A 71328-nucleotide genomic window follows, 5' to 3' on the forward strand; every position below is an offset into this window, starting at 1 on the left:
AGAACACTCCTCCCTGGCCACTAAACAATATCCAATCCTCCAAAACCTATCAATTAAATCTCTAAGCGTTATTCTCCTCGATTCCCCAACGGAGAGCATATCGAACAGTCCCTAACCTTAAAATTTTCAACAAGATTTGTTGAATAATAACCATCAATATTCAGATCTCCACGTGTGTGATATCAATCGAGCTTGTTTTTTCAGGGGATCCGTACAAAATGTTTTTCGACAATAATCGCTTTTTATACCTCCTCTAAAACCTTCTTACCCTGTCTAAGCTTGCGTTTTAAATCCGTACTAAATGTTTTTCGATCAGATTAGCAAAACATAAGCCTCTTTTTACTTCAAAATTACATTAGTTCCAGGTTTTTAATTCCGAATAAGTTTTTATCCTTTTCTTATGAGGAATGTACGATCGTTCTTTTCTCGTTTAACATGTTTTGATGTTCATAATCTTATTCTACCAAACATTGTTTACCATGAAAACGGTTCTGGCTATAAGAAGTCTAATATTGAGTCTTCTGTCTAGTACAGTGGTTGTTTCTTTTATAAAGGTGTGATCAATCTTTTCATCATTATTGAAAAATGAACAGTTCGATATACTTAAATATTTTGTCAAATAATCTGGAGTAATCAGCGTCAAAATGGGTAAGCTCTTATTTATCAGCATGATAATGCCATACCTCTCTCGGAGTCACTGAATATATAAACGCTATAAAATACACAATTCTTGATTGGACCTTTCAATCACCTGATCTGAATCTTATATAGAATGTTTGGGCAACGATGAAGATTAAATCATAGCAAAATCCGCCCAAAAAATTGATTGATTTATAAACAAAATTATTTGCAATATTGGAGTTGCTACCAAAAAATACATAAAACATATAGAAAAATCAAGACGGAATGAATGTTCCGATTTGCAATCAAATCTATTCCAAGTGTGAGTTTAATGCATTGACTATTACAGCACTTCTTGTCATGAATCGGTCTTTATGCGCTTTAAATTATTAAGAAGGCTGTGAGTGATCAACAAAACAAACACAACTTGAAAATTAAAATGAGAGCTGTGGAAAATCTGAACATATCTGTATGAGATTTACAAAATTTGGGCGCCGGTATCTTCGATAGCCTGAAAACTGTTAAACCAGCGGCGTATGGCCTGCATTCTCCTGGCTGCTCACCGACACAGCAGTACCTGCCTAAACGTATTTCCAACGGCATTCGCTGACACTCTCCTCGACGACAATCTGCTCAAAACATCCGTCGCTCTCAGGCTTAGATTGAACAAATGCACAACCATGGGACTGCATCCTCTCTTATAGCGACGCAGCGCCTTGATTCAAAAAATTGATTTCCCGATTATTTACAATATGTATTTGTAAAAGTGAGAAATATTTAAATCAGTAAATGACAAAGTGTTGATGTTAGTGCGAACAGGTTAATCATCTTAATTCAATTCAGTTGTCAATAAAAAGATCCTGACTCACGTGTTGAGACACACCCACGGGAATTTAAAGGACCAAGACCGAGTATTCCAGAATCTGTACGGCCTGCACGACGTGTCTCTCAAAGGAGCCCTCGCTCGAGTTGGAGATAGTTGGTTGACCGATAGGGAGATTGGCATAAAACCAAGGAAATTGTGCTAAAAGGGAGTGATTGGATCATCGGTGAGATCAAAACATCCGGTCTTCGCGGGAGAGGAGGCGCGGGGTTTCCGACGGGTCTAAAGTGGAGTTTCATGGTGAAACCGGACGACGGGAGGTTCCTGTCAGTGCCTTGACGGTAGACCCAAATATTTGTGCATAAACGCGGACGAGGGGGAACCGGGGACATGTAAAGACCGAGAAATAATGAGACACGACCCCCACAAACTCATCGAAGGGTGTCTGATTGCTTCTGCTGCCATGGGATGTCGAGCTGCCTATATATATATTCGAGGAGAGTTCTACAACGAGGCCGTCTCCCTGCAAAGAGCGATTGGGGAAGCCTACGCGGATGGACTGATTGGACGGGACGCCTGTGGGACGGGTTTCGACTTTGACGTGTTTGTCCATCGAGGAGCGGGCGCGTATATTTGCGGGGAAGAGACGGTTGGTGGGACGTGGGGATGGCTAGGCGTTGATCGAGTCGATCGAAGGGAAGCAGGGGAAGCCCAGACTTAAGCCTCCCTTCCCGGCGGACGTGGGTCTGTTTGGATGCCCGACCACCGTCAACAATGTTGAGAGCATTGCAGTCGTGCCGGTTGGTTGCAACTCTCGCATGTGCAGACAATATGTCGACGAGGGGGAGATTGGTTCGCTGGTTTGGGGAGGGAGAGGAATCGGGGCACTAAACTGTTCACCATTTCGGGACACATCAACAACCCTTGCACTGTCGAAGAAGAAATGTCCATTCCTTTGCGTCTGCTCATCGACAAACACGCAGGGGGAGTCATTGGCGGGTGGGACAACCTCCTTGCTGTCATTCCCGGGGGGTCCTCCACTCCTCTCATCCCCAAAAGCACTTGCGATCATGTTCTCATGGATTTCGACGGGCTTGTGGAGGCAGAGACCTCGCTGGGCACGGCTGCAGTCATCGTCATGAACAAAAGTGCTGACGTTGTCCGTTGCATTGCCCGACTCTCCCAGTTCTACAGACACGAGAGTTGTGGACAGGTTCGATCACTTTTTGATTGGCAGTGCACTCCATGTCGGGAAGGAGTCACCTGGATGGATAAGATTATCTGGAGATTTGGTATTCTGTCTGTGACTAGTCCAGTTGAGGGGAATGCTCGAGAGTCTGAGATTGACATGCTTTGGGAGTTGTCCAAGCAGATTGAGGGACGTTCCATCTGTGCCTTGGGTGATGGCGCGGCCTGGCCTATCCAGGTGAGGCAGGTCATTATTTCCAGGGACTCATCAGACATTTCAGGCCTCTTTTGGTCGAAAGGTTCAAAAGGCAGAACAGCACAGTCTCAGTATAATTGATAATTCTAATTTTCTAATAACCCACTTTAATGAACTTTTTAAAGAATTTGTGGAATTTTAGCGTTCCAGATGTCTTTTATATTTGAAGGGATAAACAGTGAGAGAGGTCACTGAGTGGTGACTATTCCAGAATGGAGTTAACCGTCCGAGTCAAGAAATCAATTCCAACCATCAAGCCAAAAAGTAGTCTCAGCATAACAGAGGAAACTGTCAAGTTACATTCGATTTTTCAGGACTTTGGTGACTCCCCTCGGTGATCAGTAGACGTGCTTGAAAATGAAATAACCCAACACAGTATGCTTAATTCCTTTCACCCAAAGGACCTCCTGTCTGAATTTACCTCGAATATGCCGAAATAGTATGGACAGCTGGCTGTGGCACTGACTATATCCAAACCCCTGCTCACTGTAAACGCAATCGATGCGGTCACCAAAGTTGAATAAGTGATGTCACCAAACAGCGTTTTGGGACGTCCGAGTCGTTTCTGGTCTCAGCCCTGCTGATTCAGAACAATGACGAGCGAGCAGATCTGGTCGAACTATACAACCAAAGTGGACTTGCACTTTTGATTTGGAATCCTTAACAGCACGTACCAACTGTACTGACTATTCATTGTGTGATCCATCGGCAGCATTTAGTTGCTTAAAACACAACTGCTCAATTATATTCTTCTCTTAATACAGTTATTTCTTCTATTAACAAAATTAAATCAAACTCGATGAATTCACGTTTTTTTTACCAGGTTTGTGTCGATAATGATGAAGATTTTGTACGACTTTTAATGCGTACAGAAGTAAGGTGGCTAACAAAGGGTGACTGTTTGGGACGTATATTCTTTCTCTTCGACACTGTAGTTGAATTCCTCAAATCTTTGAACTCTTACCTTGGTCCAGAACTAGAATCTATTAAACATATGTTGCTTATTTAGCAGACATTTTTGCTTACTGCTTTTATTTCAATGCTATCCTTGTTTTGTAGAAATATTGGTAGAAAGGAGTTAAGCCAATTTCCACGTCTCGACAATCTTAAAAGCCTACTTTCTGAAGACGATCTCGAAAATTATGTTGAACATTTAATCACTCTTGAAAATGATATGAAGCAGCGTTTCAGAGATTTGTGCGAACTAGAAGTTCCGGACTGGATCATAGATCCTTTTCAAGATATTGACGACGTCGAATCCTGTCAACTGGATTGTATTGAAAAATGGTTGGGAATTGAAACCAACATTCAAATGAAAGTCCTATCAAGATTTTTGGCTACAGGCGGATATTCTTGAAAAATATCCTGTGTTAAGGGAGAAAGCTAAATTATTTTTTATCGCTTTTCCTACTTCTTACTTGATTGAGAGAAGCTTTAGCGTTGTATCTCAACTCGTTACCAAAAGTCGAAACCGCTTAGACGTTGCTGAGAAAGGAGATCTACGCCTTCGTCTTACAAACATAAAGCCAAATGTAGAAGAACTTGTTTCTAAATTCATACAACGTCATTGTAACTACCTTGACACCGACTATTTAAACTATTTTAATTTCAAAAAGACGTTTGTCAAAATGTAGGAAGTAAGATTGCCGATCGGCCGAGATTTTTAGCTTTCGGCATGAATATAATCTGTTTTGCCGACGTGGGAAAACTTGCTACAAATATTCAATATTAATAAACTCACTAGTTACATAAACTGGTACCGCAATGCAGCTCTCTTACGAAGCTATTATTAATACTCTATTAGAGACAAATTAGGCGATGGGATACTTCGTTCCTCTGGCGGACGTCGAGAACGACTGCCAATTTTAATAGATTTTGCATATTGCCGACGTATTCCCCAGGTCTACAAAATATGAACTTGCAGAAGACCAGATGGAGTGATGCAACTGCCGACATTGGTAAGACCGGAGACAAAGTCATCGACCAAATAAACAAAGACCAGTAAATCATATTTCCTACAGTTTAAAAATGTGAATTGCCTCTTCATATTACATAGTCTCCTCTTGTGAAAAGTCTGAGATTTCCTTAAGCACAAAAAAGTTATTGACTGGCGGGTGAACGAAAGAATTCTCGTCCCGACAGACTTGTTTAAGTTTGTTTCTGCAATCACGGACGACCAAACACTGCTGGACATGAAGAAAATCACGGAAGTCGACTGCTTTGGTAAAGTCCATGTTTTATTGACTAGTCGGAAGTAATAATATCGGGTCTTATGTTTTATCCCTGTCAAAAGTTCCCGGCACAAGTATTGGATATATTTGATCATCGCTGAGCAGAGCTAAACTGATCTACAAAAAGAACGAATCCAGAGTCTGTTTAAAAAACTTAACAAATGGGTGGTACCAACCGAGCATTCCCAGAGGGCCTGTTTGTACATAAATCAAGAACTGGAGCTGTCCAAAAGTTACTGAACAACCAAGTGGGAGACTTTCTTATTCCCAAATTCTCGACCACGCCGAGTTTGTACGCCCTGTCAGTGCGCGTGGATGTCTAGAATGCGTCCCACTACCTCATTTCGGTGTTGTCGTCGGGAACAATCTTATTCCGGGTTGATGTGTGGTGCATTACATTAGGGCCATCACATATCGTGGAGTTCTCTTCTCAATTTATTATTATCTAAACACCAAGACCACTGTAAAACCGAATAAATGTCACGTAATCCCGATGTACTCAACCAGCGACCTCATTCTTAATCTGTGATCTTTCCACGAGCCCACGCAAGATCGCACCGAGTGATTGGCCGCATTTGTGGCGGCATTTTTGAACAAACTGAAGTTCTGCTTGATTAGGTCCTCCAGAGGAGAGCACATTTTGTTATCGTGCGACCAACGTTCGGTTAATCTGTGGGCCCTTTGTTAGACCTCCTCGATTCACCTTTTGTTGGACCACGATAACTGCGGTCTCCATGATCTGCAGGCGTAGGAAATGGACGGTTCAAAGTATTGACAGTAAATATTCGTCATTACCGAGGGGGAACCGTTTGTTCATAAACCGGATAGGCTTCTGAGTACGTTCATTTTTTCTCACATTTACGAAGAAGGTTGTCTGCTTGCGGGAAGAAGCAGAGGTGCATTCGAGAGTTACCCCTAGAACCTTTTGACTTTTGTAAAAGGGTATGGACACATTGTTCAACTTCAAATCGACCGAAGCCCTTACCACGAGTCGGTTGTCAATTAGGCATAGGTTGAGCCGATCCAAGTTAGCTTGGAGCCTTTCAGAGGCCTTCTGGATGTCCCGGTCCCGTGAGGCAATACGATGTCATCCGCATATGAAAGGACAAAATCATTATTGTCGAGAGAGGACGGGAGATCTTCCATGAAAAGATTGAAAAGGGCAGGGGATAAGGGGGATCCCTGGGGTACTTTGTTGGGCAGGAGTCGAGACGTGGACTTCAGGCCTCCGAGACACACCCTTCCCCTTTGTCCACTTAGGAGGTTGGTGATCCATAGTTCGAGTTTCAGCGGAAATTTAGTTTGGAATATCTTTCTTGATAAGAGCTTTCTCGAGACAGAGTCGAAGGCTTTGTGTATGTAAACGGAGCAAACCACGGTCTTTTGGTGCCTCGTTTTGCTTGCAAAAACGGTACAAATGAATTCAGTCAATGACTGTAAGTATGAAGATCTGGTCTTGGCCTTTTTGAATTTGTGTTGAAAAGCTTTTCGGGTAAAAATTCTTCGATTCTTCCAAGAACCATCCTTTCCAGGATTTTAAGAGCATAACAAGGAAAATGGCCTGAGAGATGCCGAATCGTCTCTTGGTCTTCCAAGTTTCAGTATCGGCCTTGTTAGAGGCTTTTCCATAATGATAGTTGAAAATAGCCGTTAGAAACGTGACTCCCTCGACACCAAGATTTCTTAATAGAATGACCGGGATTTTGTTTGGGCCGTGAGAGTACGACGTTTTTGTAGAGTGCAGGGTATCCACACCTCCTCTACTGAGAAGAGGACAGGTTCGGACCGTTTCTTTAGGCTTCTGTTTGAGGGAAGTGAATCCGATTTTTTGCTCCTTGTGTGCTGTTTTCGCGTAGAAATTAATGTGGTTGTTCACGTCTGTTTGATCATATTCTTCAGAATGTTCGGTAGCGTCGCACTTGGCCATGTGCCGAATGGCTTTTCACACTTCTCCTGTGGAATGATTAAAATTCACAGCTGTAAGGATCCGATTACATTTCAAACAAATGTGTCTGTGTTCACTAGTTCTCAATTCCTTGTTTCTTGATCTGATTATATCAGAGACATTCGGTTTTAATTCTGTCCTTGGCCAGGCCGGACCTCCTTCGGTTACAAGCAGCGTGAAGTTGACGTTTGGGTATAGCCATTGCTCTTGCTTTCAGAAGAAGCTGATGGCCTTATCGAGAGAGCTAAATTTGTACAGATTGAGATCCCGATAAACTTGGAAACTTCACCTCTTTCGATAAGATTTCTCACTTTAGCGGAGACGTCTGTGTATTTCAAGTTGTTTCTGATTAAAGTAAGCAGACCATCGCCTCCTATTCGCTTTGCGGTCCAGCCTGTAGCCGGAGAATGAAGGCATGTGATCGTTAGGAGTTAATTTGGTTTTTGTATCATGGCCACGTTGGTTTTCAGGTTAGTCAGGAGTGTGCGGAGTTCTCTGATTTTCCTTTTGATGTTTAGCTGGAGAGCCGTCAAGTGCTTTCTACTTCTGCGGATGTCCTCCGGGAGGAATCGGTCTTAGTGCGAATGTCGCCAGGGGGACGAGTTTGTATAGAAAGAGTAATTATTGTTTCGTCGAATGGAATAAATGTTTTTTATTATTAAGTAATTATCAAGTGGACGTGGTGGTGAGTATGCCATTGTTTGGAAAGTCCCTCAAGTCGCCGACCGAGACTGTCAGACTGTTTGCGACGACTCTGCAGACGCTTGAGAAAGCCCCGAAAAGAGCGGACAAAGTGAGAGGAGTGAGAACAAGCGTAGATATCGGAGGAAGTAAGCAAGCAGTTGCACAACATAAAAATACAGTTGGTGGGGACTCGTGACTCGTCAGTGCCGGTGGTGGGGGAGGTGGTGGTGCAGATCACGACCGAGTTGTTGCTGCAGGACGTGATCGAGTTGTTGATAAGGAACCTGGGGAGCATCGAATTCGAAGTGAAGTGGGGGAGTAGTAATGCCAGAACAGGCTCGCAAGGACGTGGTGATCGTGTGTGCCAAAGTGCTGTCCAGACAGGTGGGCGGGAGGATTCCCGGCGTGGAGTACCTCGAGAAGAAGCCTCAGATCTTCGGAATGCTGATAAGAGGGTTTGAGTGGGCTGATGAGCAGACATGGAGTGCCCGAAGTGGCCCAGACGTCCTACCAGTTGATGCAGGAGTTCGTCAAGTACGAGTCCCTGGCCGGATTGGTGTGCAATGACCTCATCTTTGAGTTGTTGGACTACTCCAAGAACAGGGACGTGTCGCTGATGATGAATGCCCACGCCACCCTCAAAGTACAGTCTTGCTGTATTCCCTGACCATCTTCACCACCCACAAACAACTCGGCTCAGACTTTCTCCAAAATTACTACGACCGATTCTTCGAGGATACCCTCGCCGACCTCCTCCAACTCAACTACCTCTCCAAACTACACATCCTCAAGGTGTGTCCACTCTCTATCATAGTTCATTTACGACATTTTCCTCTTCAGGGAGTATCTCCCCGTCACCAGGCGATACATCAACTCCTCCGCCAACCTCAAGGTCGTCATGAACCACCTCAGTTTCGATGGCAAGAACGTGGCATTCCAGGCCTTCCAGCTGTTCAAGGTCTCTCTTCCCCTCATTCCAGCTCTTTGTCCTCAACGACGACATGTCCAAGCCTGTCCGCGACATTCTCCTCCAGAACAGAGACAAATTGGTCGTCTTCCTCGAAAAGTTCCAGTCTGAGAGGTCGGACGACGAGCCTTTCGTGGACGAACGCAATTATTTGGTCAAGAAAATCAAGCAGTTACATTCTCGCACTTGACTTTAATTACTAATGCTATTCCACTTGTATTAGGCACAAATGGGGAATGTAAGGCATCTACAAGACTGCATAAAATGGTTGTGTTTATTTTGATTGAGGAATTAATTAAATAACAATTTAGACAACTGTGGTGATGGTGAGCAAGAAGAAACGTTTGTACAAACTGACCAAGCAGCCCAAAGTAGACAAGGTGGGGGACAGCAAGGGAATACTGGTCACATCATCCAACAGGAAAATGGCCGCCAAGGATGCGATCTCCATTCTGGAAGACTATTTTGAAAAAGCGACGTCTTCACAAGCAAATGCAGTTATTCAGGATATTGGAATGAAGAATACATCATTCATTCGGATTGATGGGTACTCCCTCCCCTCAACCTGTACAGGGACGAGACAGTCGAGTCGGTGGTGACCCACATCTTTGAGGAGGTGGGGACATCGAGGAGAGCCCAGTCTCGTCACATCTGCAAGTTCCAACCTGTCTTCTCGACGTGTCCTTCCAAATTGGATCAAATCGAACACAAACTGACCCTCGCAGTGAAGAACGAGGGGGGCTGTGGGGTGGATGTGGTGGCCAAAGTGAAGAACAACAGCGACTTCAAGTCCCTCGACCTGACGCAGCACTGTCGGTCTCTCGTCACTAAATTAGTCCCCTCGTTTCATTTGGACTACTCCTCGCCCTCTCTGGTGGTCAGGGTTAGAATTATAGATTGAGTGGGTAGGTCGATGTTCTGGGAAAAGGGACGTTTATATCACTGCTGAGGAATACTGTGCGGTATCGAAAGTATAATCTGGCCGAGGTGGCAGAGAAGGGGTTCGGCTGTGATTAATTATTAATGATTGTCGAGTTATGAGTCAACTAGTAGTAAACAGTCGAATTGCCATTCCACGTGTGAGGTCTCTCCCTCCCCTCCCTACGCGTGACATTCCTCACTCACTCCTGCGGATACATCCACTTGACGAGTGTCCTGTACACCCGCCCGGGAATGCCCATCACGTACTCAGCCACTCCCCACAACAGTCCCCCCCGAATAGAATTGTTTCCCAAATAGGACACGTGCACAACAACTGAAGGGGACTTGATTGCCTCTCCAAACGTGCCGAGTCCACTACGATTGGTGAGAAGGGCGGAGGGGGGAGGAAGACGAATGACCACCTCCCTCCCACACACCCCCTCCACGTACTCGACCGCACTTCTCAAGTCGTCCCCCCGTTTGAATTCACGGCAAACACTCAGTCCATCAGGTAGCTTGAATCGAACGGCCACCACATTCCTCTCCTCAGACGGGGACTTGGTCTCCTCGAGGGACTGAAGGGAGTCGTGGGTTGGTGGAGTGAGAGTGAATCTGGATTGGCAGTGTGTCTACAAGTGAGGAGTGAGGAGTACTCTGACGAAGGAGAGGGCAGTGCGCATGAAGAGAGGACAGTCCCCGTCGTGTGCATTGATAACTCCCACGCATCCCCTCGTGCTAACAAAGTGGAGAGAGGGAATGCATTCGAGTGACGACAAGTCGAGTGTTGGGGGGACTCTACTCATGTTGACTGGTCACCTACGAATAGAGTTTGATGACGGGGCAGTGGTTGGCAATGCTGAGCATACTCATTCCTGGTTGGTTCACCGCCTCCTCCATCTGTAGGGACTGAGGACTGTCATCTATGAGTGAGTGGGGAGGGGGAGTGCCTGCTACGAATACAATCAGGAGGGAATCGAATTTCCGTATTGTCTTCAGGGCAGTCTCGATCGACCCAGAAAAATACAACATCACTAATTATCAATTAATATATTTTTGAATAACCTTTAATATTTATCAGTTGAAGGGGAAAAGAAATGTCGTCGGGTTTTCCAGCATCGACACTTCCAGCATTTTTGAACAACTAATCCACCATTTGTTGAATTGGCACAACCCAAATCACACATGAATTGTGTGGAAACTGTCGTGAAATTACGTTGACTTGCATTTGTGCTTTGCAGATATACAACTACACTCGGTATAACACTGTCCTGATAGATGTCAAAACTACAAGATTATATTGAGGAACGATGCCGTCAAGTCCCCAACCATTTACTGTTTGTTAGTTCATTATAGCACGTTCGCGTTACCAATAAACAGTGTTTATGGTTTCCCTTGTGCCATTTCTTTGTAGTGTCGGCACTCCGACGTTAGTAACATTAGGTGGTATCTTCCGTCATCCTCCCGCGACTTTTGTATTTCATCCTTGCACAGGCTGTACCTTTTCGAACTCCCTGATAGTCCTCTAACAGGCGATAGTACATTACCCTGATCGTATAGAACATGTTTGAGATGACGTCACCATTTGTCCTAAGATTCACTCGCCGGATCTCGTTGGACTCTGATATTATTCTGCATTTTGCTTTGAAGGGCTTGAGCCCTCTGAAGGTCCCTCCAACGTGATGGATAAATTCTTAGTAAGATCATGCGACTCGTTAGGCTCTCCTGAACCAGACAGACTGGATTGTTAGTGCCAGCGCCAACTTTCTGGCTCTGCTTAACGCCTTCCTTCGAATTTGGAACTTGACTCCGACGTTTGGCATTGCCTCCGCATCACTCCGATCTGTAGTCCCACCCTGCCGGTGCGGATCTACTATGGAGTATACGGGCTCCATGCCTCTTGCAGAAAAGCGATCGTATTCCACGCCATTCGGCGATTAACAGAATCATTCTCGACTCAATCGAAAACGGCTACCCTTTTTGTCCTTGAGCCTAAGGGTCTCGAGTGGTGACGGGAAAAGGCCGGAAGCTCACGTTGTTCTCGTTTATTCGGGAGACCTTTGGTGGGATTCCACTTGTGTGGATACCTTCTCAAAGTCTTTATCAACGAATCTTGCTGGGTCTGTGTTATAAGGTGAGCTTTCGAAGTGCCGAAATATCAGTCTGATGATGACTTTTGGTTTTGGCCATCGTTGTCGAGACTTCCGCGTCTGTTCGGGACCCTCACTTCCTAAAGAAACTGGACATCTTGTTCTTGTCCAAGGACCTAGAATTTACTTTCCTCATTCAGGGATCTGCTGGCTGTCATCGGCAAAACGTCTCGCTCGAATTTATTAGTTGTTGACTTACTTAGTAGTTGACCCTTAATAAAATAAGGGCAGTGTTAATGACTAGCCTTTTTGACGCAAGTTAAAAGTTTAGTTGGCTTGTGTTTACTGAAAAGGCAGTTTTGCAAGGAGAATGTCGAATTAATTCAAGTCCCAACAATTTACTTTTTGACAGAATTGATCTGCGAAACACAGAAGATTAGTCAATCTCCAAAAGCTGTTAGACTGTCCTTTATTTGCTACCAGACAAACATTTGAATAAAATATTTAGATTGAGCGACGTGGTGCGTAAATGGAGTGCAGGTAGCAAGTATGTACAAATGTAAGACAAAAGTCACTGAGCGTAAAAAAACTACGATCGTGCCTGGAGGACGTGGAGCCGTTTGAGGACCCGATTGTGTCACTGGAGCAGTACTGTACAACGCCCGACCTCGCGTGTAAGGGAGTAGGGACTAATGGCAGCGCAAATCGTAAGTTCAATCCAGGTGGGCTACGGGGATGTGGCCGACAAGGTGATGGCGGACTTGGGGTGTGGGACGGGGATGTTGAGCATTGCCTGTTGTCTCCTCGATGCAAAGTAGTGAGGGAGTGGAAAGTAGACATGTCCTCTCACTGGACGTGGATGAACACGCCCTCCGCATATTCCGACAAAACATTCAGTTCTTTGACATTGAGTCCATCCAAATCGTGAAATGCGACGTGTGTCAGTTCGTCCCGGCCGTGGAGGGGGTGGTGGACTGCGTGGTGATGAACCCCCCGTACGGCACTCGTGGGCGTGTAGGTCTGAGTTAGTGTGAGGGCAAGGAGTGGACATGCTCTTTGTTCGGACTGCACTCTCCATTTGTCGGGGACCCATCTATTCTCTCCACAAATCGACCAGCAGAAATGTGTTTGTGTGTGTTATTGCCAGACCGTGGCCTCAAGGCAAGGGGAATGGGACTGGCCACACAAGTCGTCGATTCCTACCACTTTCAAATTCCCAGACAATATTCCTTCCATAAAAAGAAAATGGAGTTTGTGCAAGTTGATTTGATTCGTTTTACGAGAATATAATTTAATAAAATATAAAAGAGAGGGAATGTTGCACGATGTGTTGTACATGCTGGTGGGGCACTTTAGTGACATATTCGAGAAGGAGGGCGACCACTACCACGTAACACACCCCATTTGTGTTGCAGGTCCACAAGGGATTAGAAATACTCTTCCCCGGCGAGGAAAGTCAACTAAACTCCCTCTGCAGTCTTGGCGAACTGTACAACACAGTCACGGCCTTCGTCAGTTCCCCGGGCATTGGGGACACAACCTACCGGAAGGCTCTATCAAACGGCCTGGACGAACTACTGCAGTGCTATGCCCGAACAGTGCTGTCCCTCGAACAGCAGGCAGTGAATGACGACCTGCTGACACTCAACCACATTCTCCTGCAAATGAGACACGTTATATGCTGAGATATGTTGGTAGTACAAGCCACTCCTCATTGTGAGCACTGCAGTGATGGGGGAGTATGCCTGTCTGAATGAGTCACTCCACTCCACTGGTTGTCGCCTCCTCCACTACTTGCACACACTCGCCATGACGTCCCCCCCTCACTCACGCACATTCCTCCACAAGTGCATCCCCCACTCACCCTAGACTCACCTCCCATGTCTATGTCGTGTTTATTAGACAAGTCAGCATGTGGACTGTCCACGCTGTCCTCCCTCCTCACTTTATTGTCATTCCAGTCACCCCTTATGAGGGGGAGTCCTATCGTCTCGACTTGGAGGCCATCCCCCCCGCCTTCCTTCCCTCCATTGCCGAGTCCATTCTCTTCATTGGGGTGTCCGTCGCCCGCCTCAACACACCACTGACTCAATTCGAGGAGGAAATGAACAATGAATTGACCAGTTTGGCCAATGGTGAGTACAATGTGTCCGAATTGGAGGAGACATTGTGTAGAATGAGTGATCTGGTGTCCCAGGTGGGCGGGTCCTCTAATAATAGGTGCAATGGAGGGTGTTGACTGACTCGTGTGACATCATTGCCGAGTTGCAAGTCCTCAAAGACTTTTACCTGTTCGGACTGGGTGACGTGTGGATTCACTTCATCAACTCGGGGGAGCACATCCTCGACCACACTCAATCCCCTCATTATTCAGATTTGAATAAATTGTTTTGGCTGTCCGCATATTCCTTCGGAGTGCACGAAAAAGTGATTGGCCGATTCCGCATTGTCTTGTCGGGAGGACTGTTCAGTCTGGAATACTCCCGCCCGGAGGCACTGGGGAGTGTGCTGACCAATTCGGACATTGAGCGGTGTGGTTGTGTTGCATTTCTTAGGCTGGACGACATTTTCCAGTTTCTGCTGAGTCTGTGGCGAGCGCGGGGCAAACTGGACAGTGCGTGGCTGGGAATAAAGCGAGGTTGGCGTGTGTTTGGGCGGAGGTGGTCTCTCCTGTTGTCGCAGATGCTCTTCTTCCTCACATTCCTGCAGTACTACATCCAGGCAGTGCCTTCCCTCATTCGCAGGTGGACGTGATCGACCAACACTTCGACCACCTCACTGCCCCCATCAGAAAAGGGTCCTGTCGAGACCTCCGCACTCTCAACAACATGAAGGACTCCTTCTTGTCTGCACTGCTGCGGGATACCTTCTTCTTCTCCCGTCCTGTTGTCCCACTTTCTAACCCTCAGACGCACAGGAGACTGGCCGACATATTCTCCCTCTGCTGTGATCTGGCCTGTCTGGTCGAGGAGGTGGGGAAGGTCGGGGAGTGCAGAGTGGACAGCCAACTGGCACTCATTCAGTCGGTGAGTGGCACGTGGTATTGTAGAGTTTTGTGGAGAAGGTGTGTTTCGTGTACACTGCATTCGAGCACTTGTGGACTGACGCCAGCAACACGGCCAGGCGAATTCATTTGCAGACCAATCTCGATTTTAATGGATTCTACTCGAATATTATTAAATCACTCGTCAATAATTATGAAAATATTTAAATAGTTCAATCAATTGTTGTTAGCCAGTCGTTTCCACTACAACATTAAACATTGCACTACAGCGGCGATTCTGGCCTTGATTGTCTCCCGGTTTCGTCCGTGCTTAAATAGATTACACGACACTACCAAAATGATTAGTTCAACCAGGTCGTCCGCGAACTACAATGTCACAACCAATCCTACGTTTGAGTTCTTGTCGGGGATCAAAACCATCTATAATCAAGTCATGTCATATACCTCCCATTTCTTCCATTTTTTGAACAAAAAGTAGGCTGAAACAAGTGTTAGTATAACTATTAGGACTAGGCATGCTATTTTTATGGCTTTCACGCGTCTCCACGTAATCATGTTTTTCTATCCTATAGTTATGGTTATTTTATTATTTTTCAATGTCCTCAATAAACAAAATGGGTATGAATAATAATCGAGTTAACCTTAAATCTTTCATTGCCCTGCCTTACTGCTTTTCCGACTACCTCAACACATGGAGGATTATTTATTGTTTCCAGCATGACTGTCAACCAAGACTCAGACTAGATTACAACACACCATCACAGTTACAACAAATTTAATAAAGGCAACTTGAGCTTGAACTCAACGAGATAGGCATGGTCAACCGGGGGCATCTTCACGTCCACCCACATCGACACTAGTGAGTCTCCTTGTACTCTCGCAAGGCACATCTTGACCAGTGTTCCCTCTAAGCGAGTGGTAGCTATGCGCGCTGGGCACATTGCATTGTGCAGCGTTATAAAGTGACGTGTGCAAAAAATTTTTGGGGGGGGAAATTTTACAATTAAAAAACCAATGGTTAAAAAAATAGGTCTAGTCAATTGGATATTCTCTTCTGTTTTTATTTTGTATCCAAAATTTGTATACTCGATCAAGATCCACTGTATTCCCACTTGTTAAATAGAACTTGATTCGCATGATCATCTCCAAATGGTCAATCTCAAGTCTATTACGTAGTTTAGTTTTGATACAGTTCATCAAACTAAATCCACGTTCAGCATCAGCACTCGACGCTTGAAATGTGCCACAAATATCCACAAATGTTGCAGTGGCTGAAAATTTTTTCTCCGCTAGTATATAGTAAATTACATCTTCAAATGTTTTCAAAGCACCAGAGTGCAGTTTTTCTTTTAAAATAAACTTGAGATCTGTATATTCCGACTGCAGTTTTATGAGTGGGACTTCTGAAGAGAGTAAATTTTCATATTTTTTCGCTAATTTAATTATCTCCTCTTTTCCAAATTCAAAGTTTGTCTGATTTTGAATTGCTTGAGTGTCAAATGCTACCCATTCTCTTAATTCGTCAGCTGGAAATCTTTCTTGTAAATGCAGATAAACATGCTCGATAAAGCATAGGATTTCATCTGTATTTGTATCTCCATAACCAGTTGTTGATAACAACATCTTCACACTGTCACTCCAGTAAATTTCATTTCCATCCAAATATTGAGATTTCAGCTTCGAAATTTATGCTCTGGCAAACTGTACAGCTTCTATGGTCGATATACAGCTTCTTTGGAAAACTGTGCACAAATCTGCTAATTCAGCCAAAATTTCATTTAAGACAGTTAAAGCAACATGAATAAGAGGATTCTTTAGCGTCGCCACATATTTTACAAACAACTCCGCAGTCTTCGGAAAAACTAAAAATATCACCCAGTTGCACATGTTGGGGAATTTTTGAATCTGGTGTTAAGGTTTCGACGTACTCTATCAACCATTCCGGCTTAAAAGAAGGAGAATTTTTCTTAAGTCTCATATCAATATTATAGACACGTTTTGCTCAGAATTTTAGTAAGAATCTCTACAAAATATCTGACCTCAGTAACTTAGCTAACTGGATAACCCCCCACAACAAGTTATACGCGTTGAAGGGCGACAATCTGCCGGATATCTACTTTGGGATAAACTGGGAGGAAAGGGGATTAGTATTAATCGACCAGATCAAAATTAGTGGTCTGAAGTATGAGAAAGTTGGCAGAACGGTGTCTGACAAACCAGGGTGCGTAGGTGAGGAGGATGGAATCAGATCTACTGTAAAGGGCGTAAGAGGACTTGTCGAATATTGTCATCGACGAATTGAAATAGACCGACCAATCAGGACTGCCCAGACACGACGACAGGATGTCCCAAGAATCCAGCCCACCCAGGAAATGGCACGCACTCTACACTATATTCCACACGATTACACTCGAGGAGGGGGCAAACACGACCGTCCAACTTAAATATCACAAAAGGAGTACTTGTTGGCGGGGAAGATGAAGTTGGAGGGAAAGTGTCGATGGTTTTCCATGCAAAAGCGAATATGCCCCATTTGTGCGAGTAGTGGGGAATGGGGGAGGCCGTTGAGGGACATGACTCCATTAGTGGGGGCACTCCCGGCTGGGAATGACAGCAATATGTCAACAGTAGTAAATGCCGGCGATTTGGGCAACTCCGAGTAGAACGTGGAGTACCACTGCAATGAGGGACATGTTGGAAGTAAGGAAGACGAGTTTGGAATCACACAGGCCAACGAGGTCCTCAAGTAACTACTCCTAATGCACCTGTAATTGGAGGAGGGTGACGGATGCAGCAAACACGACGAAGGGCAGGAGGGGAAACAAAAACCTCACTTCTCGAAGGGGGAAGAAAAGTGTGAGAAAAATGAGTCCAAAGAGGGGGGTGGCTAACAGGGGAGTCAGGGACTTGTTTCTCAGGTTGGGGAAATACTTTCCGTGGACAATCTAAAATGAGGGAGGGAATGACCAGAATGGGGAGGGACAAGAGTGAGAGGATCAAAGACACGTTGAACATGGGGACTGCCCTCTTGAAGTAGTACAAGTGCATCCCCACTGATATATAGAATATGCCGAATACCATATTTAATATTGTGTTGGAATACATAGTTGATGGATGGAATAACCACCTTCCCGTGGAAAGAGTAGTCGACCATAATAGAGGGAATACACACTCCCAATAGGGTGAGGAGGACGACGTTGGTGAGAGTGGTCACCACACGTGAACACTCCCCATTCACCATCTTGTACACCACGGTGGGGAGTCTGCTAGTCACCCACCAATGCTCACCCGAGGATGCACGTGTATGGCCACCCCAGCAGGGAAGCAAACCCCAGCCCCACCAGTCCGCTCTACAAATCAGTCAAACCTGGAAACCGTCAGTCGGTCGTCGAGGAGGGCGGACAGGAAAAAGAATGAGGCCACCATTGAAAGCGTTTCCGGGAGCAGTTCGGCGGCAGAAAGGAAGACGAGGGGGGCAAAGGCGAGGAACATCAAGTAAACAATAGAGACGACATTGCCCTGTGTCTTTTGGACTGATTGGTAGAGTCGGATAAAGGAGAAGGAACAGATCAGACTGCAGGTGACACGAATCACGATATATCCGGAGGTCTGAGGGAGATTGGGTGAGTCTAACCTTGGGGCCGCCCATTGCGTTGAACAGTTGGACGACTGGGTAGAAAAGACCGATTTGGAAGAATGAGTGGATTAAGTCGGGAGGTGGGACCAAAGGTGACCCGTGGACCAATTGGTGGAGCTGCATGGGTGAGGAAGCAAGGCAACTGGTTCGAGAGTGCTGGTCACTTCGTGGGGATCTGTGATGAATCCCCAAAAAGAGGCCGCAAGACAAGTGGAAATGAGCAGGTGAATCACAAAACGGAATTTGATTAGAGGGGGCTCTACTCTACTTTCATCTACTTCTCAACCGCACTTGAACTTACTTGAGTCATCTTGCCCCGTACTATTCGGTCTGACCATAACGTGCTGTTTAGTAATTTAATTTTTTTGAAAATCATTTACTAAGATAGACAATGTAAATATTACGGATGAGATGTTTCAACAGATATAAACAAACTCGATTATATTATATCCATTGCATGATTGAATGGTACATTAAAGTATTTAAGAAAAGTTGCAAATGGTTTTGAGGTCGGAGTATTGATTGACAATTAAAGTTGGTTTTTGCCCAGATTTAGGTGATTTATGGTGCGATTTAAATGATTTACAGTCTAACCTCTTCTTGTTTGACACATCCACGATTTATGAGTTTTCAATTCAATCGAATATTAAAATTGACGAATATGGAAAACAAAACATTTCCAACTGCGCGGAAAGTTTTTTTTCAGACGTAGAACGAAAAATTTTTTTATTTAAAACAATGAGCAATCGTTTGGTTTCAAACAGAGCAAAGAAAAAGTAACTGTCTTGCTATGCTGCAAAAATACGGGAGAAAAATTAGACCCTTTGATTATTGAAAAGTTTTAAAGGTGCTTCAAGAATTTTCTTGTTGGAACAATTATTCGATATTTCATTTTTAATTAAAGAATTTGCTGGAAATAATATTGTGACGAGTATAAATCGTTTCGCTCAATTGCCTACAAAGTTACTCTACAAATCATTCATAGGATTGGCTTCGTTCGATGTCTATAAATACTTAATTAATTTATTTAAATTTCAAAAAAGCAGACCATGGTGTGCGTGCTTAGGTCTTCCCTTCGTCTGGTCCGCCTGTGCAGTTCCAATGAGAAGGACAAGGCAATGGCAACAGACACAGCCAAATCCTTAATAAAACGAACAAAGTTTGGAATGGAAAAATACAAACACGGAAAACTGGTGTTGGGGGACCCGACGGCCGTGAACAAGTGGGACGACAAACAAACCCTGCCAATATCGATGCCTCGTCTGGATAGCAAACACAACGTCCTCAAAGTGCTGCGGGACGAATTCCTTCTGAGTATTGGGTGTGTTGACTGAGCAGATCCCCTCGACAGACCAGAGTTCGTGATGCCACGAGAGGTCGAGTTCCTGGTGGTTGGGGGAGGGGTGATTGGCAGTTCTCTCGCATACTTCCTCAAGAAGGATCACTCCGCCAGCATGTCCACTCTCCTCGTTGATCAGGACCTCACTGTTTGTCCTCCCCTCATTCCCAGGGACTGTCCAGTTTCAGTTCAGGCTGTCCCGGCATTGTCTCGTTTGAGGCCGCGGACAGTGACGAACTACAACTCATTTCGTACTCCCTCGCCTTCCTCCGACAACACTCGATGATGCTCACGTGCGACAACAAACTACGGTCTTTCATCCCCTTCTCCCACTCGGGCATTCTCACACTCCGGGGGGCTTCCCAGCTTGTCGACACTCACAAACTCCAGGAGTGTGTGTTCCTGTTGTATTCCAGCCAATTCGGTCTGCCTGTCGAGATTCTGGACAGTCACAGTGTCTCTGCTCAGTTTCCCTGGATGAGACTTCCACACGACTTTGAATTGGCAGCCCTCTGTAACGAGTGGTGTCTATTCCAGCTAGGGGGCACTCCGGGGTGGTCTGTCCGTCCGCCCTCACGCGAGCCTACCGCCAGAAGGCAATGAAGTTGGGGGCCATCTTCGCGACGGGCAGAGTGATCAGCGTGCAACACGAATTGGTGGACAACGGGAGGGCGATCCCCCGGTTTGCGGAGGTTTGGTGTTGAATAATTGCGTGGATAATGACCCCCGAGGGACGCATATATTCTGTCAAGGCACACACGTTCATAAACGCCACAGGAGTGGCCATTCCGGAAGTGGGGGATCTGTTTTGTTCGGAAAAGTGTGTGGCCATGTCGTCTCGGTGGGGATGTGTGGGTGATGTGGCAGGACTGTGCTCAATGTGAACATCCACTGCCCCCGCGGACCAATTCTGGGAATGCCGGTGATCCAAACCGACTCCTTCACCCTCCACTCGCTCGATTTGGCCAACAACTATCGTCTGTCCATGATCTGTCCTGATTGCCCACACATTTATGACCACCCCGTTTGGAAGGAATTGACCGACTTGATCCCCGTCTTTGAAGAATGTCGGGTCACCGAGTTATGGACTTCATTGGAGGATGTCAGTTCGAGGCCTCTGATTGGACGACACCCGCAGTGCCCCCAGTTGTTCTGTGTTGGGGGGTTGGGCGGCAGGGCAGTCCAGTTGTCACCTGCCGTCGGGATGTTGGCAGCCAAAATGTTGTTGGACGAGGATCCCGCCTTCGATCCCCGCCCATATGCCATCGAGAACGCATTTGCTAGTCACATTTGAATAAAGTATCAAATAATATCATCCAAATGCACTTTCCCGTCGACAATTGAATACTTTATTGTCGTGTCTCCCTCCCCACAAACCAGTCTGTACTCCCCCAAACAGTCATCCGCACAACTCGTCCAGAAAGTCCCGAAATATTTTCCCAGAAAACTCCCATCCCCACCACAAGACAACAAAAAATAAAACCCCCCGTCACTGTCCAATCAAATAACCAACAGCCACCATTTTTTATTCAAAAAGGCAACCGTGTCTTGCAGGAGTGCACATAGTCGAGTGAATTGACCGGACTGTCCGGGAGACTGTCAATTGTTCATTAATTGGCAAACAGGTTCGAGCGAGTCCAAGTTCTCGACGATGAGGGCGGCGGGAGTGGGCGAATTGCAGTGCAGGTCGCACAAAAATTTGATAAAATCGTCGGTCTGACGGAGGTAGCTTCGACTCACTCGATTTTAATACAAAAATTTAAGTCTTCGGAAAAAGAGTGGTTGGGGGGAGTGCATTCCCGCAACTTCGAGGGGGAGTTTGGAGAGGGGGCCGTCTCGCACGTAATACACCTCATTCCCATCACGGGTCAGTTCTATTGCCGCCTGGAAAAACAGGCAGGTCGACTGACTACGTTTATAAAGAGAACTTGTTACTGAGTTGTGTCCCCTTTGATCATTATGTACTTGTTATTTATATTACTCTGTGTTTTGGGATTAGATTCGGCGTTTGTGTCGGTTGGGAATATTCTAAACATAACCTCACAACAAACAAAATGTTATTTGCTCCAGAACGGTCTAAACTGAGGTATTTAACAAAGGTATTGAGTTCAATTAGTAAATGGTTTATTTACTATTAATTTGATTTAGTATAACACTAAATAATTATGTATGGTTTACCTAAAAACTATAAGCATATTAAATCGGTTGCCTAGAAGAGTTAGAATCGGCTTGGAGCATGGATTTTGATATCGATGATACCCGATCGAAATTTGTCGGCAGTTACATCGTCCAAAGTCTGAAAATTAGAGAAGACAAATTCGAAAAGTTTTACGGAGTGGAAGGAAACAAGCAAACAATTTTGAACTTTTTCAACCTCGCCGAGAACATAGCGCTGATTGCACTCGTCAGTCCCAACGGAGCACTGTCGTGTCAGTACGAGTGGCCTCTTGCATTCAAAGGGAAGGCCTGCTACTTCATCAAAAAAAGCAGAAAGCCGATCACAAAGGACGCGCCAATCAAGTCGAACCTCGTGTTTGGAGATATCTCTGCTGCCTCCCTCGACCAACTCTCCTCTGTGGTGGATGAGGTGTTTTTGCCGATTGTGGTCAACAAGAAAAATCTCAGAAAATGGCCGAAAGTCGTGGGCGATGACATTTGCAAACATTTTGTCGACTTGAAAAATGAAATTTTGGTCAGTTCAGGACAAATGAAAGGGAAGACCCTGCTCCCCATGCCATCAGCCGCCATCTCCAAGATATCCCCGACCACTTCCAAACCACGGTCTCATGGTCCTGGCCATTCCCTTAGATCAGTCAGCGAACGAAACTCCATTCGAACGATTGAGAATGTGGTGGCCGAGTGGGACCAGCAAATCCGTCAAGTTATTCGAAAAAGGTCCGACCAAATCTTTTCTGTGGAAGCGTACCCTCTCCCACGGTCGGAGATCACCTTTTGGTCAGAACGGGCGGCCAACCTCGACTGTCTGCACAATCAGGTAGTTTGGTAGGAATAAGCGCAGTTGAGTCAACCCGAAGTGCAGAAAATGGCCACGATTCTCGTCAACTTTAACAGCGAATTCCTGCCGATGCTGACATGCATGGTCTCCCAGGTGGAAGAGGGTAGGCTTGTGAGTACATTCGATCAGCCCTGGACGAGGCAGTGAACATTTCGATGCACTTAAAGTCCTTGGACGTCTATCTCGACGAGTTGGAGCAAGCGGAGTTCGATAACTGCCAACGTCTGTTGACTGCAGTGATGGAGAGTGTGTGTCTGATATGGGGACATTGCCGCCACTACCGCAGACCCGACCGAATAATCGTCATTCTCCGACAGATCACAAACCTGATCATTCAATTGGTCAGTCATGTTTTTAAGCGTTTCCTGGCAACACTTGTGTGGCTTATGCTCGTTTTTATAGTGCAACGGATATATCGAGCCTGGGGAGATCCTCAAAGGTGAGGTCGACGAAGTCATCGTCAAAACGCAGAAAGCCAACGAAACGATCAACTATTTCAAAAAAGTTGTTACAGCGACCAAACACTGTAGATTTACGACGAGCACAAGCAGAATTTGAATTCGTATTTCTCCGAGTCGGGGATTGTCCAAAAGTGGGAGTTTTCCAGTTTTCTGGTATTTGATCACTTGGACGAATACCAAACGAGACTTGAAATGGTCCAGGTAGTCAATGTCGATGCGATTCAAAGAATGTCATGCAAGATGCCCTGGATTATCAAAAACTGGAGAAAGTCGAAGTCGGGGGCAACAAAGGACAAATGCTGTCTCTCCAGACGACCCGCCTGCTCGAAGAATTCCAAGATCTGTGGAAAATGTTTTCTCTGAGCACGTACTCCTGCATGGATTTGGAGGACACGGACGTACTTTGAGTCGAAATAAGTCTGCAGGGCTTTGTGAAGGACCAAATTAAATTCAAGACTCAAATCGAAATCATGGACAGGAAATTGGGGACAATCATAAACCGATCTTTTGAGGACTGCGCGGGATTGGAGGCGGTCTTTTCTTTGATGACAATCTTTGACAGTTTCATCGAGAGGCCCATCATTAAAGTAGGGGAATTGTGCTATTTCGTAGAAAGAATTCGCCAAAAAATTCACGAAAATAGTGCAAATGCTGGACAAGGAAATTGACGACGTCAAACATATTTTCGACGAGAACGTAAAAAAGGAGGCGTCGGGAACAATTTGTTTGAACCACAAAAACATTCCCTTGGTTTCCGGTGCTCTCAAATGGGCGGAAGAACTAAAGCAGCGGATTAGCGAACCAATGAGCGACTTTAACCGATTGGAAAATCCGTACAACTCAGATTTAATCCTTTGCAGACTGATTGACACTTACAACGTCAGACACGTAGTCAAGAAATATGAGGAAATGAAGGGCGAATTAGACAGGCACCTTTACATATTAAGTCTGCAGATACTCCGAGACTGTTTATGGGAAATGGTTTTCGGAGGTTGGGGAGATCTGCAGTTTCAACCTGAAGCAGCCAATACTCACTAGAAATGAGGAGAATAGTCTGCTCTCAGTCAACTTTGACCCTCAGGTTGGACTGTCTGCTCATATCCAGTTGGCTGCAGTTCTGAAGGAAGTGAAATACTTGCAACTCGCGAACAAGGAGGACATCCCGGCAAAGGCTTTTGAACTCTTTGAAAAGGGGGAGACTCTGAGGGAGTATTTGAACAACTTGAACTTGACTGTCGCGCTCTATAACAAGATCAGAGAACAAGTTTTGGAAATTGAAATGTCTTTGATTGAAAATGAAATGAATTCCTTCGACCAGCAGATCAAAGCAGCCGAAACCTCGTTGAATTGGGATAGTCCTGGTCACCACTTTCCAGTCATTTGTTAGACGTGCTTGAATTCTCCAAACAAAGGAAGGATTGTATAATCGACCTCGACTGTCGAATACAAAAAACCAAAGACAACGTCGACCAGATAAAGAAATTGATTGAAACTTGGAGCTCTACCCCACTACTAGAGCGTAAAGAAGGCAGAAACGACTCGCTCATCAACCTCGATGACAGAACCGAGAGATTTCAGAAGCGGTACAACGAAGTGACAAAGGTGGGAGAGCAAATCCACCAGATGCTCCAGGTGAGAGGACTTGGTTATTCTCGAAGGATAATTTGAGGTTATTTAAAGCCGATAAGAATTCGGCGAATTGGCTGGCCTATGTGGAATTTATTGACGAGATGATCGTCGAAGGTTTTTTTAACAACGTCCACTGTTCTCTCAAATTCATCATCGACCAGTCGACCAATGATACGAAACTCCCATTTTTCGAATCGCACATGTTATTGGAGGTAAATGGCGTCTACTAGAAGTAGGCGTCGAACATTGTTTTCAAGCCACCAATCGACAACGACGACGAACAGAATGTGTATGACAATGTCGACTCGCTTATCTCCGACATTTTCAAACAGGCCTCCCTCATGAAGCGACTCAAGGAGGGGGCAGAAGATTATCAGGTCAAGTCGACATGAGTACTCGTAGTCGGAGATCGAGGAAATTAATGAAATCAACACAATGCGATTCCTCATCCTTGAACGAGTGGAGGAGGCCTCCAATAAGGTCATCGAGTTCAGAAACAGTTTCGACTCCTTCGCCTATTTGTGGATTGATGACAGAACAGAGTTCATGAGTCAATTCATCAAGTACGGGAGAGTACTGACACAGGACGAAATCGATTCAGTCCCCGACCTCTCGGTCTTGGAGGACCCGCCAACACTAACCAAATTCAAAGAGCAGGTCTCCCATTGTACGACCCAATTCCCCAGATTGATTACTACGAGAATCTTTACCAGCAACTGGAGAAGCGGGATACAACGGAAATAATAAATTCATGGTTTCGAATAGACCTCAAGAAATTCAAATATTCTTTGCTGAATGTTATAAAGCGGTGGAGTCTCGTCTTCAAACAGCATTTGATAGACCACACCACTTCCAGGTAGGGACAGTGCGGATAATCCCAAGTCTGAACGAGTTGGAGAGTTTCATCAAGACGACAGCCTGCGCGCTCTCTACCACCCTCGAGGAAGGGGACTATGACGGGCTCGTGGAATGCATGGGACATCTCATGGCCGTGAAGGAGAGGGAGGAGTACACAAATGTCATGTTCGAGCCACTGAAGCAGTCCATTGAATTGCTCGAGTCATACAAACAGGAAATCAAAGACGATGTATACAAACAAATCGAGGTTCAATGCAACTAAGCACTCCAGGAACTGCCCGAAATGTGGGCTACTGTCCTCAAGAAGGTCTCCGTCAAGAAACAGCAGGTCGCTCCACTCCAGGCCATCGAGGTCTCGAATATTCGCAAGAAAATCGCGACCTTCGACGTCGAGCAGCACGAATTCCGAGCAAATTTCAGGAAAATAAGACCCTTCTTCTACGACTGTGACACGCCCTACGAATTACTGGACAAAGTAATTCTTCCTGTCATGCCCTCAGTACCACTTTATTATTCGTGACCTGGAAGACCGAATGAACCAGCTTCAAGTGTCCGCCAGTCTCTTTGAAGTGAGTGTCACGGACTTTCGGCAACTCAAACAATCGCGGAAGGAAATAAGTCTCCTGAAGATGATTTGGGACTATATTTGTGTGGTCAGAAGCAGTATCGATAGTTGGACGGGGACGGCCTGGAGCGAAATAAACGTGGACGTGATGGACCTCGAGTGCAAGCGCTACACAAAGGAGATCCGAGCACTGGACAAGGAACTCCGAGCTTGGGACGCCTACAATGGCTTGGAAACGGAGATAAAGAATATGCTCACATCCCTCAGAGCCGTGTCGGAGTTACAAAACCCGGCAATAAGAGAGCGCCACTGGATTCAGCTTATGCAAACTACGAAGGTCGTCTTTGTGATGGACGAGAAAACCAACCTGGGAGACTTGCTGTCGCTCAATCTCCACAAATTTGAGGACGAAGTCAAAAATATTGTGGACAAGGCCACGAAGGAGACAGCGATGGAGAAAGTAATAAACGAGTTGAACAGCACGTGGAATCAAATGGAGTTTGAACAAGAGACTCACAACCGCACAGGAATCACTCTGATCAAGGCGAATGACGAACTCATCGAAGTATTGGAAGAGAACCAGGTACCACGACTCCTCCTGATCGACAGGTCCAACTTCAAAACATGCTGACCTCCAAATATATTTCCCATTTCCTCGAACAAGTCACTCGCTGGCAAAAGAACTTGTCCACAGCCGACCAAACAATTGGGATTTTCATGGACGTGCAGAGGACTTGGTCTCACTTGGAGAGCATTTTTATTGGCTCTGAGGACATTCGGAGACAACTCCCTGAAGAGAGCACGACTTTTGACGAGATTGACATGAAATTCAAGGCACCTTTTATTTTTCATTTGTTAGGAAATTGCCGCCGAAATGTGTCAGTCTAAAAATGTGATCGTCTCTACCAACAAACCTAAATTATACGAGCGATTGGAAAAACTGCAGGAGAACTTGTCTGTGTGCGAAAAGGCGCTTACCGAGTATTTGGAGACCAAAAGACTTGCATTTCCGCGTTTCTACTTTGTTTCCTCCGCGGATTTGCTTGATATTCTGTCCAACGGAAACCAGCCGGAACTGGTTTCCAACCCGTCTGAGCATTGGTAGGTTTGCAAGCACCTCGTCAAGTTGTTCGACAGCATGGCCAAGTTGGAGTTCGCGCAGGAGAAGGGCCAGAACACCAAAGTGGCCACCTCGATGATCGCCAAGGACGGCGAACAAGTGCAATTCGATAAACCCTGCGACTGCACGGGCCAAGTTGTCCTTTTCTCATAAAATAAAGGTCGAAATCTGGCTGAACAGGCTTTTGGAGACCCAGTGCAGTACAGTGCGATATTATCTGACGGATTCTGTTTCCGCCTACGAAGAGAAGCCGAGAGACCAGTGGATAATGGATTTCCCGGCACAGGTGGGAATGTGCGCTTACGGCAGGTCTCGTTGACAGGAAGTCAGATCTGGTGGTCGACAGAGGTGAACATTGCCTTCGACAGACTGGAGGAAGGCTACGAGAATGCCTTGAAGGACTACAATAAGAAGCAAATCAACCAACTCTCCTCGCTGATTGGAATGTTGATTGGCGACCTCACTGCGAATGAGCGACAGAAAATAATGACAGTTTGCACGATCGACGTGCACGCGAGGGATGTGGTGGCCAAGTTGATTTCTCAAAAAGTGATATCCACGTCAATTCAACTTGAAGGTTGATAGCAACCAAGCCTTTACTTGGTTGTGTCAGCTACGGCATATGTGGGATGACACGGAAAAGGACTGTTTTGTTAACATTTGTGATGCGGGCTTCAGGTATTCGCACGAGTATTTGGGGTGCACTCCAAGGCTGGTGATCACTCCACTGACTGACCGGTCGTGTTTGCGAGTAATATTCTCAGTTGCTACATAACTCTGACCCAATCACTTCATTTGATAATGAGTGGCGCCCCTGCCGGACCTGCGGGCACAGGAAAAACCGAGACAACGAAAGATTTGGGCAAGTCCATCGGAATTATGGTTTATGTCTTTAACTGTTCCGAGCAAATGGACTACAAGGTAGAACAACCAGACTGACTTATAGTCCGTGGGTAACATATACAAAGGATTGGCACAGTCCGGTGCTTGGGGGTGTTTTGACGAGTTCAACCGAATATCCGTCGAGGTTCTCTCCGTGGTGGCAGTGCAGGTCTCTCAAATCGAGAGTCTAATATTCAGGTTAAAACTATTCAAGATGCCATCCGTGATAAGAAGAAAGTCTTTAATTTCATGGGGACGGAAATTGGTCTCAAGTCCACTGTCGGGATTTTCATTACGATGAATCCTGGCTATGCTGGACGTACTGAGCTTCCGGAAAACCTGAAGGCACTCTTCAGGTGCTGATGAACTATAATTTGGATAGACCGTGTGCCATGGTGGTTCCAGACTTTGAAATGATTTGTGAGATCATGTTGGTTGCCGAGGGGTTTTCTGACGCCCGACTTTTAGCACGAAAGTTTATAACATTATACTCGTTGTGTAAAGAGTTGCTTTCGAAGCAAGATCACTACGACTGGGGCCTTCGAGCCATCAAGTCAGTCCTTGTCGTCGCAGGTGCTCTTAAACGAGCAGACTTGCAAAGACCTGAGGACCAAGTACTTTCCTTAAATGTGCATTTCAAGGTTCTCATGCGAGCGCTAAGGGACTTTAACATTCCTAAAATCGTTACCGACGACCTGCCTATTTTTATTGGGCTGATTGGAGATTTGTTTCCCGCTCTCGATGTGCCCAGAAAGCGGAACCTAGATTTTGAAAAAAACATTCGGCAGGCCATCCTCGATTTGAAGTTACAGCCAGAAGAAAATTTCATATTGAAAGTGTAGTTAAAAAATTCAGTCCCGAAGGTTGTCCAACTGGTGGAATTGTTGGAAGTCCGTCACTCGGTGTTCATTATTGGCAACGCGGGGGTCGGCAAAAGTATGATTTGGAAAACGCTGCTCAAAACCTACCGCAACCTTGGTCAGAAAGGAGTCGCTGTGGACTTGAACCCAAAGGCCGTGACCAACGACGAACTGTACGGAGTAATTAACCCCGCCACCCGAGAGTGGAAAGATGGTAGTGGATGACTGTAATTGCAGGCCTGTTCTCCGTGATTATGCGTGACCTCTCCAATGCAAGCGGGACTGCGCCCAAGTGGATAGTCCTCGACAGCGACATTGATCCAATGTGGATTGAGTCTCTCAACACCGTCATGGACGACAACAAAGTTCTCAATAAATTATCCCTACCACCAGGTCTTGACCCTTGCAAGCAATGAACGAATCTCTTTGACTCCCTCCATGCGACTACTCTTTGAAATTTCTCATCTAAAAACGGCAACCCCGCAACCGTCTCACGTGCAGGGATTCTGTACATTAATCCGGCAGACGTTGGATGGTTTCCGTATGATATGGATTGTCATTGCTTAATTAGATATGTCAGCAGCTGGATTGAGGCCAGAGAGATTCAATCAGAAAAGGCAAATCTGACTATTTTATTCGACAAATATGTCCCAATTTGTTTGGAAACAATGAAGACAAGATTCAAGAAAATAACTCCCATTTCCGACATTGCGCACGTCCAGGTGACCAGAGTCGTCTAACCCATTCCAGATGCTTTGCAGTCTATTGCAAATCATGTTAATTCCTGAAAATACTCCGCCCGACTGCTCGAAGGAACTCTACGAAATGTATTTCGTGTTTTCGTGTATTTGGGCGTTCGGAAGTTGTCTGTTTCAAGACCAGGTCTGAATGCGTGGTTACTTGTAGCTCACGGACTACCGAGTGGAGTTCTCCAAGTGGTGGATCACGGAATTCAAGCAAATCAAGTTCCCCTCCGTCGGCACCCTCTTCGACTACTTCATTGACAACAAAACTCATAAGTTTGAGCCTTGGAGCAAGCTGATTCCTAAATTCGAACTCGAGGCAGACCCCACCCTCCAGGCACACATTTGACGAACGAGATAGGAATAGTCGACTTTAGTCCAAACACAGGAGACCATCAGAATCCGCTGGTTCCTCGACAAATTGATGGAAAACCGCCTTCCCTGCATGTTGGTGGGGGCCGCGGGGACCGGAAAGAGCGTGCTAATGCAGGACAAGCTGAAGGAACTCTCCGACGACTACCTTGTTGCCAACGTCCCCTTCAACTTTTATACAACGTCCGCGATGCTGCAGAAAATACTTGAAAAACCGCTGGAAAAAAAGGCGGGAAGAAATTACGGGCCCCCTGGGTCTAAAAAATTAATTTATTTCGTGGACGACATGAACATGCCCGAGGTGTTGTTCATCCTTGAATTGTGTAGGTTGACAAATACTTCACAGTCCAGCCACACACACTGCTGAGACAACACATCGACTATCGGCATTGGTACGACAGACAGAAGCTGACCCTCAAAGAAGTTCACAACACTCAATATGTGGCCTGTATGAATCCAAACGCGGGAAGTTTCACAATCAACCCACGTCTTCAAGTGACGTCTCATTTATTACTTTCAGAGACATTTTTGCGTGTTTGCCGTGAGCTTTCCGACTGGGGAGGCTCTGAATACTATTTATTCCTCGATTCTGAGCTGTCATTTGGAATCAGGGTTCCAGCCTTCGGTCAAGAAATATATTCCGACGTTGATCAACGGGGCACTCGACCTTCATTCCAAAATATCCTCCGTCTTCCTCCCAACGGCCATCAAATTCCATTATTTGTTTAATTTGCGTGACTTGAGCAACATTTTCCAAGTATGTTCAATGTACTGACTGTGGGGAATCTTGTTTGCCGACAACGACTGTGTCAAGTCTCCACTCGACCTGACGAGATTGCTGCTACACGAGGCCTACAGAGTGTACGGGGACAAGATGGTGGACGAGGCTGATATTGCCCTCTTCAAGAAGACTGCGACGGACGTGTGCAAAAAGTCGTTTGAGGACATGAAAGAAGAGGAGTTGTTTGAATCGCCGTTGGTCTACTGTCACTTCGCACAAGTATATTCATCCTCCAATGTCACAGGGAGTGGGGGAAGCAAAGTACATGCCGGCCAAGAGTATCGAGTCTTTGAAAAAGTTGTTGACTGAGGCTCTCGACAATTACAACGAACTGAACGCGGTGATGAACTTGGTCTTGTTCGAAGACGCCATTTTCCAAATCTGCAGAATCAACAGAATATTAGAAAATCCCCGAGGCAACAATTTGTGAGTCATAAGCAGGGTACGGCCTCCTGGTTGGCGTCGGAGGGTCAGGAAAGCAGAGTCTGTCCCGCCTCGCTGCCTTCATCAGTGGATACGAGACTTATCAGGTCACTCTGAGGAAGGGGTACTCCATCAACGACCTGAAAGGCGAGATTGCCCAGCTCTATTTGCGGTGTGGGGTCAAGAACGTTCAGACCATGTTTCTCATGTCCGACGCGCAAGTAAGACTGGCAGAGGGCATTCCAGATCCCCGACGAGCATTTCCTCGTGTTGATCAACGACTTGTTGTCGACGGGGGAGATCCCCGACCTCTTCACAGACGACGAGTACGAAATGGCCATTTCTGGGGTCCGCAACGAATGCAAGTCATCCGGCCTTCTTGATACGAGGGAAAACTGCTGGAACTATTTTATCGACAAAGTTCGGAGGCTACTGAAGGTAGGGGTGTGTCAATATCACTCAGGTCATCCTCTGCTTTTCCCCAGTCGGAAACAAGCTCAGAATTCGGGCAAGAAAATTCCCAGCAGTTGTAAACTGCACGAGCATCAATTGGTTCCACGAGTGGCCTGAGGAGGCTCTGATTTCAGTGAGTCAGCGATTTTTGAGCGAAGATGAACTGTTGACCCCGGAATTAGCAGGACAGGTGGCGGAGGTATCCAGTGCGAGTCACTTGTGTTCAGTTCATGTCTTACGTCCATAATTCGGTGAACGAAATGAGCAAAGTGTACTACAACAAGGAGAGGAGATACAACTACACTACTCCCAAATCATTCCTCGAACAGATCAGACTCTACCAGACTTTGCTCAAAGACCGCCATCTCGATTTGCAAGCTAAAATGCAGAGACTGGAGAATGGGCTAGAAAAACTGAAAAGCACGACTCAGCAAGTCGACGACCTCAAAGCCAAACTCAAAGCACAAGAAGTCGAATTGGCGATAAAAAACGAGGACGCAAACAAACTGATTGAAGTCGTTGGGTCGGAAAGCGAAAAGGTTTCCAAAGAAAAGGCTGTTGCTGCAATTGAGGAAGAAAAAGTTTCAAAAATAGCCGTCGAAGTAGCAAAAAAACAGCAAGACTGCGAGCAAGACCTCGCTAAGGCTGAACCAGCCCTCCTGGCGGCCGAGGAAGCTCTGAACACCCTGAATAAAGTATATTTACCCAGAACTAATGCCAGAATAATTTGACGGAGTTGAAGTCGTTTGGGTCTCCCCCTCCTGCCGTGACCAATGTTTTGTCTGCGGTGATGTGTCTGATGGCGCCGGAGGGGAAAATACCGAAGGATCGGAGTTGGAAAGCTGCAAAAGTGTGGCCGATGGGGAAGGTCGACAAGTTCCTGGACCAGCTAATCAACTTTGACAAGGAACACATCCACGAGAACTGTCTCAAGGCTGTGGCTCCCTACACGGCAAACACGGAATTCAACCCCGAATTTATAAAATTCAAATCGGGGGCAGCAGCGGGACTTTGCGCGTGGGTCATCAACATTCTCAAGTTCTATGAAGTATTCTGTGACGTCGAGCCAAAGAGAATTGAATTAAATCGCGTGAGTGGGAGGGGTTGTAGTTCTGTAGGCCAACATGGAGTTGTCGGCCGCCACCTCTAAGCTCACCGCCATTCAAAACAAGATTTCGTCGCTGGAGGCTGCCCTGTCCAAACTCACGGCACAGTTTGAGGAGGCGACCTCGGCCAAAATAAAATGCCAGAACGAGGCGGACATGACCTACAAGTACCCCGTGGGTCACTATCCTAGAACTATTGAGCTGGCTAACAGACTAGTTGGAGGATTGGCCTCTGAGAATGTTCGCTGGGCACAAGCTGTCGAAAATTTCGAGTTGCAGAAGAAGACCCTGCCCGGGGATATTCTCTTGGTCACTGCATTCATTTCTTATTTGGGGTCATTTTCTAAAAGCTACCGAAACCAGCTTTTATACGACGACTGGACAAATTACCTAAAGAGAAAAGGGACAATATCTTATAACGAAGGCTTGGTTTCATTTACTCAGTTCTAGACCTTGACCCCATCAATATGCTCACTGATGGGTCCGTGATTGCCAAGTGGAACAACGAAGGACTCCCATCGGATAAGTTCTCAATAGAAAATGCGACGATTCTGACCAATTGTGAGAGATGGCCTCTGATAATAGATCCACAGCTTCAGGTTTATATTTTGGCTACCTAGAGACAAGGGCGTTAAATGGATCAAAAATAAATACTCCGACCTGAAAACAGTCTGCATTGGCAACAAGGGCTATTTGGATACGATTGAGAGGGCAATCACTGCAGGAGACGTGGTTCTCATCGAAAACATTGGAGAGTACATCGACCCAGTCCTCGATCCCATAATCGGGAGGAACACTATTAAGAAAGGCATTTTCCACAATCTGCTTATTCTCAGGAAAAGCAATCAAGATCGGGGACAAAGAAGTCGAATATGGAAAGACTTTCAAATTGATTTTGCACACTAAACTTGCGAATCCGCACTACCCTCCAGAAATACAAGCTCAAACAACTCTGATCAACTTCACGGTCACTCCCGATGGTCTCGAAGACCAGCTTCTGGCTGCTGTCGTCAGCAAAGAAAGACCGGATCTCGAACGACTCAAATCTGACTTAACACGTCAACAAAATGAGTTCAAGATCACACTCAAGGAACTGGAAGACTCGTTGCTGGCCCGACTGTCGTCTGCAGAGGGGAACTTTCTGGGCGACTATGCACTCGTGGAAAACCTTGAAACGACGAAAAGAACTGCGATCGAAATCGAAGAAAAAGTAGCGCAAGCAAAGGTGGAATTGTGGAGGATCATATTGATAGATCACAGAATCGGAGATTAACGAAGCACGTGAATTGTATCGCCCTGCCGCTGCGAGGGCTTCAATCCTTTACTTCATAATGAATGATTTGAACAGGATTCATCCAATGTATCAATTTTCGTTGAAGGTATGGCAAATTGAAGCATTCTAGGCCTTTTCCGTGGTTTTCGAATTGGCCATCGACCGTGCTGAGACTTCGGAAGATGTCAAACAGAGGATCCAGCATTTGTTGGAAACAATCACATATTCCATTTTCATTTACACGACGCGGAGTCTTTTTGAGTCTGACAAAATGATTTTCACTGCTCAAATGACATTCCAGGCACGGCGAGTCAATTATTGTAGATAATGCTGATGAATAATTCGATCAACCCGTTGGAATTGGACTTCCTTCTCCGCTTCCCCGTCGACCTGTCCACTGATTCCCCAGTCGATTTTCTTAGCAATCGCAGTTGGGGCGGGATAAAGGCATTTATTGAACGTGAGCTTGCAGGTCTTGTCTCAAATGGATGAGATGAAGAATCTGGACAAGGATATTGAGGGTTCTGCCAAACGATGGAAGAAGTACGTGGAAGGGGAAGCTCCCGAGAACGACAAACTCCCGCAAGAGTGGAAAAACAAGACCCCTCTGCAAAAACTGTGCATAATGAGAGCACTGCGACCTGATCGCATAATATACGCCCTGACGTTTACAAAGTGAAGGTAACTTATAGAAACTACATCAATCACAACATGGGCGAGAAATATGCATATCCTCGACCAGTCCCATTCACCAAATCCTATGAAGAGACCAGTTCGGAAACTCCCGTCTTCTTCATTTTGTCTCCCGGAGTGGACCCTCTGAAGGATGTCGAGGCTCTCGGAAAAAAACTTGGCTATTCGACAAATAACAACAACTTCCACAATGTTTCCTTGGGACAGGGACAGGAAATTGTGGCAGAAAACGCAATTGAACTGTCGGCAAAGGAGGGGCATTGGGTCGTCCTCCAGGTTGGCCACAATTCGGTGACTTCAGAATGTCCACTTGGTTTCCAAATGGCTTCCCACCCTCGAAAAAATCCTCGAAACCACCGCTCTTGACAGTCATAAGGATTTCCGTCTATACATCAGTGCTGAGCCTGCGGGCACTCCGGATATGCACGTGATTCCTCAAGGAATACTCGAATTCTCCATAAAAATTACAAACGAGCCGCCGACGGGTGTGATCCGACAACCTGAATGTTTAGGCATGCACGCTAATCTGCACAAAGCACTGAACAACTTTTCACAAGACACGTTGGAAATGTGCGCCAAGGAGAACGAGTTCAAGACAATTCTCTTTTCGATATGCTACTTTCATGCGGTGGTCTCCGAAAGGAGGAAGTTCGGTCCCCAGGGCTGGAACCGCATTTACCCATTCAACGTGGGGGACTTGACCATCAGCATCAACGTCCTCTACAACTATTTGGAGTCCAATCCAAAGGTTGCTTGAGGGAATTGCATAATCCAGGTCCCCTGGGTTGACCTCAGATACCTATTCGGGGAAATCATGTACGGCGGACACATCACCGACGATTGGGATCGCAAGTTGTGCAAAACTTACTTGGAAGAATATCTGAAGCCCGAAATGGTTGTGGTCACGAGATTATAAGAATAGTTGGACGGCGATCTCCTTCTGGCTCCGGGGTTCCCCATCCCCACGAACACTGATTTTGTGGGGTATCACACCTACATCGACGACGCCTTGCCCACGGAAAGTCCCTATCTCTATGGACTGCACCCAAATGCAGAAATCGACTTTTTGACTACTCGGTCGGAGAAGGTGTTCCGCACAATATTCGAACTTCAACCACAAAATGCTGACTCTGGGGGCGAGGGCACGTCCACGAGGGAAGAGAGGGTCTCCAAACTGGTGACACGTTTAGATTAAAAGCGTTTTGGATGAAATTCTCGAAAAGCTACCAGACGAATTTCCAATAAGCGAAATCATGTCTAAAATTCCTCCCGATGAACGGACTCCTTACGTGGTAGTGGCATTTCAGGAATGCGAGCGAATGAACATCCTCACCAACGAAATCAAGCGCACACTCAAAACCTTAGACTTGGGACTGAATGTACTCGAGCGGATTTCATTGCTTAGGGAGAACTGACGATTACTTCTGACATGGAGGAGTTGGGCAATAACTTGTACATGGACACTGTCCCCGACATTTGGAGCACAAAGGCATATCCCTCGCTCTACTCGTTGGCTCTTTGGTACATCGACCTCTTGCAAAGAATCAAACAACTCGAAATGTGGATCGGGGATTTCCAGTTGCCAGGCATTTTTTCCATGCTGATGGGGCTATAGGGGCGGTATGGTTGGGTGGATTTTTCAACCCTCAGTCTTTTTTGACCGCCATCATGCAGCAAATGGCTCGAAAGAATGAGTGGCCATTGGATAGAATGGCCCTCCAGTGTGACGTAACAAAGAAGAATAAAGAAGACATGGGAGGGCCCCCCAGGGAAGGGGCCTATGTCTGCGGCCTGTTCATGGAAGGGGCTCGTTGGGACGTCCAGTCGGGGATGATTTCCGAGTCTCGACTGAAGGAACTCCACCCAGCAATGCCAGTCATTTATATCAGGTTGTTTGTGACTGTCATTTGCAGGGCTATTCCAATTGAAAGACAAGATTCGAGGATGATGTATGCATGTCCCGTCTACAAGACTAAGCAGAGGGGTCCCACCTTCGTCTGGACTTTTAACTTGAAGAGTAAAACTAAACCTTCCACTTGGGTTTTGGGCGGAGTGGCACTTCTCTTGCAAATTTAGTTCTAACTCAACAATTAACATTCTAACTTCTAATACTGCTTAATCATTGTCTGAATACTTAATAACACTTTTATCGTTCTTTTTAGAGGCAACACAAACAGAGAGGTCGGATTTTTAAGTTTAGGCGACTACTGACTAAGGGAAACTGCCGAAGACTACGCATTTGAGAGGATAAACGCCATTGACGTGTTCTGTCGGTACTACTTGGATTTATGTTCTGAATACTCACTTGGGTACCAATTTAACCTTATATACTAAATGCTATGAAGAATTGTTGATTCAGATAGAAGAAAATAGTTCAATACCTTTTGAAGAAAGAATGCCTACTCCGAAAGTCCCTGCTCAATATATTAATCATCTGGTCATCGATTTGATTAACAGGGCGTTGATCCAATATACATCAGATAATCCTCCAAAATCGATTAATGACATTTCTACTTTGATATATTCCTCACAATGTACTTATCATCGAATTACAAAAAAAATTTTTCACAATGGACAATGTGAAAAGGAAGATTGAGTCTTCAACTGAAAATGAGTCTATCATTACAAAGTTTTTTACCTCAACAGTAAGTGATGAGGAGAAGAAAAAAGCAACGGATATTCTTTGCTCTTTTAATTATAAAAAGTGGTGAATTTGAAAGAATTTCGACAGCCATAAATGATAAAATTAAAATTCTCAATTTGACTATATTCTTCAATAATTACTGATACAAAAATCAAATGTAACAAGCCCGATATTCGTGTATGACAAAGTGAGAAACGAAATTACTCTCATCGAAGTGGGAATAACTACCCAAGACCGCCTGAAACAAACCGAAGTTGAGAAATGCTATAAAGAAGATCTTTTGTCCAAGGAACTAAGGCACTCAAGTAAAAATAATTCCACTGGTTTCAACAATAAATATTTGTCAACAATGGCCTAGGAGGAATCGTTTCCAAGTTTTTCGAGAACTACATTGAAAAGTTAGCTCGAACCTACATACAGTCATTCGTTTTCAGGAAAAGACTGGAAAGTATGATGCTTGAGCATAGTTACGGAATCAAAATCACTGAGGAAATAAATTCAGCCGATAGCTTCGTAATTGAAACAAGCCATTTGTATCAAAACAATATAGAAAGTGTGGGGAAAAAAGTCGTAACTGATTAAGAGAACAAGGATAAAAAAGTGTTGCTAGTTACTTCCTCCTTTAAAAAGGAGATTAATATCCACCGAATGACAAGCACATTAATAAGTTTTTAATTATCACAGAAATAATTTGTTCTGATTAAATTATAGACGTGACATTCTAGAGCCAATAAGTTTATCCTGGTTTTTTAATTTTAAAAGAATTTATTAACACTAAATTCTTTTCCCTCTTTTATAAAGGAGGGTGTCGAAGAATTAATTTGTCATTGGATGCAATCGGAAAATTTCGTTTGTAAGATACTTTTTTGCTGACAACTGTTTACAACGAAAAAATTTCTATTTGTAATGTTAGACTTCAAAATCGCACGTTTAACCGACATGAAAGAAAACATATTGTAGATGTGGACTCTGTGAACTTAGTGTTGCGACTCCTTGAAAACTTATTTGTTTTGACAGTCTCTATTTTGTCAGAATTTATTTTCAACCTTGAAATTTGAATCATTTTCAAGAACCGTGAGTAACCTTGAATATTTTTTTATTAAATAAATTCTGGTAAATTCACTTTCTGGGTGATTAGAGAGGAGAAATTTATTCAGTTTGTTCTTGATTTCGAGTCTGCATTAACTGATTTATTTGTGGTATATTATTAATTTGCGGTTTTGGAAATATTAATAAAACGGGAAAATTTGACATTATTAGTGACGAACAGTTGAAAAACGCATACAAACAAAAATCTAGTTCACCAAAAGTCTGGTGACAGTCGTCGCAAAATTACCCATTCTCGAAAATTAACATTATGAAATCTTAGCTTTATACATCGATTAAAAATCTTTTGTTTAAATAATTATTAAATTTATAGTATTGATGAATTGTCGCAAAAATGACCTTGCGAATATTTTTTCGTAAAATCTATCTTTAAATTGACTTGCTTCTCGGATCAAAATTGAGCGTGGGCATGGAAAAACATACCAAAAAATACTCTGACAAAAGGTACCAAATTTTACTATAAATTTTCCTTACTATCCAACGTGTTTTTGTAACTTTCCATTTTCACGCCAAGATCATAAATTAATCGAATCTACAAATCTTTTATTCTAGGATGACTAAAAGTAACATAAGTTTGAACCAGACAGAAAAAAATGATTTTCACCACAAGTTAAAAAACACATCTACTGATAATGAAAATCTGAAAAACGAACAAATCTTAGGTACAAAATATATTTACTGAACATTATTTTAGGTAAATTTAAAAAAACACGAGAGAAGCGAATTACATATACCAAGGAACAAAAAAAGTTCTTGGAAAATTCTTTTATGACGTCAGACTTTCGAAAAACAAATATTTGTGAAAAAATAGCTGATCAATTGCAATTACCAGTTTCTAAAATCAAGGTGTTTAATCATGAATGGAGTTTTCTTAGGTGTGGTTCAAAAACGAGAAACGCAAACAAAAGATTTTGGAATCGGAAAAGTGTAACTTAAGCCCTGTCGGAAAGAACAAAGCTCTCGATATATTTTGCGTCAAAACCAATAATCCGAAACCTGAGGTTAAACGCGAGAAAAATGAAACCCAGCGGTTAAACCAAATCCATTATGACGAGTTATGCTATGCCAACTACATCAACAATATTTGCGGACAAGGATTTTATTACAGCGGAGATGTTATCACAGAACACTTCCCGCACGACATATATGAGTACAAGCCCTGGTGGAATAGTCAACTACCTTTGTTTCAAAGGGGGGCTGGATATTTGAATGCCTTTCAGTCGCATCACAATGGTCATGACAGGACATTCCCGTACTAATCATTTCACGAATTTTGTTTAATAAATTGGTGGCTTTCCTGAATTAGAGGCCTTTTTATTGAAATACCCACAGAATCTCAAACTAACTCACAATATGAAATAAAGAGGACGTAAAAACATGAAGGTGAGTTATTAGACTATTAGTAAATCAAATAAGCATCAGTTCGGGAGTCTCCATGAGCTTCTTGAAGTGAGCCAACCACTTAGCCCCCACAGCTCCATCAACCACGCGATGATCACAACTCAAAGTAACAGTCATGACATTTCTCGTGACACACCTTCAATGTCACAGCAAAGTCAACTCGTTGTTTTCACCAGGCAGCACAGTCCTCCTGACCCTCCCGACTGCCAATATGGCCGACTGAGGTGGGTTAATGATGGCACAGAATTGGTCTATTCCAAACATTCCAAGGTTGGAAATGGTGAATGTCCCGTCCTGGAATACTCACACCCAGCCACCTGATACTCCTCGGGACTCAACTTCCTGTCCCTCGCCCTACTGGCCATGTCCTTGACAGCCTCACTGATGGAGCCGAGTCCCCGAGAATGGGCATTGCGGACGACAGGAGTGATCAGCCCGTCGGGAGTGTCCACGGCCACACACAAGTCCACCCGCCTATGACGGCGAATGAAGGTTCCGTGAAATGACGAATTGGTCTCCAAATGAGCCACACAGGCCAAGGCGGAGGCTTTGATGATCAAATCGTTGATGGACAGTTTGACACTCCCCGTGTTGTTGAGCCTCCTCCTGACCCTGGAAGGTTACCCCACAAGTCCCACTCCATGGCCTCGTCCATCACAACATCGGCAGTCAAGTAGAAGTGGGGGATGCTCTGCTTCGATTCTACCAGTCGGGTGCTTATAATCTCTCTGATCTTTGTCAATGGAATGTCCTCGAAATCCCCCGTTGGGAGTGGTGGAGGGGACTCGACAGGCGGGGGGATGTCCCGTGCACTGATGGCACCGTCCTTCCTCGAGGACGTCACGTTCTGCCTATTAAGGGTGCCACACCTCCAGTCGTACTCCCCTCTTCTCCGCCAGTCTTTTGGCCAGAGGGGACGCCCTCACTGTGGGGGAGGCTATTGGCTGCACTATTGGCTGTGTCCTCTTCTCCACTCGAGGGGGTTCCTGGGAGTCCTCCACTTGTTTGGGTGACTCATCTGGGAGGACAAAATCGGAGAAGGCGGGGACGTCTTGTTCTTCTTCGGCGAGCACACAAATGGCCTACATATGGAGTGAGCCACCACTTGTTTGACAGGAATGTCCTTGGTGCCGGCGGGAATTAATATTTTGGCCAGAAAACCACTTTCGGGGGCTTCCAAGGCCATGGTTGCCTTGTCGGTTTCCATGGAGGCCAGCTGGTCCCCTTCGTCCACACTTTGGCCCACCTCCACGTCCCACGACTGAATGGTTCCGTGAGTCATTGTGGGGGAGAGGGCGGGCAGTGTGACCACCGAGTGTGGCGGGAATGTTTTACCTTGATTTATAAATGGAGAACATACTGGACAAGCATAGGAGGACTTGTTTGCCCAGGTTTGGGTTATTGTGGAATACTCTTGTTTGTTAATTTGATGGTCTTACCCCCATTTAGGTGCTAATCCCCTGAAAACCGCACCAACACGAGAACACGCAAGCATTCTTCAAATATTTAAATATTTTAAAATAATTAAAATTACTTAAGGTATTTCTCCGACTTTCCACAAGAATTGACTGCCTCCTACCAAAACAAATTGCACACTAGTCAATGAAGGAGTCAAATTGGTGGCCAATTTGTCCCATTAGACCAGAGGTTTCAAATGGGGAGGCGCGCCTCCTAGGGAGGCGTTGACTCTGTCAAGGGGGCGCGAAAAAGTATTTCAGAAACTTTTTTTAGAAATTATATCTATGTAAAAAACGTGACTATATTCCGATAATAAGAGTTATTAATTAAAAATAGATTTTTCAAAAATTTATTTATTATTAGACAATTAAAATAATTTTAACACAGAATAATTCTTGAGTGGTTGCAAAAGAAATTCACGACTAATAAAGATTTTGCGATGGTTCAAAAAATCAAATGATTGGAATATAATCAATACCACTCCAAAGACAAGAAAATACTTTCATCTTACTTATTGTTAGGATCACACGTATCTTTGTTGATTCTATGGAAAAACCCCTCTGTTTGCTTTGCCTCAAAACACTTGCAGCAGATAGTATGAGGCCATGCAAATTAAGAAGACATTTTGAAACGATGCATTCTGAACATGTCCATAAGTCTGAAGTCTGAAGAATACAGCCAATCCGCTTGCTGATAACCAGTCGCTAGAAGAATGAGACATATCTGAAGATCTTGTGATCAGTTGTTTCTCGACTACGTAACTGTAAATTGCTATACAAGTTGATGAGGGAGTGACATAAATAAAAATGCAACATTTAATTGCATATGTCAGATATGCGAAGAAAGTACAATAATAGAAGATCTATTATTCTGCAACCATTCCTGGAAGGAGCACGGCCAATGAAATTTTTAATATAATTGATACTTTTTTTGCAAGAAAATAACATAGAATGGATCAATTGTGTTGGACTTTGTACAGACGGAGCACAGTCAATGTCAGGAAAGAAATCTGTCTTCAAGCTCTTGTAAAAAACAGAGCACAGAAATTATCTGGACGCACTGCAGGCTGGCACGATCAGCACTGTCTCAAAGAATATGAGTCAAGACTGAACGATTTTTGCGCAAATTACAAAAGTTATAAACTAACTAAACACAGTCCTTTAAGAGCTAAGCTTTTTGCAAAGCTGTGTGAAGATATGGATTCAAATATACATCGTTTTTACTATTGTGAGGTACGCTGGCTATCTCGTGCAAAGTGATTAGAAGGGTGTTGAACTCAAAGATCAAGTTGCAGATTTTCTTGATGAAAACTGATATTGAAGATGCAAAGTTGTTCAGGGATGATGACTTTATTGTCAAATTTGCCTATTAGTTGACATTTTGGGAAATTGAGTATATTGAATAAATCAATGCAGGACCACAACTACATTTATTCTCTCAAAAGGACAAAATAAAAGCATTTATGAAAAAATGGTATTATGGAAACAAATATACAAAAAATATCTATGACATGTTCACTTTTAAACACCTTTGCGCCATAGTGAACATTGAAGCAAACAAAGACATATTGCTGAACATTTGATCTGTTTGTTGAAGCATTTTGCTCACTATTTTAAAGATCTCGACTGTAAAATGTTCGAATGATAAGAATCCATTTATTGATGAAGAAGATAATCAATTTGCATTGACAACTTTTGAAAAAGAAAAATTGATAGAATTGTCATGCGATACATTATTGAAACAAAAATTTGAGAGAGAACGCTAATTTCTTTTTGTTGAATGTAAGAACGAATATGAAATTTTCGAATAAAGCAATGAAAGTTTTGTGCCATTGCTACTCATATTTATGGAAAGGATTTCTGCACTAGCTGCAATTAAATCTGATATCGAACTCGTTTAGTAGTACTAATGAGCAAGAGTAGCACTCTCTGCGATGACACCAAGATTTGAAAAACTTTGCGCCAAGATGGAAAAAAAATTATCTCTTTAACTTTTGTTAAAAATTGTTTGATTAAATAATAATGTATTATATATGAATATAAGGGAGGCGCAAGATTGTACTTTCTCCAAGGGATCGTAAAAAAAAAAGCTTGGAAACCTCTGCATTAGACGGTGACACAACTTCCCAATGGGCTACTGATTCTCTTTTATAATGCAGACAGACTGTAGTAAACATTTTGTTTATTTCTGTATTAAATCGCTTCATCATTTTGATTTGGCCAAAAAATTATCAAAGTCGTTTAACTCAATTCGAGTAATGAAGAACTGAGGATCGCGAATGGGTGGCATGTTGGAGCAAGTCATGGAAAGCATATCACTCATTTTATAGTACTAACCATTATTAATGCACTCTCACGAAACCCATAATGTTTATAGCCACGAATGTGCAACACTCTAAAAACAATATTTATAGTTATTTTTTCCACCTTCCTCTCACGAATGCGACTGATCTCAATTCTTTCATGTCGTCCCCCTCTTTTAATTTTTTGTCTCACAATTTAAGTCTTTGTTTAAAAAAGTTGGAAGTGTCGATTTAGGTCGGAAGGGTTGAAGGAACAGTCAATGTAATCGGCATTCATTTTTCACACTTAAGAACACGTACACTTGTTTAAATACCAGTGGTTGATATTCCTCGTGGCCACTCCATTCACAGTAAGCCTTCTATTGCCTTCTATGAAACGAATCCAGTTTCAATGGTTCGTTGAAGGGACTTCCCCATGTCTTGGCATTTTAAAGTAAGGTCAGTTTCACAAAGTTGTTGTAAAACTTGCATCTGATGTCAATTTCAAGTCCCTTGGTTAATTTTGTCTTCAGTTTAGAAATATTTCAGCGTCTCCTGATGAGAGCTTATTAATGTGTCTCCATCTTTCATGAGTAATATCCTCTTCTCTTTTAATTTCCGTAGTCCTGATTACATTTTAGCTGAGAAACCATTTTTCAAGCTCCCAGGTGCATTTTCTAATAGGTTTAGATTGCGGCCACGTCCCGTAACACAAAATCCACATCATACGATGTTTCTTCTATATAGCGTTTATTGAGATCGAGGAGTGGAGATTCAGGAATATGGGGAATAGTAAAGGGCAGAGGGAATCATCCTGGGGAAAGTTTTAGCAATTACATGAAAGTTTTTTTGACCAATATTTTAAGGATCGAGCCTTTCCCGCTCAACACTTTTGTCGCAATTGCACCTCTCCAACGGTGATTTGGACTTTAGAGCCCTTGCTATTCCCTGGAAAAGGGGAATGTACCACAATAGAAAGATTAAATTAATAGATGCAATTCATAAGGGAACAACACTAATTTATTAGTCAATAAAGAAATGGCAATCTACCAGAGTACATTTAAAACAAATAAACCAAGACAAGAAACAACCGTAATTAAAAGATTACTTCCGTTCGTCTAGGAATAAACACAACGAGCAAACCGTAGCTGTTGGGGTCGATCTTTTCAGGCAACTCATTAATGGTCACTTCGAACCTCTTCTGGACATCATTGAGCACTCCATTGTCCGTACTGTTGGACACAAATGTCACAGCAATTCCCTTCGTCCCGAACCGACCAGCCCTGGCAACTCGATGGAGGAAACTGTCCGCATCGTCAGGCATGTCGTAGTTGAAGACCACATTCACCCTCTCAATGTCCATTCCCCTCCCAAACAAGTCAGTAGCCACGAGTATCCTCTTCTCAAAGTCTTTAAACAGTTGATATCTCTTAAGTCTCTCTTCCTGCTGCATTCCCCGGTGGATGCATATCACTTCAAAATTCCCCGAGAGAAGTAGTTCGGTGAGTGCAATACACCGATTGACAGTCCGCACAAATATTATGGTCTGGTTCACACTCAGTGACTCCAGCAGTTTGAAGAGAGTCCTTGTCTTTGCGTTCTCCTCCAGCTTGACATAGTACTGCTGGAGTCCGTGGAGGGTGAGTTTAGACTCGTCGTCGATGTATATTTCCAATGGCTACACATGAGAGAACACACTCACATCCTGCATAAACTTGAGACAGACAGGGCGAATGGACTTGGGGAGAGTGGCACTGAACATGATCACCTGCTTGTCGTGGGGAGTCTTGCGGAATATATCCTGCACATCCGACCGCATATCCGCCTTGTCCAACACTTTGTCACACTCGTCCACCACAAAGTGATGACACTTGCTCAGGTTGAGGTGGTTCTCCACCGTCAACTGCAGAATCCTCCCGGGAGTGCCCACCACCACCTGCGGGTTCTTCCTCAGCTTGCTGATGTCGTACTGCATGGGAATCCCCCCGAAACACACGGCCACTTTCACGTTGGGCAAGTACTTGGAGAATCGCTCATACTCCTTGGATATCTGGAAGGCCAACTCCCGAGTGTGACACAACACGAGAGTGTTCACACTCGTGCACGACTCCTCCAATTGGTGGAGAGTGGACAACACATACACTGCAGTCTTACCCATTCCCGACTTGGCCTGACACACAATGTCCATCGACAGAATGGCCTGCGGAATGCATTGGTGTTGCACTGCCTAATTAGACCATTGGACTACCCTCCGACGGGTGTTCGAATCCACATTCCTGGATTGTCCGTAAAAGTTCTGGTTTGAGCAGAAAGTCGCGGAATCCCGAGCTGTGGACGGCCACGTGAGATCCTTTGGTTTTGAGGGAGTCGTTGGTCGGCTTGGGCGGCACGATCACGTCGTTTTCTTCCTCATCGTAGTCCAGCAAATCATTTTCGTTGTCGAGAGACATATCTGAGAGAATGGGTCAATAATGAGAATAATCCATATAATAATTATAATCTTGAGCCAAAATCTTGTCCGTTTGTGTAAGACACAGAGTATTTTGCTCAAATTTAGTTTGGTACTACTGCTATCATATAACTAGTGCGTTTTCATTACAATCCACAAATCGCGAACAACAACACACCTTTTAGTAGCGGAAACGACCACGTGAAATCTACTATTATTATTACTTATAGGCATACCGTTCTAAAAATAATTTATTTAAAATATTAATATGTTTAAATTAATTGCGAATAAATTTTAAATGCAGAAAATATTTTATAGCTAGATATTTTTTGTTTTTTCCATCGATTCAAATGCCGAACAAAAAATTCATTTATTTTTATGCAGAGGAGGCTCCTCGATTCATATTCAGACACCTCCTCTGTTTGATGTTCCTAATGTTAATAGTTTTCATGTTTAAGAAGGGTTCCTATCATACACAGAAATGGGTATTTGAGGATGCTTTATCTGTCTGAACTCGTTCTTTCTAAAAAGAACTGGCGAGAACATGTTTGCCGAACATGCAGGAGACCTGCGGAAGATTGCCAAAACATTAAGTGAAATAAATCCTTCTTTATTACGTCGATTAAGTATATAATTATATTATTCCGGGTGGGAGTTCTGAGGGGGGAGTCGGCAGGGCTGCGGGGGGCGGGAAGGAAGCCTGATGCATGTGGAGTCCCATCTTACACAAGAATTCGAATTGTTCCTCAACACTCTCATCACCAGGAATACCCAAGTCTGTATCATCAGAGTTCGATCCCGTCTCATCGTCTTCAGGATCTCCAGTGGAAGAAGAGGGAGTTTGTATTTCATCTGTCTCAGCATAATCAGACTGGCAATGATCACCCCCGTCCTCCCAACCCCCGCACTACACGCTCTTCCCCTTAACACTCACCTGCAGTGGACAAGTGGGATCGTCGATGTCTCCTCCGCCAACAGTTCTTCCAAATCAACCACAAATGAGTAGAATCCCTTCAAAGTACTCGGTACCCCGTGATCCGGCCAACTTTTGAATCGCAGATGTCTCACTCGGAGGGCGTCGGGGAACTTGGATGTGGACTGAAATGAACCTTTTGGTGTTCGATCGACAGAAATGTGGTCGAGTAATTCTCGGCACTGTCTTCTGAAATGCTGGTGACTTTGAAAGAGAGGAATGTGACCGACTCGCCCACGTTCGGCCAATATTTGTGGCATTTGGTGACTCCATTCTCGACCAGACCCGTCAACATGACCACAATGCTAATCTTTCTGTCCCAAATCATCTACAACCATCAAGGAAGGACTCACTTGATAAAAGTCGGCGCACGTGGACTCCATCGGTCCCTGACTGGCAATAAACTCCATATTAAAGTTGTTTGTGTCGTACTAGAGGGTGATGGAGAAATGGTACCTCGATCATGCTTGCATTGATGTACCTATTCCCGTCGCTCACTGTCACGAGGGTTTGGTCGTCTAATCTCAATTACACCACAAACATGGAATCGTGTCCTTGTATCTGTTTAGGGAAATGAATTCCTTCGAGTTGGCAATGTGCATAGTCCGGGCAGGCCACACTCGGGGGACACTCTTTGAATCACTATTTCCATTACCATGTAGAGCCTTTTCATCAGTCCGTTGCTCATTTCCGTTCGGATTTGCCGGATTGAGCCTGACAGTGCTTCCTCACTCCCACCCTCCGGCTCGGCCAACACAGGCTTTTCTACGCACTAAAACACAACCACTAATTATCAACTTGGGAAAGTTTGTTGACCAATGCGAGTCTAACCGACATGTCCTTCATTTTTAGGTTGACCAGACTAATCAAGTTTTGAATCCCTTTTTGGGCGACGTCACAAATTCGGGCTCCTCGTCCTTGAGGGTGATGAGGTCTGAATAGATCAGGGACGCAGACCTTTCAGGATGAACAGTTTTATGGTCGACCTCACTATCGAATGACAAGTGAGTATGTTCTGCATATCTTGGAAGGAAAAATTGAGTGTGCACTCGTCGTTGACAAAAAGTATGACATGTCCCTCCATTAAACTGGCATTGCTCGTCTTCCTAACATAAATCGGCATTCCTGAGTCTATTCCGCCCTGCCCAGTCCAATTGATTGACTTACCCCAATTTCCAAGTCATTGACAACCGTGGAGACCGTCTCGGTGTTCAGCCCCTTGATGAAGAGTCCGTACACCTCCATGTCAGTGATGTCAGGGACGGGTACTTCCGCAGGCTCGAGGCTATACATGACTCCGAGTCCGTACAAAGTAAAAAATCTGTGATTTTCCGTGCAAATCCGCCAGAACGACTTGGCGGACTCGGAGGAAGGGAAATCCACCGAAAAAGACTGTGCGGGGATGTTTCGACTCTTCGGAGGGTGAGGACGAATGGGAAACCTTCTCTCCCTTGACCTGCATTTTCACGGACTGTCCTTTGGAGGATATTTTAGTGAAGCGCTTCCATTTGACGTGGAAGAGGGGTCGCGTATCCCGAATGAAGACAACTCCGAGGGAACTGAGATATGCCACGGCATCAATCCCCGTGATTTTGTCCTGGAAATGAACACCACCAGTCACTTTGCAATCGAAATGGAAGATTCCGTTGACATAGAACTTGCACTTTGAAACTCGGAATAGGAATGAGTTGAGGGCAGCGGTGGGCGAGAGCTCGCTAAACTCCTCCGCGTAGCACTCCTCTATGTTTGGTTCCAGACCCATGGCTATCGTGTCTCAAGGACCGCAACCATGTCGATGTGTGGCCGCGAGGAGTGCAAATTCGCTCGGATCGACCTGGTTTTGGCACAAATCAAGCACTAGCCTGATGCACTGTGCGTAAAACGATCTAGGATTATCACTCGACTTTGAACTTGGCGATTGGGTCAACAATATCCTGGGGATTAGCCACGTAGAAACAAATACGCAGGTACAATGATAAATCACCTTCTACAAACATTTGAGTGTGAGGGAATACCAGGGATCTGGTCCTCCAGCAACTTGTTTTTGTCCAGCCAGCACTAAGTTGCTACTAACACGCAAATAAACTTGGTTTTTCTGTAATTGCTGGTCTGTGAAAAGCCCAAAGTAAGAGTCGTCGTAGATTCCAATCATTCGACAGACTTTCTTGAGTAGATCTCGCACAAGAGTCAACTTCTGTCGGTTGAGTACCAAGTGGGCAACCTGGACTTGTAGCGTGAGTTTTGTTTGCGTGTCTAAAAACAACCAAACAGTCCGGGGCATCGGCGGAAGTTTGTCAATCACATTATTTATAATTATTATAATGCGAATTAGCCGTAATCAGGAACACATTGCTGCTCTTAGCATTCAAGTGTTTTTAAAGCCTTCGTTGGCGACAATCCCAAGAAAATGATAATTGGGGAGTATTCCTTTTATTAGCCAATTTTCATTCAGTTGTTACTCGATTTTCATGTTTTCTGAACAAAGCAGATTAACACACCCTCTCTCAACTCGAATTATTACTGACCTCCCTAAATCACGTGCACAAATATGTATTTGTATGAAAGGCATAACTATTGGAACTTGACTCTCCAACCATTTTCATTAAAACTCGGAGTCAAGAATCAGAGAGCAAAAATATTAGACAGAACCGTTTCTGTTTGACCCGGAGAGGGGTGATATCCCCTCAAACTGTATCTCGTCCTGGAACTGAGTCTGAGAAAGACAGAGGAGACGTTCACAGCTCCGTCTGCAGAATAGATGATGTAGTCTTTCATCCTTCTTAAGAATATTGAAAGAAGACGAATAAAGTAAAATTATCCTAAGAACATGATTGAACCAGATTTTGTAAAGCTTTAAATATCCTTAATTGGGAATGGTTAAGATAAATAATCTCTTAAGCTGTGACAAGATTATCTGCGTGTCTTGCAAAGAGAGGCCAGAAATGTTTGTGCGTTAATAAATACCCGTCTCTTCCAAACATGTTAGTTTTTATTTTGGGCTGGAAAAATGAGGGATGTCAATCAGTTGAACCGGTGATAGCGGAGATTCCTGCTTATGTAAAAGGCGAGCTTATTTGATGGGAAATTGCAGTCAAATATAATGTAAAATATTGTTTTTAAATAAAATTATAGGGATCTGGCGAACGCATTGAATACAAAAGTGATCCCAAAAATGTGCGTTTCCGGTTTTATTAACTCTAAGACTGTGAGATCCGAAGCCTTTTTTCTACTTTTCTTTGAATTATGTACTTAGTCGCTGTATCGTAAAAATTGAGTAGTTTCGCGACTCTGAAGTTTCTTATTGTATTTCCACTGCACTAAAAATCAGTGGAATTGTGTGTTAATTATTCGGTGGGCCAAATATACCTGAAAGAATTGTCAGTTTATCGGGAATATTGGAATAATTGATTTTAATTTATTTAACCTCATTCCTTTATGAAATTGTGAGGAATGCGGCACAAAGAAAACCGACAGACCTCTTAGGGTCACACCATAAGTTAAGGAGGGGATTAATCTGATCTTCTTATAGCGGTGAAATTTTTGCAATCCAGGACGATGTGCGTTACTGTGTGTCGTCCGTCATGGTAGATTGGACAGGACGGATCGACTTCCTTATCCAGTTTGTTTTGATAGTCGAGGAGTAAAGAATGATGCCCACAGCGGAATCTTGCGAGTTCGACCCGCTCTTTGCTGAGATCCTTTTCAGCTGAGTTTATTTTTGGGGAGGATTATTAAGTATATTGTTTGCGGTTACTGCGTTTAAGGAAAATTGTGTTATTAGTTGGAAGAAGGACTTACCTTGGAGAAATTGATCATCAAAGAAAGCACACTGAATGCCTTAATGATGTCACTAGATGGTTCTTTGGGTGGATTATAGTTGTTCAGCGATACAATCGGTTAGAATCTATAAATGTGTGCGGAATCCATCCTCATTTTTTGTGTAAATTGAAGTTGTGCGTAACGAGGATAATTTCCATAATTTATTAGGACCAAAAATATTGTCATAACCATAATTAACTATTTCAGGTGATCCCAGCCTCTTTTAGAAACCTTCGCATGTTTCCTCTGTGTTCTACAGCGCATTGTCTAAGAGGTCGGGGATTCCGAACATGGATTTTTTTGCTGAGGTCTCCACCGTTTTCTTTCACGATTTTTTCTAGTCCCTTTGGTTGAATTTTGTTCCCCGTGACATTCGCTTGGAGGTTTACAATCTCCATTTGAATATTGTCGATTTTTTGACATTTGTATATGCTAGGTTTCTTCCCCATACTGTACATCCGTAACCAATTGTCGGTTTAATGTATTGGGTGTAGAGACTCTAATCCGTAAGTTCTTTTGGCGTCTTCCAAGTTTTCAAGAAATGCTTTAAGAAAGTTTAGTTTCTTATTGCATTTCGTCAACACTTTAGAGTTTTGTTTCGAGGAATTGATTTCTCTTCCATGGTCACATTTATCGACAAATTCCCCAGTCTTTTGTTAGTCGTGAAAAAGGTTAGCTCAGACTTTTCCGGACTTGCTTTCAACAGATTGGCATATACACAGGTTATTTATATTTTTTGTAATCTTCTTGTAGCTTTGCTGACCATATCCCTCAATGCAACGATTATATCATCCGCATATTATAGTAAAATGTCATTCTTGTTTTCAGGAAGAGGCATATCGTTCAACATTAGGTTGAATAATACGGGGGATAGGGGGAACCTTGTGGCACTCCATTCGGTAGTAGCCTCGATGCAGATCTTCGATTGCCCTTGTAGACTCTACCCCGACGTCCATTCAGAAAATTGGCAAGCCATAGTTTTAAATTTGGTTCCATATTCAACGAGTAAATTTTCTGCGTAAGAATTTTTCGGGAGACCGTGTCAAAAGCCTTGTGAATATCAATTGAGCATACAATCGTTTTTTCCTGTTTGGTTTCCTTTCCAACCCTTTTGTGATAAATTGTTTCAGGGACAGTAATCGAAGCGTTAAACAAAAATCATTTGATTAATCAAAATCAGACCGAGTTATTCAGAATGTTTAAATTCACACTTAACTGAGACCACTGCATGAAATAATCGAATTTGCAACATTCGAATTCCCATACAAATGCGATTACCCTGAAGGTGACATTAATCCCCGAATAACCCAAATATATTAGTAATGTCGACTAAATTAAGCAGGATTAATGAGATTAGTAGTTTATGATTGTTTTGAACAAAGTCTCGCGAGAAAAGCATCCTTGAACTGGAAATAAGTTCAAGTCGCCTCACCGAATCCTCAGGAATGCAGGAGCCGAAAGCCTCCATCAGAAGAGGCTCATTCGTCACCGCCCTGACATACTCCTCGTAACTGATCTGATTGTCGTGGTCGAGATCCTGCCAAAGTGAGGGATTCACGCCTACCATCTTCTTGATGGCCAATTCGACCAAGTCCTTGACTCCCTCGTCGGGATCTTCCTCGCTTATTTGCTGTACAACTTATTTTGAAGGCAAACTCGGATGAGACTAGTTTTGAGCAAGTGAAATAACTCCTCTCTCGACAACTGTCCATTCCCGTTGTAGTCGTACACATTGAAGCAGTCTAACTCCATTTATAGCACATACATCTGAGCTGCTGGTCGAAAGTCCCCCTCAGTAGAATGGAACATCCGACAGCCCATTCCTCGAAGGGCAACAGACCGTCGTTGTTTTTGTTAAAAATCCTGAATGCTGGACTGGTTAGTCCAAGTGGGAGTACATCTGTCGAGCATCAGGTCGTCGGTAATCCCGAATATGGTGTGGAGGGTCTCGCGGAACTTTGGTCTGTCCATTTTCAGGTCACTCCCTCCCACCAAACTGACAAACACAGAATATAGCATTTCCAATTCGTTTTTGCAGACTAAATCGACTCAACAATCATACAGTGTGTTTTGCTGCATATTGCTTGGAACAGCTTACTCTGCAACCTGCCCATTCTGCTATGGCAACACTACAACTATTCAATCAGACATTCCATCGGGTGAGGGGAGAGTAGTCAGCCACATCAGTCGGGTGCCAACCTGTGTCTAATATGACGCATCCCAACCAAAGTACAGGTCTACGTTAGCAGGTTGGGTGGTAGAGTGCAGCTAATCATTAAATGAGGATTATTGGGGATTATTGACAATTACGAAAGTCTCCATAGCTGCAGACGACTTAACCCGTCTTAGGCTACTCTAAAGGTTGCCATGCCAACTGACAATGAGAATAATCAATACCGGAAAATAAATCGATAATTAACGCTATTCAAACCTATAAAATGACTAATTATGTCGCATGCCACTGTCTATTTGCATGGTTAATCAAATGCACATCAAAACTGTGTTTAATAACTCAAATCATCGACCAATGAGTGTCATGAATTACAGCCAGTCGACTATTCGGGACATCAACCGCAGGCTCATTTACGACAGACTCAGGAAGGTCAGCAATCCCTTCTCCAGGACCCCACTCAAGGCAGATAATAAAGAGTTTGAACAATTAACAGCCAATTTGGTCAATTTTAATGCCGTTCTCAAGAATGGCCCCACTTCTATTCAGTTCCCCGCCTCCCTCGAAAGGGATAAGGCCCCCTTTCAAGGCACATTCCTCACCGCAACCCCTCATAATGGCCAGACGGGCAGCAAAACTGGCCAAGAACCTACAAAGCCCAAGTCTGGCTCGAGGACACATCCTGCCAAGGCCTCAGCAACCACAACTCTGTGGAATATGGATATTTGTTCAATGCTGGGCACGTCCGACGAAATACAACCCGAGCACGTTTCCCCAAAACCGAAAATGGGGACTGAGAGGGCACCCCCGCCCAAGAAGGCAGTCCATTCGAGGACTGAGACAAAATGTGTCAAGACTGATTATTGTCCCATCAAAGTGGAGGCGGCGAGAGGGGAGAGATTCGGGGGATATGAGTCACTGGTGAGCAGACTGAAGAACAGGGGGCGAGGGGAGTTCATAAACGGGGGGCCTGCGTGTGTTCCTGTGTGTCGGAGGGTGGAGAAGGTCAACTTTTACGGGGACTTGGCGGAGAAGCGACTGAACAGCCCTGCTTACCGTGAATTCTACAGTGAGGCAGTGGGGAGTCTGCGGGACTGTCCAATGGAGGAGGGGACGACCTGCGTGTTTGAGTTTGGCGGCCTGGTGCCCCCGCACGAGGAAGGTGTTGTGTGTGGTGAGTGTAGACGACTGCGGGGTGGAGAGACTGGTGGTGGCGCACTACCGGGAGATGCAGTTCCCTGCCCTGCGGAGAGAGGAGGGAGTGTATGTGCGACTGTCGGACATGTCGAGTGACGCGGGGAAGGACACGCGGGGTCTGCAGAACAAGTGCAAGCGAATGGACATTGCTGTTTGTGACGTGTCCGCTTGGAATGCTTAGTTGTTGACATGTACGGATACTGAGCTTAACATGCTCGTCCATTTCGCCAACGTCCCTCAGACTAAGAGTCACCTCATTATAAGTCTGGTCGACGCACAGAGGCTGCTCGACTCGCTCTTTCTCGAAGGTCGTCGTAGGAGGACTAATTGACTGGTTTGTATGCTTTTGTGAATAAAATGTGATTGAATTTATTTGTTATTTTTGTTGTGCTGTGAAAACTCCTTCTGGAATTCGTCCACGGTCATCCTCTTTATCCGTTGGAAACACTTTCTAATCTCGTGGGCGGACTGTTTGTATTGCAGTGCTGGGATTGTCAAGAAGGCATACTCTTTAACTGAGTTTTTTCAAAGAGGTAGACGTACAGACGGGCACATTTACGGATGGGGGCACTCTCCGATAACTATTAATCAAGTCAGTCATTACTTTTTGTATGAACTCGGGGTTTGAGCCCAACATTCTTTTAAATATTAATAATAGTACACCTGAGTAACATCCGAATCAACATCACCACTAATATAAATTATACTGATTATTCAAATCAATTCTAACTCAATTGGGTATTAACTAAATCTCGTAAATATAAGACATAATCCTGTGGTTTTGAACATGTCTGATCATTCCCGACATTCTTTTGATAATTGCCCGCCGACGTTAATGGCTACTTTTTTCTGTCTTCTAACTAGTAAAATAAATTGATTGTCTGTCTGTTACTGAGTCTGTAGTGCGATGAATTGATTCTCCATTGTAGACCATTTGGACACGAAGCTGCGATACGAATCAAGATTTTTTAGTTGGATAATGAATTTTTTTGATTTATTTAGTGTATTTTTGAAATTAATCATCCACCTGCTGGAAAAGCCATCCACCTCCGGAGGATCGTAAGTGCGCATGGAGATTTTGGTCCGAACTTCGGAGGAAGTTTTCCTTCTTCAGACCAAGAGCACCCAATTGGCAACACGAAAAACTTATCCGAAAGGCCGGAGTATTTGGTAAGTTTTTTCATCTTCAGGCTTCTTAGCGGCGGATTTAGCTTCCAGAGCACACGAAGTTAGGTGTGAGGCAGAAAATGTGTCCCAGCAGGTTGCATCCCATACGAGTGCCTTTCTACCCTCAAAAGGGAAAAGGGTCATTCCGTCACAGCGGTCGAGACCCGTTGGTTCGAAGACCGAAGGAAATCCCGCCGAGTCAAGAGCCCTCCGAATGACCTTCCGTTGGAAATCGTCAGGATGCAGACCGAAAGAGTCAACACAGCAGCCACAACAACACACGTTGGGGACACATTGCCTTAGCCCGAGGCGCAAGGAGATTCCAATCCCTACCGATTCGTCATCGAGGAGGGTTAGGTGTTCGGGAATGCCCAAAGTCAGGCACCACTAGCCTGGGATGCCTAGGTGTAGAGTAGCAGTTTGACGGTTGGCCTGCATCCCATGCAATCTACTCCCATTAACCAACTTTCTATCCTTGGAGTCCCCTGATGTGGCCCTGAGGAATTCAAGCTGTTTTCGAACGTAATTGAATTGACACTCAGCATTATTCTTTTTAAAAAACAGCTTTACAATTCAAAAGCTCACTTATCTGCTACACTCTTTAATTGTACATTTAGGACAGGAATACAAATCAAGATTTTTTAGTTGGGTAATGAATTGTAGATTAACACAGGTTTAACATTATCTGAATTATGGAAATTACTTTTATTTTAGTACAATAGACAGATAATATATTCAAATCAATAATGCAATCAAGTTCTTTGTGCGTTCTCAAGAATAAAATCTTGGAATTGATAAAAGAAAGAGACCAATTCAAGGCCGACTTGCATGCCCTGGAACTGACCCAAATGTCAATTCAGGACGACCTGGAACAGGCACCCACTCCCCCAACCATTTCAGAGCGAACAAGAACTGGACTCCCTCACCACCCGCCTCCAAATGTTATCTCTCGAACAGGAAACCACAAATGACGAATTATCGCAAAAATCCTCCAAAATGGCCCTTCTCCTGTCAGAATACGAAGAAAGCGAAAGGTGCTTCCCAACCACAATTCGAGTGCGCGGACTGTCCTCTCTGCCCAAAACACTGCCCTGGAAGTAGAGAACTCCGTCCACACACAGGCAGTGAGGCAAGGCAGGGAACTCCACTCGGCCATTGCCTGTGAATTGGAGTGGGTTGGTCTCCCCTCCCACGGTAGGTCGGTCCCGCCCTCACCTGCCTGGAGGACAGAGTGGCCCACCTGGAAGTCGAGCAAGAGGACAGAATGAAGTATATAGTGAGTGTTAGTGCAGTAAGCAGGAGGTGACGAAGAGCAAGTTGGAAGGAATGGGTGGCCGCATGCTGACTCTCCAGAAGAGAGTGTGGGAGGGGGAGAGGTATGTGAGTGGATGACTGTCAGTAGAGTGGACGGGAAGGAGGCTGTCCTGAGGGAGTTGAGGGAGAAGAAGGGGCAGGTTGGTGTGTCTGATCAGTCCCAGTTGGGGGAGTACATGGCCGTCTATCAGGACATCAATGAGGCACTCCAAACACAAATTGCTCAATTCCAGGGTTCGTACATGTCGGCAGTTTAGACGACATTAACAGGGAGAAGGATTATTGCGATCGAATTACTCCCATTATATCACAAAATAGTAATTAAATAATACAAATATAATTTGTTGTTGTAATAAATTGGCGGTTGATGGAGGGTAGTTCTGGTGGGTATGTTTTGAGTTCGTCCTTCTTTTACTGTGCTACTCCCACCAATTCAATCAATTTCGAGAGTTGTTTAAATATTACGACTAAAAGGAATTGCTTTTAAATGCACAGTCGAGGAGGGGCTGCCTTCTGTAGAAAATGCTCTTAAACTTTATTTCAAGCCCTCGAATGCCCAAATACGCGGCATTTTTAGTAAAATGATCCCCAAACAAACACAAATACACGAAATTCCCGCCTTAATATCCAACCACACACCCAAAACCCACGTTGTTCATTCCCCAACACCGACAGGTCTACAAAATTCTGAGATCAGTTTGCCGTAAATCATTTGACGGGTGTTTATTGGGGACGAATGGGAATCTGAACACATTCCTGGCAGGTGAGCCCTCCCATGTCAGCAGGCATTCGAGCATTGGTCCTCGGTGGACGGAGACACCAACTCAAAGTCAGTTCAGTCGTCGACCACATCAAAGTGGCATCCACTACTATCCCTAGATTGAATCGATCGAATGGTTGGTTGGACTATCCACTCCCCGCAAATGTCTTGAGGCTGTTTTTGTGTTTTTGTATTCTCAGTTCGTCTCCGCCTGCATCCGGGCATGCTTGGTTGTTAATGTGGTAGGCCTTCTTCTACGTCACTGAACTGTCCCACGTGCCCTCCGAGGTTGTGTTCTACCACAAAGAGCTGTGGCTGTTATTAGTCAGACACTCCATTCAGAGTAACCATGTGAGTATACTCAGGTCTTGTCGACTCGGGCTTCATTCGCGTGCTGGACAGTGTACGGTCTGGGAGTTAAATTAGGTGCCCGACTCCGCAAACACGGTCTCCCTTCGATTTGTCCCCAAGTCGGACTCCCTTCGCCCTATTTTTAATCTGGGGGGAAAAGGAGGGGGGATTGTGAATTGTCAACTCGGGGCACTTTTCCTATTTTTGAAGGTTTTTTTCTGAGAATTTGGTTAGTCAGTGAGTGCGGGAAATGACAATATGGTTGGGATATTCGACAGACTGGCCGAATTTAAGCAGAGAAATAAAAGTTGCAGGTTTATTGCCGAATCACCACTCAAGTCGTTTTTATGTCGTGAAATGTGACTTGTCTTCGTTTTTTGACTCGATTGACCGGGATAGACTCCTGAAGGTGTTGGAAAGGGAAATAATCTCTAATTTGGGGGACTCGAGTGAATCCGCCACCATTTTCGAGAAGCACAAGGCAACCCTCGAACAGACTCTCTTCCAGTCAGTCGTGACGGTAGGCCTGTTGTTGTGATGAAAGGTCTCCAACTGGGCGTGTCACACCACCAGAGGGGTCTTCCAGGGCTCGATTGTGGCCAAGTTGTTGGGGGATTTGTACCTCCGTGACTTGGAGAGCAATCTGAGTATGTCCTCTCAACATCAGATTTTGCTACGGCACGTGGATGATAGTCTCTTTGTGTCAACTGGACTTGATTCTGCCCGTGTGTTCATCGAGGAATACGTCGAATGTGCTCACTCTGTGTGACCCTTAGTGCTCAAAGTGTATGCCCTCTCACTCAACCTACACAAATCATGTGCTAATTTCCATCATCCCACTTTGCCCTATTGTGGTTGACTTGTGTTGTGAATGCAGAGGCCATGTCCTGGTATGGACACTCTCTCCACTCCCCCGACCTCCTCTTCTCTCTCGACATTCCCCGACGACTCCTCTCCATTGCTAAGGGCAGCACGCAGAGTATTGGCAAAGTCGTCAGGTCTCTCTTGGGTCCCTCCGTCGTGTTATACTTATTTGATCCTCGGGTGACATTATATTAATTCAGGCCAGATTGTGACATCTGTGTCTCGAATGACCAATTTATATGAATTGAGTGTCATTGCCAGTGTCAAGGTGTTCTACTCCTTTGTCCGTGCTGTCGATAAACGGGCTGTTTATGCCCGTCTTGAATGTTTGTGGTCTTTATAAGTGTAGGGATGGTTGGGGTGGTCAGTCGTGTTCTCTACACTGCTGTCAATGTACTTTGTCTGTATTTGTTGTAGAAGGTCAATGGGGCACTGTCTCGCGCTGTCGTGTCTTGGTTGTTCATGTTGTCCTAGTTGACAGGGTTGTTGCAGTGGCCTTTGGCTTTGTCTTCAGAGTCAAGCTGAGCAGACATAGAAAGATCATTGCCAAGGCTCGACGAATTGCTCGACGTTTACAATGCCACGTAAAACATTTCGTTCACACTCAGGCGTCGGTCGAAGGCTGGGACTGTGATGAATGTCGACACTTGTTTTTGAGGTCTGACATGTCTTTTCCTTCGACCTTCTAATCTTTGTGATTCACATTTCTCGTATAAAAAAACGGTTTTTCAAATACAAATTTTTTTTTATGACTGTAACACTTAACAAAATTGAAACGTTAGTGTCGACGATTATTAAATAAGATCTATTCGGCGTACTTTCGATCAATTCTCGAATATCTTTAAGTGATTGCAAATTCCATTAATCATTTCCACAAGATTTTGTTTATTTCAGAAGAATTCGATTCCAATTTGTGTTTTATGCTCCACACTCCTCCCATTGGGAACCCATTCGAGAAGTATCTTCGTTCAAAATTGTTTTGTAATTTTACTCGAACGTCAGGAAACTAATTCCTGCTGAAATTTTAAATCGGATAAGTTCATTTTTAGCGGATTAAAATGGGTTATTTGTTAATATACAGTAGTTAGTAATGCACGTTCGGTTTCGCTTGTGCCATGTTTTTTGTTCGTCCACTTCAGTTGTAGAAATACAAAAAAGGTGGAATCTACGACTTGGACAAGACAGTGTAAATCTTCAAACAGACTCTAAGGTCCTGAGTCAGAGGCTCGGAGGTCACGAGGAATTTATTTTGCTTGTTTCCAGTCGCCCTGTAGTCAAGTCGATGGAGAATGTGGCGTACCTCTTTGTGTCATCACTCATATCCTCCATAGACGTCATCTTTTACCCTATTTCCCCGTTGAGTTCCGAGTCCTGTCAACACCCTCGCCAACTCAACCCCCGCCGGAGTATTCATCTGTATAAAAATGACACATCATTTATTTCTGCAGACAGAGGCATATTCATTCAGTATTCGTACTGTCAAAGGATGCATCGTGCGGTTTAAAAACATAGAATTTATTCTGTCTTCTCTGTCAAAGGTTTTTTCGTAAAAATTAGGCCGGACCCCAACCTTCTGAGATCTTTAAGAAACACTAGCTTCCCATAAAAATTGTCGTCCCGCAGTGTTATCCACACATCATACCTTCTCAATATAGCAAAGGTTTCTGAAGGCATGTTTTCATAGATTTTCATTATTTGAGGTACTTTTAACTTTTACCAGAACGACACTTTTTATATTGGTTTGGCATTCCACGTTTAAATTATTTTCATGACAGTTTGCACACAACTGGGCAATAAAAAAGTGTTCTTTGGCACACTAAAAGTCTTGCTTGTTTGATTAGTCCACGACAATGTGCATCTGATAGACCACAGATTCCCCTCTTGTGTTATTCACATACACATTTAGGTTATCCTTGACTATTTTCCTCATTATTCTTTATTATAGTTCTATTTGTCCAGATTGAGTATTTCCCCCATCAATCTGTGCACAAGGGGTCCATACTGTTCTATTTGCTGTTCTTGGTGGCTCTTCATTGAGTAGTTGGGTCCCTTTCGAGTGACCGAGAACCACGTCGTAGAGCCGAGTGGTGGCATTGTAGGAGACGTCAAAAATGATAAGAACGTCCATAAGTGACCAGAAAACGATTTTATAGTTGTCAAAAACTAATAGTCGCAGCTTGACTGATTTGTGAGTAATGGAGGAGTAAAAAATAAGCACTGAAGACGACTTATTCTCCGTGAGTGAGAAGGGTCCTTTCCCAACAGCTCATACCGTCGATTGCCGTAGATCCCCTAGTTTTTGTCCTCAGGCAAGTGGAGAACAAAGTACTTCTTTGTAGACCGAGAGTCGTACTGTCGTGGACAGTGAGAGGAGTAGTGGGAGTATAGTCTATCTATTAGTCCAAATAATAACCATAATATGATTAATTCTTTATATACTTTGTTGTGACGTCACACTGAAGGGATACTTTATATTCAAATTATCCTCTGTTTTGGATACATGGGATTCAAATTGCCTATCTCATTTTTTATTTGTGGAATTTTAGTAAATATATATTCCCATAATGGCCGAGAGTGATGTGGACTGCATAAAACCAAAATCAAGAAAATGTAAATTGACTCTTAAAATTAAAGTGAATTTAATCTGCGAAGCACTGTCCAATGATGTCCCAATGCTCAAAAACCCGAGATGTAGTGCCAATGCTGAAGACTCAGTCAAGACATTAGTCCAAACACTGCGGGCTACTCTTAAGATTCCTTCTACCGACCAGCTAGTATTTCATATCCCCCATTCATAGCAATTGTATGTCAACAAGTCTTTCTCCCCCTCTCTCTACTCCCTCCTCGGTGACTTATACGACGTCATTTCTTAACTTTTAATTTCCAGTGCTTTGCAGTGAACGACATTCTTTATCTCAGCTACAGCAAGAAGCCTGTGTATGGATAGTCATTTTTGATTTTAAATCATTTTAATGCATTCCCGATTTGTCATGATTAGCACGTCCAGGAGGCGGCAACCTTTAAAGAGAGACAAACCCGAGTCTTCAAAAGACCCACAAAAATCACGAAGTATAACTTTTTGTGTCACGCTTGTATTCTACTGATCATGAACACTCTTTGAAGATAAATTATTTCATTTTTGATGTTATAATAAACGTTTTTTTATGTATTTCTCGTCTGTGAACTACTTACCCCGTCAATCTCCTGAGTTTTCCCAAAGTTGCACATCATAGGTGGCAACTCAAGCAAAAACAAGTCATAACTAGCTAATCGAAGGCAGAGACAGAGTGAAGGAGTCGTATGTGCCGATAGACCTCAAAATCTTCATTACAGTTTTCCATATTAGAGGTGGGGAAATGCCCAGTTCCTATTTCTGGCACCCTGGTCGGGGCATGTTTTAGTAACTCGCCCGGTCTACCATCATAGCCCGCTGACCGATTGTCTTTAATGCATTGATTAGTTCCAACGTTGTACGAACACATAGACTAGGGCTAGCTGGCATGCTTAAAAATGAGTAGTTTGCCTCTGAGCCGTGCTTGGGCGAAATCTTATTTTTTGAAGCAGCTGGTTGCCACTGTGAGGATTGGAATCTGCCTACTTCTCGGTTCACCCGTATCGGCCAAACATAGTAGTAATTTTTCTCTTTACTGCTTCGATTCCAAAGTATCATCTAAATTTCAATCTGAGAACTGTCAGGTGTGGTCACTGTCAGTTATCGTTCTCATAACTTCTGAGTCGGAACAATTTCTTTAATGCGATTGGGAGGTAATATAGGGGATTTGATGTATATACACACACCTGTCATCTTGGATCGCTTGGTCCTGACCCAAGTGGTTTTATGCTTTGCAGGGTGTCATGTTTTCTCCTACAAACGTCGTTATGTCCTGTCAACCCAGCTTTAGCATGTCAATTACCACAGATAAACGTCATTGAAGAATTATTAACTCGGATGTATGTTTTCGCGAGGATTTTGTAAAATTCGTCCAGTTCATCAATTGGAGCCTAAACAATGATAACAGTCATCATGGATTTCTTTGTAGATAATAAAAGTAGTAGGATAACAGGAACACGGTCATTGATTTTCCATACTTGATGCAATTAGTAGGTTAATAGCAAAATCATGACCGTAGTGGTGATTGTCAGACGGTGTGATACTGTGTCTCAGGTACAGGGTAGGTTGCTAGGTCTTTCCCCATGCACATCTCTTATGTCAAAATAATTTTCAGAAAGTGTAAAAACACCTCAACACTAAAGTTTAAAATCATTACTGGCTACGTATGGAAATTCTTGAGATTTCAGGAGAAAACATTGCCTAACCCAACTTCATTTGTTTATCGGAAAGGTTTTTTCATTGGTAATGTTAAATCAGCGAAGGTAGGGAGTCCCATTTTAACAATCCCCGTCTACAACCTCACTGACAATGAAAAATTGAGGCGAGTAGACTTAGCAGCTGGAATCTAATTTCCATCAATTCTGGCATATTGCGCCAGACCACACCCACGCAGAGTAAAAAGAAAAAATGATTTATTATTGTGAACTGAAAATAAGATCATACTTAGAACGATGTGGTAAAGAGTACTTGGAATAGACACTCTTAGTAATTAACAAGGGAATGCCTTTGGCAGTCAATGCCACCCGATTGGACTGATGTGCCAACCCAAAGTCTTCGAATGAGGTCGGCCTCTTCTTCCCGTGTCGCGACAGAATAAAGCCCATAATGTAGCCCGTCATAAACGCGTCGAAACCAGCCCGATGTGCCCCAAGACTGTCGGACAACCCACCGGTCTCCTCTCCATCTTCCTCATCTCCCACAACCCCGAACAACTCCTGGTCTATTGCCAGGTCGATGTTGTGAGATTTCGAACATTTCGAATTTCCCGCGCTACACCAGCCGTGATTCTGCCAATTTATAAACAGAACGGACGGAGAATTGCTTGCAGATTGGACTCTTCTTGCACGTGGAAACATAACTGTCCGCGGAATGTTCGAAGCGACACAAAATTTGGTTGACGGACAAAGAATTAGGGGGATAAGTCGGGAATGTCAAAACCAGCCCTCTTTTCCCCCCATCGCAATATTCCATGTTGAGTCTCTGACTACGAATAAGAGGAACAAAGACCATTTCCTGAAAAGGTATGCCAGGAATGAGACACCCCAGTGAAGGACATGCACAGCCAAGTATTTCGTGTCATAAACACCACCAGAAAATATTTGTGTCAAGTCCGCGACAAAAGTGGAATGTTTGGGGGGTAGTTGTGCATAAAAGTGATGATACATGAACATAATGTCAATAAATCCGTTGTGGAGGACAACCGGCTTCCTTGCCCTCACAATTTGGCCAAAAAGGACCCGAACTGGATTGGGAGTGCCCTTAAATGAGCACAACACTCCCACCTGGTCATTCCCAGCATGGTAGGGTATTCCGTGGGAGTACTGCTGGTTGAAGTCGAATCCGTGGCTGGTCAGGAACTGGAGGGAGGAGGGGTCGACCACGTAGAGGTCTTGGGAGAGGAGGGACAGGTTGAATGTCTGCACGAGGAAGCTTTGGATTCCGTCGTTGAGTGTTTTCAGATGAGTGAAGGCGGATATTCCCAGAGAGAGGACTGCACGTGTCTTTACTATTTCGGAGAACTTTAAATATCGTTCTTCCATATCTCTAAAAATAGTTTTGTGGGTTAAACTGGCATTTTAAAACATGTTGTTGGCCGAGGCCACTCAATTCCTATCAAATTAATGGAATGAAGGACTAGATCGAAGGCGAGGAATGAAGAGGTTTGGATTGCTTGGATTATGGCGGGAGTGAGTGCCTCAAAATTATTCTTTGTTATGTCGATGACTGGTAGTGCCCGAATGTCGGAGGTCATATGTTTGACACACGTGAATAGAGTTTGCAGCTATAAAATTAATAATATTTTAAATAATAAAAATATTAAATAAATATTTTCTAAACAGTTTTTTAATATAATTTTGACGTTTTTATAAGGAAACAAGTAAAGTGAAATATTTTAGTTTATGCATATTTTAATTGTAGTATAATTAAATTAAAAATAAATCAAAAATATATTTTAAAATAAAAATTGATCAACATCACGTTCACTCTTGTTGCATCTAATGGTCACTTTTCGTAGGTATCGTCTAAATAACTTAATTCAAGCCAATCTTCCCAACAACTCGACAAATTAGCAGAAAAGTACACAAAATTACGTCAAACATACAATCCAACAAACACAACCCTGCCGACTCAGTTATACACCCAAGGCCTCGACCATGAGCAGATATGGCAGCAAATTCAACTCATCAACACCAACTTTATTCCCTCAATCCCCCCTCCCAACCACACACTCTTCCTACAGCCAGAAACCCGGCCATGAAGAGTCCACCTCCGACTGCATCTCCAATCAGTCCACCGACCAGGAAATAAAGTGCGAGTCGGACAATTCCCTCTCCGAAGAGGAGGACGAGCAGGCAGCCTTCGAACAGTTCGAAAAGGACGTAGAAGAGGGGTTGAGTTCGGAGGATGACGATTTACTGTACGACACACATTTGGGGGAGGAAATATCCTCGGAAGAGGACACGGCATTCCAGAAGCAGGAAAGACAGGCAGCCACCCCCCGAAATTCCCAAATAGATGTCTAAAATAATAAAGGAGGCGGAGGCCAAGTCACTGGAATGTCCGAAATGGCAAATGAAGGGGGAAGTGACGGCCAGGCAAGACCGGTCGATTCATTGGTCGAGGAGAATCTAAAATTCGACTACTCCTCCATTCCGGGGTTTTGTGGTGATGACTCAGCCGCCCCCACGACGGTGGAGTCCAACCAGACTTTGGAGGACATGATCATTGAGAGGATCAAAAATAAGGTTTTCGACGACGTGGAGAGGAAGGTGCGGCCAGTGGAGGGGACTGGTGAGTACAGGAAGGAGGCCCCCATTGACCAGGAGAAGAGCAAGAAGAGTTTGGCGGAGATATACGAGGAATCAACTCAGGTAGTGTGGTTGGGTGACCAGACAGAGTGTCTCCCAGTCTCAGTCTGAGCAGAAGTTGGTGGAGACACACAACGAATTGAGGTCCTCTCTCAACTCCCTGTTCTCCAAACTGAATGCCCTGTCCAGTTTTTATTACTCTCCTGCGAGTGTTGGTGGAGTGTGGTGTAGTGCAGACACAACCGGAGGCGGTGGTGGTGAATAATATGGCTGCCATGTACGCGGAGGAGAAAGTCCCGATCACAGCGTCTGCGGGCACGGAAATGTTGGCACCTGAGGAAATCACTGTTGGGATTGGGGATTATGTTGGCAGAATAAAAGTAAAAGTGGGCGTGTTGTGGGGAAGGATGAGAGGTCGGCGACGGACAAGAAGAGGGAGAGGAGGAAAAAAGATTCGGCAGCATTTTCAGCCAAAGGTGAAGGTCGGGGAGTCTAAGGCTAAACGGGTTGTGGCTGAGGGGGGGAATAGTAAAGCACTCAAGTCGTCTGCAGCGTTATTTTCTGCGATTGAGAATAATAAAGTTGCTGAGGGGGTCAAGAGGAAGTCTTCGAATTGTACTTCTCGTAAGAAAATGGCATTGGGATCTAAAAAGCTCAAACTTTGATGGGAATTATATTTTGAGATATAAATTCATGTATTTTTATAATTGTTTATTGTGGTCTGCAAATGACTGATTAGACTGCCCGATAATGTTTGAGTTAAATTAACATACACAAAAATTGATTGGTAGATAAACATTTTTCCCCAATCTGTTTTCTTAATCCTCGTTTTGTACTCATTGGAGTCTACATGATCACCCAGTCAATACAGCTGCCTCTTGACGTAATATATCAACAAATCAGCGGTGTCTTTCATCACTCCGAGAGTCGAATAGTCCAACGTGGCATGTGATTCGACAGTTGGGTCTCTTGTCAGCTGGGAATGAGAGTGGCCACCAACATATCGCATGTCAATCTCGTTACACAGTGCTCGATACGCAATGATTTGGTCTCGGCTGTCTTGAAACATGAACTCTGATGGTCGAGTGACTGTAAATACGTCCTCTTCTGCACTCTCCCCCAATCCTCGTATAGACCAGTCCTTCTGGTAAATAACTTGTTGTAGATCTTCTCCAACCTAGCATTCGAAAACATCCACAACCTCGACAACACAATTGGGATCACCATTCCAACGAATGGACCACAGACAATTCTTTTCGTGGAATACTCTACACATTCTCAAAGTAGAAGTACCGATAGAGCATTGCACGAACCAACATTGGTGACAACAATCCCAAGAAGTCTCCAACTTGACATTGTTAGGGTTGTGCATCCCACAAATAACTGGATAACTTCCCGTAATGTCATAATACAGTCGTGTGTGCTCGTCAATACATAATCATACTCAATCCTCTCATCCTCCACCCATAGCAAGGAGGGGTCACTTGGTCAACTGGTCTTGATGACAATTCTTCTTTGTCCTCAAATTCTCATCGTCCTCATATGAGGGGTATGACACGTGTGTTACATTTAGATTCTACAAATCAACAGTACTGTCCGAGTGTTGTACAACACGGAGGATGACAACGTCGATGGTAGTTGTCGATAGCTCTTCCACTCACTCAAGTCAAACAACCTTTTTTAACTAGAACAAACAGATCCATTCGATCTTCACATTGTATAAAAATACTTTAACTGGTCGAGCAATAGGGATACATACTATACATATATGTAAAGACATCACCACAATATTACCTCACATTACTCAACAGTCACCAGGATAATTTCATAGTATGTATCGTTAAAACTAAAACGATTTTATAAACGCCCAAGTAGCTCAGTGGGAGAGCGTTAGACTGAAGATCTAAAGGTCGTTGGTTCAATTCCGACCTTGGGCATTTTTGATTTGTTTGATAAAGTTTTTATAGTGGTGCAGCCACTGCTGACACTTAATTAGCTATTTTGAAGAACTCTTTCCAGCTTAAGTAATTGTTTAATTCTCTATTCTCTATAAAAATTACGTGACAGTATAATTAAATGAGAGGCAACGCAACGTCAATTATGTTGGCGGGGTCCACTTCGGATAGATGGCTTTGTTTACTTTTTTTGTTGATTATTATATCTGACGGAAAAAAAATAAATGATTGTTTACGATAAAGCAACGCCGAATGGTCAGTTTCAATGATTAAACATCTGAATTTAGATTCGGAGCTATTCTGTAGTTTTTTCAATTTCAGACTTATCTTCTTAAAAATATATTAAAAAATCAATGTTTTTCTCCTCTTGAATGTTCTCCAATGTCTCCTAAACACGGTTTCCTTGGTTGCTTTTTCAATTCTAAAAGTGTCGTGGTGGTTTACTACTACTTTGAGACAATTCCGTTTTAAGTAAGTATTGGGGGATTATTCTCACTTTCCACTATGAACAATTTCCAATGCACTTGCAAACATGCAATATTATTATTTTTTGACAAATTTTAGACATAAAAATGGAAATAAGTAGATCTTCAACAGCTTCTAGTGTTGTTAATTGCAGGATAAATTTGCAATTGTTAACTGGCATCACTGCTTTTTCAGTCAAGTGCATGTCTGACCCTGAGGTGACCCTGAACAATCACAAAGGTCCTCACCACGAGTAACTCGGTGATAATATTTTTCAACCCGGTTAACAAACCCCATTAATTTTTATGGTGTTAAAACCTTTTTTGCGTCTATTGCTATTTGTTCCAATATTCTTAGCGTATATTCAGAAATTGGAGTACCATCCGGAGTTTTTTTTAGAATTGAGAATTATTGACATCTTTTCTTTTAGCATTTTTTTTACTTTTACTTTAAAAGCACTCCAGGATAATTCAATCGGGTTTAATAAGTACGAATATGGGGCCAATCGTAAAAGTTCAACATTTTCTTTTTGCTCCACAACTGATTCCAATTGATTGTGAACAATTATAAAAAAGGATCTTGTACGCCTGTAGACCTGCATTCATTAATTAACTTTTTCATCCCTTTTTACAATCTTATACTCTGTAAGAACCTCTTTTGCATTGAAAATTAATCAATGTTGAAACAGACATTGCACTTATACAATTTAAGTTTAGTGCCTCTCGAATTTGGAGTCATGACAAAAAAACGAGATCATATTTTTGATCGTCCTTCTTTTCTCTTACAATATAAATTAAAATTGGATTCATCGATCCGAATTAAAATTTTTCCAGCAGAACTTGCTTTAAACAAACAACCCAAATAGTGTATTTTTTTCTTTTTTCAGGTGAATTTACATTTGCAACTATTGTCGACAGGTTTTGAGAAAAATTAATTCTTCATCAAGCCAATTTTTTACTGTTATAACAGACACAGATATCGAATAATTATTTCGTATTTTCTCCGCACATTCTTTCAAAGTGATCTGAGGATCAGCCTTAATCCAACTGATTAATTCATTTATATTTATTTGATTTTTTGAATGTTTTTTACTTCCTCTTGGATATCTTTCTTTATCTTTATTTTTAATCCAATGATAAGCTGTTCTCAAATTCACTCCAAAAGAAAAACATAGAGGATGCTAATCGCCAAAATTTTCATGTTTTTCAATTATTATTTTTTTGTATCATCACTGTATTTGCGATATTTTGTTTTTTCAGTCATAAAAAAATTTTCGATGTATTTTGACAAAAAATTTGTTATATGCAACATTGACTTTCGTAATTACAAATCAAAAGTTTGTAATTGTAAATTTGATTTCTGCGGTTGACATTTAATGTTTGTACTTGTAAATTGACTTGAAAATGGTATAGTCATTCCAAATAATTTGACAGGCAGGTAACAATCAACAACTCATTGGGCCATTAATTTTCAAAGCCAGTTAATTTGACAGATAAGTCGTTATACACGTCATGTATGGTCATCTTCGAGTTGTCATAATCAACTTGCACTTGTTATGGTATCCTTTGGGGTATGGTCCACTCGCAGCCATGAATACCATAATTAGTCCACTTGATACTATACGTGTGCTTTCAATTATGTATCTCACGTGTTTGAAAATACTATGCACCTATTCTGAGGACAGATCATTCTCTTTATAACCAGTCGTCTCATTTGTGATCCAGGTTCATTTACAGAAATCAGGTTTCTTTCTTTAATGAGTAGGCTTGTGTGTCCACTTGTTGCACAAAATCGAACAACCTCATCCATCCGTAGTAACGACGGGTGAATCCTTCTCAGTACGCGGGAGACTAGAATCGAACCAATAGCAATAAATATTATGCTGGTTAATAATATTTTGACAAGTAATAGGAATTGATATTTCTAGTTGTCACTAATATTCCAAACCTAAAAAATAAGATATTAAACTATCGGGAATGACAATTTTAGGAACATACACCCCTCGACATTAAAATCCGAACACTTAATTTTTAGCAAATTTTTAATCATTTTTAATAAAATAATTTATTTGAGCTTCTTTATTTGTATTATTTTAACTATTTTATAATTAAATATATATTCAAACATATAATTTTCAAAATTAAAGCAGAAACGTGTTTTCTAGTGCCAAAGAATTCCGAACGGTATTTTGTTCAACTCGCAGAATACAATTTTTATTAGACAGAAATGAATAATTTCAAAAAAGGACAAATTATATCTTTATATAATCAAAATTTCCTATAAAATGATTTCGGACATCGTAAATATACCGAAAACAACTGTTTGGGACCTTGTAAAAAATATCTAAAAACCGGGATTACGTGCAGAAAGGGGGATCTAGAAGGCCACCAAGTTCAGTTAAGATGAAATTAAGGTTCTTTTATCATTATCAACTGATAATTTTCGAACCGCAGCTACCTTGTCTTCAGAAATGGAAAAAATTACAGAAAAAAAGTCTCAGCACGCACAATAACAAGAATTCTAAACTCAAAAGATTTGTATGGACGAGTTGTAAAGAAACGACCATTTCTAAGTTCAAAAAATATTGCTCTCCGATATGGAATATCTAAAAAATTTCTTGCAATTTCCGACAGCGGATGGAGGAAAGTTATTTTCTCCGACGAATGTAGTTTTGAACTTTTTTCCCATTCAAGACGAATGTATCAATACAGACTACTGGCCAAAACATTGACAAAAGCTGCAAAATTTGGGTGGGCTCTGTTAAAAGAACTGTTCAACAGCTTATGCCAACCTTCCAATGAATTGGTCGTCCTGGGCATTAATACCCGATAAAAACAACTCCAAAAACTGACGTCATAAGATGGGTCAGCAATAAATTGGTTTTTTAAAATAAATCAAAAAATTCATTATCTGTTGGTTGTTTTCTTTTTCTGTCGCATCAAGAGAAAATTTTTCAAATTCCAATAAAACATTTTCCACAGGGATGAAAGCTAAATGGTAGCATTTCCTCAATAATTTTCGTTCCCACGATGAAACGTCTTTGTAGGCTCCCACAAGACCAAGACATTGTATTTTTTGCCATATGATTTGGCCG

At 43.6% G+C, this 71328-nt stretch overlaps 6 protein-coding genes, 1 long non-coding RNA gene, 1 other non-coding gene and 2 pseudogenes across 8 annotated transcripts; 9 read left to right on the forward strand and 1 right to left on the reverse strand.

The window, feature by feature from the left end:
- Positions 1–2270: 2270 nt before the first annotated feature.
- Positions 2271–2977, forward strand: LOC115228844 (NADH dehydrogenase [ubiquinone] flavoprotein 1, mitochondrial-like; the record flags this gene model as incomplete). Its single annotated transcript, XM_036499028.1, has 1 exon — positions 2271–2977. A coding segment is annotated over one exon (699 nt), but the record flags the coding sequence as incomplete, so codon positions are not given.
- Positions 2978–23828: 20851 nt separating this feature from the next.
- LOC118761264 (dynein beta chain, ciliary-like) lies at positions 23829–24801 on the forward strand. Its single transcript, XM_036499029.1, has 2 exons — positions 23829–24013; positions 24135–24801. The coding sequence occupies exons 1-2, from the start codon at positions 23829–23831 to the stop codon at positions 24565–24567; spliced, it is 618 nt and encodes a 205-aa protein (XP_036354922.1). The 3' UTR covers positions 24568–24801.
- A 913-nt stretch (positions 24802–25714) lies between these two features.
- Positions 25715–28597, forward strand: LOC115228846 (dynein beta chain, ciliary-like). The gene is made up of 4 exons (XM_029799315.2): positions 25715–26815; positions 27092–27333; positions 27930–28030; positions 28449–28597. Exons 1-4 carry the CDS (start codon positions 26201–26203, stop codon positions 28595–28597), a joined length of 1107 nt encoding a protein of 368 aa, XP_029655175.1. The 5' UTR covers positions 25715–26200.
- A 1271-nt stretch (positions 28598–29868) lies between these two features.
- Positions 29869–31299, forward strand: LOC115228847 (annotated as a pseudogene).
- Positions 31300–32126: 827 nt separating this feature from the next.
- LOC115228848 (dynein beta chain, ciliary-like) lies at positions 32127–34245 on the forward strand. Its single transcript, XM_029799316.1, has 3 exons — positions 32127–32561; positions 32985–33396; positions 33809–34245. Exons 1-3 carry the CDS (start codon positions 32127–32129, stop codon positions 34243–34245), a joined length of 1284 nt encoding a protein of 427 aa, XP_029655176.1.
- A 58-nt stretch (positions 34246–34303) lies between these two features.
- Positions 34304–37046, forward strand: LOC115228845 (annotated as a pseudogene).
- A 1964-nt stretch (positions 37047–39010) lies between these two features.
- Positions 39011–39529, forward strand: LOC115228843. Its single transcript, XR_003883268.1, has 3 exons — positions 39011–39133; positions 39242–39351; positions 39384–39529. It is a non-coding gene; the product is annotated as an uncharacterized LOC115228843 (long non-coding RNA).
- Positions 39530–44690: 5161 nt separating this feature from the next.
- LOC115228849 (spliceosome RNA helicase DDX39B-like) lies at positions 44691–48496 on the reverse strand. Its single transcript, XM_029799317.1, is given in 3 exon segments — positions 44691–44777; positions 44938–46056; positions 48419–48496. Coding segments are annotated over 3 exon segments (1284 nt in total).
- A 5065-nt stretch (positions 48497–53561) lies between these two features.
- LOC115228850 lies at positions 53562–54760 on the forward strand. The gene is made up of 2 exons (XM_029799318.1): positions 53562–54588; positions 54619–54760. The coding sequence occupies exon 1, from the start codon at positions 53598–53600 to the stop codon at positions 54531–54533; it is 936 nt and encodes a 311-aa protein (XP_029655178.1). The 5' UTR covers positions 53562–53597; the 3' UTR covers positions 54534–54588; positions 54619–54760.
- A 12919-nt stretch (positions 54761–67679) lies between these two features.
- On the forward strand, positions 67680–67751 carry Trnaf-gaa. Its single transcript has one exon. It is a non-coding gene; the product is annotated as a tRNA-Phe (tRNA).
- The last annotated feature ends 3577 nt before the right edge of the window (positions 67752–71328 follow it).

Source organism: Octopus sinensis, unplaced genomic scaffold (assembly GCF_006345805.1).
Source record: "Octopus sinensis unplaced genomic scaffold, ASM634580v1 Contig11112, whole genome shotgun sequence".
Classification (NCBI taxonomy): Eukaryota; Metazoa; Mollusca; class Cephalopoda; order Octopoda; family Octopodidae; genus Octopus; species Octopus sinensis.

Excerpts from the sequence above, each read along its gene's own strand:
- LOC115228850 (XM_029799318.1), top strand. The coding sequence starts at position 53,598 with ATGAGTGTCATGAATTACAGCCAGTCGACTATTCGGGACATCAACCGC.
- LOC118761264 (XM_036499029.1), top strand. The coding sequence starts at position 23,829 with ATGCTGGACAAGGAAATTGACGACGTCAAACATATTTTCGACGAGAAC. Across the intron at positions 24,014-24,134 it reads TTTAACCGATTGGAAAATCC|ATACTCCGAGACTGTTTATG; the intron begins GTACAACTCAGA and ends TTAAGTCTGCAG.
- LOC115228846 (XM_029799315.2), top strand. The coding sequence starts at position 26,201 with ATGAACCAGCTTCAAGTGTCCGCCAGTCTCTTTGAAGTGAGTGTCACG. Across the intron at positions 26,816-27,091 it reads AAGTATTGGAAGAGAACCAG|GAAATTGCCGCCGAAATGTG; the intron begins GTACCACGACTC and ends TTCATTTGTTAG. Across the intron at positions 27,334-27,929 it reads TCCAACCCGTCTGAGCATTG|GTTGATAGCAACCAAGCCTT; the intron begins GTAGGTTTGCAA and ends TTCAACTTGAAG.
- LOC115228848 (XM_029799316.1), top strand. The coding sequence starts at position 32,127 with ATGAGCAAAGTGTACTACAACAAGGAGAGGAGATACAACTACACTACT. Across the intron at positions 32,562-32,984 it reads CTCTGAACACCCTGAATAAA|GCCAACATGGAGTTGTCGGC; the intron begins GTATATTTACCC and ends GTAGTTCTGTAG. Across the intron at positions 33,397-33,808 it reads GACAATATCTTATAACGAAG|GAAAAGCAATCAAGATCGGG; the intron begins GCTTGGTTTCAT and ends GCTTATTCTCAG.